Raw genomic sequence first — 72,089 nt, forward strand, 5'->3', positions numbered from 1 at the left:
CAAAACCATCTCTCATAAATTCACTAAAGATTGCCTAAATTAGTGTTTTTAAGACTCCAGTCTTCGATTCTTTTTTAAAACCCACTTTTACATCATTAGAGACAGCCTAAAACTTTTTGACTTTTAAATTTTTAAGAGTTTGCAGTGGAGAAATATCGAACCACTCCTAGCTTCAAAAATATTTTCAATTCAGTTTTTTGATATTTTATACTGTAACCAGTGAGTTACCCCCCCCCCCTAGATTGTCCAAGATATCAACGTTTTAAGACCAGTGGGTTAATCAGTATCGTGGGTTAATTTGCGCACAGATTACCCTCTTTGCAAGAGCAGCGTTTTTTCGCAAACTCGTGCGCTGCCGTTATTTTTCTCCTTTCCTTTCTCTCCCCCCCCCTCCCACACCCATATTTCCATTCTAGCGAGTGTTCGATTCAATGACATTGGAATTTAGTGATACCTCAAGTCTTTGTCAAAAATGCAGGAACGGTTTGTCTATCGGTGTTTCCAACCAGCTTGAAATCTCCCCCCCCCCCGATTATTTCCAATATTCCCATTTTCATTAAAATCTTCAAAATCCTTGATAGTTTCTGTTTTACCTGGTATGTGGACGCCCTTTGCTGAGGCGAAAATATTTCATCTTGTCAGCAATCACTCTCAAACGGTGATGCAGATTCAACTCTTAAGACATTTTAAGAGCGTACATAATTTTCATTTATGCGTGTAAAGTTTGGAAAAAAAAAAATACCACAAATGAAAAAAAACGAAAGGATGATCGAAAATAGCATGAGAAAAGGCTAAATTTTCAATTAGAGCCGATTGCTTCGAAAAATCAGGGAGAATAGCGAGCAACTCCTCGGCCTGCAATGCAGTGAGTTGGAAAAAACAAAGCTATACCTAAAAGAAGTCAAACGGCGCGAGCCGAAAAGCCACTCCTCCAAAAGCATGTTGCAAACATAACAAGCACATGGCGGAAAACCGAGAGAATGTCGATGTAAATTCGTGGTTATGGAACGGTCCAGTAATACTAAAGCATATTTTTCAAACACTCAATTTTTCTTTTTTCATTAAAAATTAAAAGAAAGTCATTGAATTTCTTTCCGTCCCGACCTCCGTCTCGGAAATTTTGTCAAGACGGAAATCCGTCCCGAGACGGAAAGTGTTGCACCCATGAAGTAGACGGGATTCTGTAAGTGACTGGCTGTCTTTTGAGAGTACGCGATATCTGGTAAACGGTTGGTCTTGGAGACAAAAATCATAAGGACTATTTTTATAGAGAATTTTGAGATCTACAGCTTTGATCTGAGATACCTTTCGATAAAAATCACCGTTTTCGAGAAAAATCCAAAAAAACCTAAAATTTGGACCTTTGACCCTGAATAACTTTAGTTCACATGGGGTCGATGGGGACTTTTGGCACTTCACTTGCAATGGTAAACCCCAGGCCTCTACAAAAATTTGGCTTTGTTGGAACTTTTGTTATTTGATCACTATTTTTATGTCCAAATTGACCGGACTAAAGAAATCCATACCTACACAATCAGCTTCTGACATTGAAATGACTTTTCTAGGTACACATTCACCTACTTTTTTCTATCAAAGAAGAATTTTTGGACGAATCACCATATTATGTACTCTTGAATTCAAAACCAGTGAAGTTAAGTATATGTATTCTTTCCCCATTGACTTACAACTCCAATATTTCTCAAGTAATTTTATTCAAATGTGATTTTTTTTTAAAAAAGTAATCACTTTTTTTTTACTTATCTTATGGAGAAGTAACTTTAAAATATTTATTGGGATACTTAAATTAATTTGAATCCTTTTCGAGTGGCATGTGCCCGTCCTCCAAAATCTGCTAATGTTGCAGCCATGCAATTAAATGTTCAAAAGAATTATTTCAATAAAATAGTAAATTTCTTTCAACCACAACAAAGTCCATTTTTCTACCCCTGTAATTTAGTTATGTATTACTCACATAACTAAAGAAATTTATTGTGGTATAAAAAATTTCTTCTTCATCGAGAGGTGGTTTGGAGGTTAAATACTTTTTCAGAACATTTGTTTTTAAGCTGTAGCGCCCATTGTATGGTGATATACATAGTAAACCTGAGTTTAATCACTGATCCAAGTTACCCCCACATGCAAAAATTCTGGTTGCACTAACAAAGTATTTCCTTTGATTGATCAGAAATCCTATTTCAGTTTTAACAATTTTTATTTCACAAAAGCATTCTGAATGGCTATAGCTTTGTAATATGCACAATAGATTTAATTCAAGTAGAAGGAGGGAAAAACAAAAAACAAGGATATAAAGTATAATTAATTTATTCAGGTGCACGTCTTACAATATTTGTTTAATTATTGCAATTTTAAAAATTCTGATTTGTTTCAAACAAAAAGTAACAAACATAAAAGGGCGAACAAATTGTGTCAAAATCTTAAACTATAATTAACAATACAAGTAACTGAAATCTTAAATATGAAACTAAGATATGTAAAACAAAAATAAATAAACCGGTATGATAATGGAATGACTATAGAATAAAATATAACTAAAAATGCCAACACAAAAAGTGAAATAAATACAATGAATATAATTATGGCAAGTTCCTGACAAGTGAGGATAAAAACATAACTTTGATACAAAATACACAATGAAGTGATGAAAATTTAATCTTTGGTACCAAAAAGTTATCTTTTTTATTGTGTGCTTAGTTCATATTAAAATTTACTGCATAAGCACTTTCAAGTGAGATGGTGACCAAGACATTTTATGAGAATCACATATTCATATTTTTATAAATTTTGTAGTTCCCTCTCGATATGTGCACTATTTTCTCCTTTTACAGTTAGTTCAACTTTTGATCATTAATTTAACCGATACAGTTGTTTGCGAAAATTCTTGTTAATAACGTCATGAAGCGCGGAAGAAAAACTGAGTTAACAGACAAAACATCATACTTTCTAGCTACCTACTTGGCGAACTAGAGGAGATCGCCAACTGTCTGTGAGCTGTTATGGGCTGGGGCATCCGATTCAAATGGATGTAATACTACGTTCTGCACCACTAGTAAAAAAGAAAATACCAAACATTTTACAGAAATGTTGAATGATGGAATGTGTTGAAGTTGAAGAAGAAATGTTGAAAACTAATCCGATTTCTAAAGCAAAGTGCTGAATTTCACCCACAATTTGGACAGCTTGCAGGAAACTACTTCCTTAGTTTGGTCTCAACTTCTTTCTCCAATGTCAAGAAAGGTTGCAGCCGAGTACAATGTTGGCTATTGTTACTGTTTTTGAACAGTCCGAAAACAAGATGTCTTGTTTTTTAAAATGCTTTAGTCACTGTTTAGTTCAAACTTCATAAATTTGTATCCCACTTAGAGATGTAAAATTTCCGGAAATTTTGAAGTGGTGGAAAAAATCCGGTTTTCTATTGTTTTTTTCTGGAAAAATTGATTTTTTATGAATAAAAATATGGTTTCTTAATAGTTTTGTTTTTCTTGGCACATATAAAGGGTTAAGCATTAAAAAATTTATGCAATCCACACATCTCCTTTTTCTGCTTGACAGAAATACACATAAAGATAAGTTTAATTAGAAAAAAATGGCCTTAGAACTTTCTTGATCAAACGCCAGAAATAAGTCAAGTCGTCGTTCAACTAATGATATTAGGAAAGACGTGTCTAATGATATCAATTACATTTCCTATTTTAGAGTGCTTTCTGATTTCTTACTGATTGAATTTGTTTATAGTATCGGGTGTAAATTATATTTTTTCATCTTGAATATATTATTTAAAATTAAATATTTAAACAAGCAGTTATAAGTAAAGCTTTTAAAACATTAAAAAAAAATTTGCTTACATCGTGATATAAGGTTGTCGATGCATCACAATGTAGTAATTTCTACATCGCCCAGCTCTAATAAATATACACTCTCACCTCTAACGGTTCCCCTAATTGATATTGAGATAATTTTGTGAAAAAAAAAAGTGCAAAAAAGTATTATATGTTTTTGATCTACATGCAAATTATATTATCATAAAACAACTTGCATTATTGAATTAGACAGTTTTTTAACATACAAGGAAAGGGTGGGGAAGAAGGAAATAGCATCATAATTTAAGTATGAGAAATTTTGAATTTTTTCACTTTTTGCTGAAAATTTCAATTAAAACTTCCTGAAAAGTTGAAAAAAAATCAATTTTTCCGGATCAGAGTGAAAATAAACCCCTTCGTAAAAAAACTTTTTTTTCGTTTTTTCCAAAATGTTATGGTTTTTTCCCCAACTGTTTTCATCTCCAATCCCACTACATTGCTCTTTATGAAATGAAAAACAAACCATTAATTGTTCATCATCATCTTTTCTCTTTAACAAGGTTTGGCAGACAAACAACAAATATACTTTTTTAAAGGCTTTCAATTCGTTTGAATCCAATTTAATCCTTACTCAAATAATGCTGTAGGGGCATGATTCCTACTGAAATTTATCATATTCATTTTTAAGAAAATAGTTGCCTGAAGAATATTAAAAAAACTTGTTTAAAAATAAAATGCTGCACACACACACATATTCTCTTCTTTCTCTCCCCCTCCCCATTCACAACTGCAAAACTTAAGCTTGATTTAAAATGAATATTGCCCATAGGTGTCTTTTTATGAAGCAGGAAATAATCTTCTTTTGAGGTGATGTGTCATAAATTAATGTGAAGAAATTTTGGAGAAAGAAAATGGAAGCACCCTCCTCTCCCCAAATTTCACCCCCTCTTCAAAATTTACTCACTATGGCTTTTATTGCTGCATTAATTTCCTTAATGATAAGCAATTTGTACATAATACAATCAGAACCAGATTGTGAAGATGTTCTAAATTTTGATATAACTTTTACAGCATTTGTATAAATTGGAGTGTGTTTAACATGAAAACTGACAAACAATCTATCTGTAACTTCCTTGCAAACTAATTTTTACTTTCTTCTATGTCTAATATAGAGAAGAAAGTATTGGATTCGTGCAAATTTTCGAATTTCGACGGATTCGAACGTTTTGAGGTGTGCCGAGTCCATTTCGACTATTTTTGGAAAATGTCTGTCTGTCTATGTGTGTGTCACGTCTGTGTGTGACCAGTTTTTTGTGGCCGCTCTACAGCAAAAACTACCGCATGAAATCGAATGAAATTTGGTACACATATGTGCCCCTATGTGAACTTGTGCCCATTGGTTTTCGGCGCGAATTCCTCCAAGGGGGGTGCAGCAATGGGACGCTTTTTTGAGTTATGCGTGCTTGCTATTCCTCAGGAAGTAACCGGCGGAATCAAACAAAATTTGGTCCATATGTTGCCATTAACAGGAACATGTGCTGATTCAATTTTGGTGTCAATAACTCAAACGGGGGTTGAGCTATAGAACGTTTTTTGTCGTCAATTGTGACTGCTGTATCTCAAGAAATAATGAACGGAATGAAAGAAAAATTTATCGGCAAGTAGTCCTTAGTGGGTATAAGAGCTGATTTTATTTTGGTGTCAACAGCTAAAAAGGGGGGTAGCGCAATCGCCCGTTCTTTTTTTCCATTGTGAGTGCCCTATCTCAAGAAGTAATGCTACGTTCTGGTTGAAATTTGGAATATATGTGAATCCATATGTAAACAGGCTTTGGTTCAATTTTGACGCCAATCGCTCCAAGAGGTGTTGATTTTTTTTTTGGAATAAAAATAGCTTTATTAATGCAACAATAAGAAAGATAAATCGTAATAGATTGTCGTCTGCGTATTTCTCGTGATTTTAATTAAGTGGAAATGATTGGAAATATTATCTCAATGATTTAAAATTTTTAATTGTTGCCATCTCATGTTTGTTAACAAATAAAATATTTGTAATTAATTCAAGCAAGGCTTTTAAAATAAGTTTCAATTTTCGCTCTTTGCTTTGCTTTTGCAATAATTCAGACATTGGGATGGTCGTCAAGTTTTTGCATGTGTAATTTTGTTTTTGTTGGGAATATTGCTTCCTCGTCAAGCATGGGGAGGGATCAGAAAAAAAAAGAAAAATATAGAAGAAAGTTTCGTGATGGCCACAACATACTAGTTAATTGCTGTAGCAAGAAGGTTGCATGAAAAATGACCAATAAGAAATAAATTTAGATGGGATTTGGGTGACTGTTAAGGTTATGGGAGCAAACAACATACATTGCTTCAAAAAAAAAAAAAAAAAAAAAAGCTGGTGACACTAGGAGAAACGATACATTATGGGTAGTTATTTCATATTCAGTTCATAAAAGAATTTAAAAACTATATTCAAGAATCAAGAAACTTTTTGTATATATATATATATAACTTAGATTAATATTTTCGCACTTCACTGTGACTTAAAAAAAATAAATGCATACATTAATAATATCTAGAATATTAATAATGGAACAACCCAGCACCGAAAAAGTTTAAAATAAGAAAGCTGTAACATACAACCACCGAAGGAAGTTCGAAAAAGGAAAAAAGTTAAATCTTAATTGACAGCATATTTACATAAAAGGCAGTTTCGTTTATTCAAACTGTATAGTGAATTTTGAAAACTAAAGAGTATAAAACATTTTCAAATGCTAAAATTTAAAAGGAAAGCCTGCCATCAATGCAAATAGCAGCTAACTTGAATTTCAAAGGAACAACAATTAAAGCAATTAAGAACTTACATGCTCACAATACTTAAGAAAAGCATTAAAAAAAAGATAAAATTTCTTCTTATACTTGAATGCGTGATATAAAAATAGTATAAATGTACACTACAAGGTTCAAATAATGTACACTATGAGGTCCAAAATATATTATAATATAATGTATGTACATATATAAAATGTGGAAATGTACATGGTTTACAAAAGTTGTTTTGTAATGAGCAAATATAATTTTTGCCCATTTTTTTTCTTAAATTTGTTGTACTTTACAATTTTTAGAACATCTTGAAGATAACAAAAAGAAGGAAAAATGAAAGACAATGCAAGAAATAGGAATAATACTGAATAGTAAGGAATTTCAAATTACATGCACAAAAACTAATACTGATTTGTATAAGTAGTACAATTGTTACAACTGAACATTTGCCATCAAATCTCTCTAAAAAAGGATCTATATTTTCCTGAAAACTTTAAGTGAAACTTCCGCCTAAAAGTATATAGAAACTTATTTAAAGATTTTGCTTTGGTCCCTTATATTTGCATTTTAACAAACTTTACAACATATAGGGTAACCACACCAGCAACACACAAGGGTCCAGTAACAGATAGTCATAAGTTTAGATTTAAATAATAAGAATTTTTGGTGGGTAAAACTGACATTGCTGTGGCCCATGAAAAGGGTGCAATAATCTAGTGTTATCAGAGTGAATTTTATGAGCCAGATGGTATTTACAAGGCAGTGGTGGAAGGTTATGAACAGCCACCACGAGGTCAGCTGGTGTTTCATGTTCATTTGAATTAAATAAGGCTTTAAAGGTATATAAAAATAAAGAAATTTTGCACATTTTGATAAGAAAAAGGGAATTTTGTCCATTACCCATCCTTTCCTCATCCTTTCTGTTGCAGGGTACCATCAGAACTTTTGGTGTCTGTTACTGGGGTTTGGACCTTTTTTCGAAACTGAGCAAATAAAATTAGAATTAAATAATTCAGAGGATCTAGAGGCAGCCAAACGTTAGATGAGAAGTAGTTGCACGAGAGAAAAATAGTTTTAAAAGTCTAAATACATTAAGAGGCTCAGAAAATTGAGTTAACCTGAGAGAGCGATGTCTTAAGCATGTCTGTTACTGGTGCCGCTACCCTTCTTAAGAAACAGACAATAATACATATTTTCATGACACTAAAATCAGCTTAGAATTAATAGAAATGACAGAAAGAAGGCACATAAACCCTGGCAACAAAAGTGCTATAAAAATTTACTTAAAAACTTTAAAAAAATAAATTTGCATACAAAAAACACATGTAATAATTCAATACAAAAGCTATACACAAGGTTTCACAAAATTTAATATTTTAGGAATGATTTTCTTCACTTCAAGGAAACAGTAAATAACTGCCTCAAGAAGTTGAACTGTTAATTTATACAATACAGGTGATACAGTGAGAACAATGTGGTCATCTGAAAGTGTTACGTAAAGTGTACTTTGGTACTTGGAATGCTGAAGGTTCCCCTAAACCATACAAAAGCATTATAAACTTTGCAATAAAAATAAAATTTACGAAGGAAAGCAATGGTTTATCTTCAAAATTAAACAGTTTAGATGATAAGGCATTGGTTTTCCTGTCAATTAGAGATTGAATGCATTTCTCTATGAAACATATCAAACAGACTCTTAACATTAGAAAACTTGAACATAAACTTTAATTTAATAACTTTTTTTCCCCACTGAAAATTCAGTATTTTTAATCATTGATAGTGCAAATAATATAGTAATATTGTAAGCGACCCTCTCTGCATTTAGAAAAATATGCATCTTTAATTTCTCAAATTTCATTACCATTCAAGAAATATGAATGGTTTCTAAATTTTAAGTCTTAAATTATTATGAGCTTTTTTTAATTACATTTGATTTTTATCATGTAAATTAATAACTTCTCATTAGCGTTACAAAATTTTATTTTGGTGGATAATACCATAATTATTATGTGATGATCACATTTTCTCAAATAGCAATCCAGATTTTTAATATTTATCTAGAAGGGAGAACAAATAATTTATTTATGATCCTAGAAAAAAGAAAAGAAATAGACAGCAGCAAAATACAAATTATTGTAGTAACATTATATAATACTGAAAAATATTTCCTGTATTTTAAGATCAAGACAGTAAAAGTTTTAAACTTCAACCATTGATTTCCCAGTATAAATAAATATGTTGATGATACTCTAGGAGCAAAGATTCTGCTGTAACTGTGGTATTTTCTGTGCACTTGTAAAGGAATGAAAAATGTTTAAAAAGCTAAACAATGCTTGGACTATATTTGAACGTGTTCTTTTTTCAAGTGGCACTTCAATTTTTTAGAGCACATTATCCTATTGTCTAATTATGATCTTCTAAAAACAGCAGTGTTGTTTCACTGTTTAAATCTCTCATTAAAAAACTATTTCTCTTCTAAGAATATTTTTATGGTTAAGAGTCCTGTAAGCAAACTATATTTCTCTAAGGACTTCATTAGTAAAAAGTAAAATATTTCTTACTTAAAATGTTGCACATTACACACAAAAAATGAAACAGGGATTTGCCTTTGTATAGGTTCTTTTCAAAAGTTCTATATAAAAATACTTTTCAATTTCAGAGAAAATGTATTTTCCCCCTAAAAATATTTTTTTTTTTTAATGTCGAACAATGCAAGATATGTTGCTGTTATAAACAGTTGAAGGCATATAAATTGGAAGCTCAGAAGCACTGTGGTTTTCAGAACGATTGAAAAATTAAATTTTCATTACATAATTCTGATTCTTGAAACAGACAAAGAATCTCACACTTAATGTATAAAATTTGAATACTGTAACAAAAACCTACATCTTTTAACAAAAGCAGATCATTCTTTTGGAGCAAATTAAGAATACTTCTTTTTAAACCAATCAAAACTTGTTACAAGTAATAATAATCATAACACACACACATATATTTAACACTCTTTTGATTCATTACAAGTTATAAAATTTACACATACTGAAGACATTTGAAATACAAGCTCTAGTTACCATTTGAAGTCTTAAGTTCCAAATGATTTTTAAAATTTGTTATTTCACACTAAAATTTACATTCTCTATGATACCATTTTTTATTCATATTTCTATCGTGGGAGAAGATGAATCGGTAGAAAGTCGATACGATCCTTGTTCACTTACTGTTCTTAAGAGAGGAAAAGGAGATTTCAACTGATACACCTCCTGACTAGAATCATCTTGGAAATCTCCAGACTGGGAGTTGAAATTAAGAATTGCATCAACAAGTTCCTGAGGCAGCTGGTTTGAAATGCCTAAATGAATAGACATTCCCTCTAACCAGCCTTTGATCGTGTTGAATAGAGGTCTGTGAAGAAGGAAAATTAAATCTAATAAACATTAAAACTAAGCAAATATTCCAAATTATCAAAAGGCAATACATAAAATACCAAAAACTTTGGCTGAAATGATCTTTTAGGTACATGTAGTCGTGCTAGTTTCTAGCGAAGTTGCATGTAGCAAATTAATGACTATAACTTAATAAATTATTTCCCCGCATGCCTTACTTTTCTCTGCATCAATCCACTACTTAGCATTACGCATTAGGTTGATTGCATGTTTTATTGTGCATTATTTAACTTTTTAACATGACGCTTAACACGATGCAAAAAAAGGTAATATGCTTATGAGTCTATGTATGTATGTTTGTTCCTTTGTGGCATTGAAGAGGCTAAACGCCTTGGCCAGTTTCGATAATTCTTATGTGAATCGATTTGTCTTAACCTTGGGAGTGTCACTAAACACATGACGGTAGTAAAAATTGACCATATCAAAATCTAGTTGCCATTTTGGGATCATGCTGCATGCTACCTGCGTGTGACACAACGTGCGGCAAATGCAGGTAGCATTTTCACTGCTTGAATTTTTTGTTTACTAAGTCTACAAATTTTCATCTCTAACATGTTGCATTTGTTTTTATCGTGATTCAGGGGACTGAGTTTCGCGATGTGTACTTTCTTGACAAGCTTTTTTAGTTTTGTGAGAAAGATTTGACTGTCGACGTTTTCGAACTCGCGTCATCATGAGTTACACAGGCTGTTTATGTAGCTGTGGTTGACTTAAGTTCGTGCATTTTTGCTAAAGGTCAAGCAGATGTAGCTTTAAGCCGAGTTAGGTCCCTAGAGGGACTAATAATTAGTAGTTTAGACCACAACAAGTTACTTAATAAACCTCACAATATAAACTCTCTCAAAGAAACAACAAGTTTGCGAAATTTACCGTCTTATAATAATAATAATAACTAAGTCAATGAAAATTAACTAAAGAGTAAAATAAATTATTAAATAAAAACAGAAAACACGATTGCATGAAAACTAAAAAAACTAAAAAGAAAAACATAAGCCCAGTAGTTTAGAATGTTATTAAGTATTACTGAGTAATTACACCAGTGAAATAGTTTTATCATCGATAAACATACAAGACAAATCATAAATTTAAAAGCAGAATAGAAGGATCAATAATCGGGGTCCACTTAAATTTTACGGGGTTCTTTGATTCAAAAAGGAATGGGTCCCAACAGTTGATCCTTCTATTCTGCCTTTGTATTTATGATTTGTCTTATGTGTGTATCGATTATAAAACTATTTCACTGGTGTAATTACTCAGTAATACTTAATAACATTCTAAACTACTGGGCTTACATGTTTTTCTTTTTAGTTTTTTTGGTTTTTATGCAGTCGGGTTTTTGTTTTTATTCAATAATTATTTTTTATTACAATGAAATAACGGCAATAGTGAAATTCTTATTTGGTCTCTCGGATTTTGTCGTAAACGAGTTCGGCTATATTATTAAAAATATTTTTTGCATAGTTTAAACTCTCGACAATTTAGTTTCCAGAAAAAGGTTATTAAAATGGAGAAGTAAAAAAGCTAATAAATTTAGTCAGATAGTCTCACCATTCAATTTATTCTTTTAACCAGTCAGCCATCCAAAATTGCAGTTATTAAATGCTTCAATCTAATTATTAAATCAAAAGTTGCTAAAAACATAAATTTTAAGCTTAGTTGTTGATCACTATATGAGTAAAAGGTTTCAGGAAATTTCTAAAACAGGGTTCCCACTCTTTCAGCAGATTGAAAAATAGGACCTTTTTTAACGGCACATTTTTTAATATAGGACCACTTCACCCCAGTGTCGCAACAAGAAACTTTTCAAGGTGGAAAGAGTTTAGATTATAAACATATACATAGAAACATAACAGGTATGCAGCAGGAGGGCAAATCGGCGCATGTAAAACTGTCTGAAAACTGAAATTTTGGGAACTATGAGAAAGCACAACCCCTGCCCCCTTTCCCTGGGTAAAAATTCTTCAAATTATCTTCAAAAATCAGGGAAAAAAAAAGAAAAATATTTAGTTTTAAAAGTTTCATTTTAAAATATTTTTTTATTTCCAGAATGTGTTGTCAGCCAAGATTTTTCAGAAACAGAAACCCAAAATTATCGACATTTTCGGATCACAAAAAACCCTGGTTTTCATTGGGACCTCGCTATAAGGTCACTCTTTGGGACATAGTGAAAGGGACCAGTTTCCTTATAAACAAATCATATGTTTTTTTAACAATGAGCATGTGTATAAATAGCAAAATTTTTTGTTAAATCTATTATGTTCTAAATTATTAGTTTATTAGGTTGTAGCTTTTTAGCAAATGTCTTTGCCCATTTATTAAAGGTCGAAAGGTTTGTCACATCCTAAACAATAGGGCCTTTGATCAACTTTTATGGCTTTTGACAACCAAATATGGCCTTTAGAATGGCCCCAACAAACAATACTTGAAAATAGGGCCTTTATGGGGCTTTTGAGGGCCCGTGGGAACCCTGTAAAATAACAAAATGAAGAAAGTATGGATACCATGAAAAAAACTTATAGAAACACTTTCCAAATAATTTACATTTTCAAACATCTCTAGAATTAAGGAAAATAAACAGGAAGATACCTTTTATCTGGAGAAATATCACAGCACTTAAATGCTATCTCAGCAAAAGGTTCAGGACAACCAAGGCAAAACTGTTCTTTGAAAGCAGCCACATTTAATCCAAAATCAGAACTTCTTGGTAAAAAATCAGGATCAGCTGGTACTCTTCCAATTATCTAAATATAAAAGATTTACTTTCAAAGAGGAGAAATTAAAAGGACAATAAAAAAGCCATTAATTTTTTGCACGCTTAAAAGTGTACGATATTAAGCATTTATCAATTCTGTACCTCAAAGCCAGAGTAACGTAAGTGACATAATCGCTACTTTACAGGAGAGACTGAAAACGCTTGTCTGACGCATGCAAAGGATGGGACACGCGCTCTTTTAATAACTGGTAAATAATAACACAGTGTTCTCTTTATCATGATTATGTTCACATAGCTCGATGTGAAATAGGATTCTATGTACAATGCACAAATAAAAGGAAAATTGCAATTTTTGGACTTACATCAGTCTGAGTTGTAGAATCGGGATGTAATATGTTGTAACCTCTTAACTTAAGCAGGCTATGTGTTCATTGATCAGTTGCTGTTACTGACCAACTTACATATGAAATTGCTCAATATTTCACAGCTTAAAAGATTTCTCTCTATCTTTCAATTTTAAAAGAAAGTTATGACTAGTAACCTTTAAAGTTTTCTTTCATTCAGTTTATTGTCGACTGCCTGTACAAAAATCTTTTAAAAAGAAAATTACTATGAATAATGAATGTTATTTCATTTAGTTCACAAAGAATATTTTCTAGCAACATTTCAGTAAAAGTATGTAGAGCATTAAACAAAATTTTCTTTTACAAAAACCCATTCAGGGGTGGCGACAGGAACTGTGAAAAAAAGTTCCCTGACTTTTCCCTGATTAAGTTCACCAAATTTCCCTGATTTACGTTACCAATGATAATGGTTTTCTTTCTTTGCTCTACTTGAAATCCATTGTATATCTGTATAAAATGCAGTATTTTTAACGTTTTAAGCTGTGTAAAGTTGTTGAACTAAAGATATATTTTCAAAAGATGTTACTTTTTTTTAATAAAATGGTTAAAAAAATATATCAAGTCAATCTTTTTTTTTTTTTTTTGGGGGGGGGGGGGGGGGAACCTACAAAACAGTACATTAAATTTTTCTACAATGGAAAGATTATAGAAAATTAAAAAAAAAAAAAAAAAAAAAAAAAAAACTTCACTTCCAGAAACCACTTAGCATGAGAATTTTAAGAAACTATTAAAATTGCTCTTAAAAACATATGTGTATTTAAGAACTAAAAAGTAATTAAAGTCATTTTGAACTAAGTTTTCAAACAGTATAATAATTGTTGCAAGAATAACAAGTAATAGTGAAAGAATAGAATATTTATGCAAAACAGATGAAACCATTTGACATCCATTCATAGGGAGCTTTTCTCTAATCAAGAACATAGGTTTTAATGAATGAATACAGCATTTTAACAATATAAAATTTTTTTCTTAAGTATACAAGTTAACTCTATTTAAAATCATTTCAGTATGTAATGAAAAAAAAAATCTTAGATTGCTTTTGTAACAAAAAACTTTGAAATGCAAGAAAAAAAAAGAAAAAAAAAGCAATTAGTTAATTTTAAAACATATAAAAGAATACAACTTGGTTATAAAATTAAAGAATCACTTAAGTCTGAAGAAAAGAAAACCTTTATATGTTGCCACCTTCTGCGGTGGCAACAAATAGTATAACGGCAAAAAAACAAAGTTTTTTTTATTGAAAGTTCAGTTTTAGCAATTAAATTGAAAATGCAAAGAAGTGATAACTTTTAAGCTTTTATGGTATTAATTCAAAAACCAAAGATTTCTTCTTGAGATCGTGATTACAGTACGCTAATCATTTCAAGACAACGGAATAAAGGCAAAGAAGCTAAGGCATTAATGAAGGCTTCCTCTTTGCCTGTATGGTTGTTTATTTTACGTAGCATTGAAAGCGTAAAAGGAAATTTCAAGCTAGGTAAAATAAACAACCTAACAGACACAGAAGCAATCTTAGGAAGTTCATCCTTTGGTTAATAAGTAAGATTCAATATTTTGACTTTGAGGAAAAAAGATGCACAAATATGCGGCAGTGTATAATCACACCTCATTAATTTTACTTTTTTTTTAAACAGATCATTGGCAGAAAATGCGTAGGAAATTAGAGTACTTAATTTTGTAAAGCAAAAAAAAAAAAAAAAATTTCTTCATAAAAATAAATTTTCCCTGATTTTTTGTTATTTTTTCAAAATTCCCTGATATTTCCCTGATTAATAAAGTTCCCTGACTTTTCCCTGATCTGTCGCCACCCTGCCATTTGAATTACTTGAATTTTTTGAGAACTGAAATTTTCGGAAACTGAGAAAACTTGACCCTTCCCCCCAACCCCTGTAAAAACTCTCCAAATATACATACAAAAAGCTTTTGTAGCATTGAAATCATTGGGGGGGGGGGGGGGGGGGAAGCAGGGAAAACATAAGAATTTTTTTTTTAAATAATTTTTCTGCCCAAAATCTTCAGAAATGGTAACCCAAAATTTTCGGATCACAAACACTCCTGGTACTACCATTATGTTTTTTTCTACCAACATTATGCTAAAAAAAAAAAAAAAAATCACTTGCTTTAAATGTTAAGAATTTTCCAGTTTTTCCCACAATAAATAATTACATTTAAATACAGAATTTCAGTTGTGCAAATATTTTTCGACATAGCATATACATACACAATACAAAATATTAACTAGAAAAGAAAAAAAAATTACCTCGCATAATATTATTCCAAAAGAAAATATATCCACACGTTCATCATACTTCTTATGTTTCATCATTTCGGGAGCCATCCAATAGGGATTTCCTACAACAGTATACCGTTTTTTTCTTTCAGGACGTCGTGTATTGGAGCCACCACTAAGCCTTTTATTCACTTGCTTTTCTAACATAACTCGAGCTAATCCAAAGTCAGCAACTACTACTGTTTTATCCTATGAAATCATAACATAAAAACAAACTTCAGCTTAAAATATACTGTCAAAAATTTAACAAATCTGAATAATTTGTTGAGTTTATTGGAGCCAACAGTACGCATGCCAACAGTATAAATGAAACCATTCTAAAGTCTTTCTTTTAATAACTTTAGTTGCTGATTACTTCAAATGAGTCTATATCAGTTTTTCTCTTTGCATAAAAGAGGACTAATGTATCTTTATCAGCTAATTGGCTACAGCAACAAGAAAATTTGAATTTTCTTTTTCAGATGTAAAAATAAATGAAGCATAAACTGTTCTGGCACTTAATAAAATATATGAGAAAAGTTAGTTTTAAATATTTTATTATTCATATTTGTCTCAGCTAGAAATTTAAAGGTTTGTAACACTAATATTTAAAGAATAATGTCAACATTTAAAACACATAAGGAAAACAGGTTAAGATTATATTAGAATTACTGATTTTATAACCTTCAGCCATAGCTTCTATAACAGTATTTAGTATGATACCTTAAACCTTGGGGAGGGGGGGGATAAGTTCAAATTCATTCTTCTGTAATTATTGTTATATATTCATCAAAAAATAATGAAATAAGAGACTATCCACTAAAAAAGCTTTTTAAATGAACAAAATTAAAAAAAAAATCCAGTTAATTACCTTTAGATCTAGAAATGCCATACGGCTGAAAGCAATTTATACAAATAAATCAGCAGGAAATAATTCAAACACCTAACTTTTGATGCTTTGAGAATAAAATTTTTGCAGAAAAAAATATTGATCGCATAATCATAACTCAAAATTTGAATGGTCTTTTGTATAGACATACTAAAAAAACTCATTTTTACATAAAAAATCTGCTACTTTAAGGTTTCAAACAAATAATTTATTAGAAATATTTTGAGTTAGCAAGTCAAAAGTTCAGCTTATAAACATAAAAATTTAATTTGTTATGACATATTTTTTATGAGTGATATCTCATAATGTGCCTTTTCCCAGTTGGGCTACTTACTTTTCGTACTAAGCAGTTATTAGAATTCAGATCTCTATGAATAATATTTTTGGAATGTAAGTATGCCTAAAAGAAAAAAGAAAGGTTATTGAAAGGCAAGTATAAACTTTTGTTTTTCAACAGCCCATTTTGATTGAATGGTTGAAGTTTAACAAAAATAATCCATGTAAAAAGTACAGGGCTAGGGAAGAAATTGGACAAAATAAAATTTTAACTGATTTTCCATGATTTTGATACATACAATTATTACGGTGATGAAAAAGAATTTTTATATAATTTGATTACATTTTTTAATTAATACAGAAATTCTTTTAAATTAATCATTTGGTGGAAATATGATTGAATTTTAATCATAATCTACAAAAAAAGTTTAGTAAACAATTTGTAGACAATTTTTCACCGTAAAAGTAATCAAATTCAACAAGTTAAAATAGTTTTTAAAAACACAATTTGCATTATTATATAACTGTTAATTTAAAAAAAAATAAATATTGTTACGAATTCTGTAAATAGTAATTATTGTAGTAACGTAACCTGTAAATAGTTTCTCGTAATGAATATACAGCCCCTTTACATTCGGCTGAAGTATACGGCCCCCGTTTCTTTTTTTCATTGATAAAATTTGATAACGGTCTACGCATTTCGAGAAACATTTCGAATGTTGTGGAATCTTTTCGATGTTTATAAAAGCGTCCAGCGTGATGAAAAGTTTAGTTTTGATTGAGAATTTGTGCTGAGAGTGTATTAGCTCTGTTTATTACGGGGCATTTCGCTGTGTTGTTTTTTGTATTTGGCAGTAAATACGTGTGTAACCGTTGAGTTTACGGTTTGTGTGATACTTGCTTAATTGCTGATGATTAATTTAGCAGTTGTTGACGATCTTTCCTGTACATAGTGTAAATAAATTTCCTGTATTCTTAATCAAGAACTGTGTCGTCCTTTCAAGAAAGTTAGAAGTCGCAGCGGGTCCGTTACAATATCATACAGCATTGTTCATACATGTAAAGCATAGTTTATACATCATTCAAGGGACTGGAGTGAAAATGACATATAAATTAAAATGACACATAATTGAAAAGTTACTTAAATTTTTACAAGTGTAACCCATCAATGCAATTTTATTAATATAATAGTTTTAACTGTCGAGGGAATGTTAAGGGCAGTATCTCTTGAAATTGAGATATTTGAAGAAAAGCATTTTGGATTTCCCACTAGCAATTTGAAAATGCTAGAATTTGACGTTTTTTCGTTCTTTATTTTCAGCAAACCAAATAAGCAAGCTTGCTTTTTGTACATAAAGCTTCTACACAGAGAGAGAGGAGAAAAAAATGCAGTTATTGCCCTTTTTTTTCCCCATGACTCAAGTAAAGTTTTATGAAGACTAATTTAATAAAACTATGAAGAAGCTCGACCTCTCACCCCACCCCGTAAAAACGCTTCAAATATGCATATAAAAATCATTGGAAAAAACATAGTTAAAAGTTTTTTTTATAAAAAAAGTTTTCAGTTTTAGCATGTGTTATCAGCCCAAAACTTTCGGAAACAGAAACTCATTTTTTTTTAATTTACGAAAATTTCAGATCATAAACACCCTACACTCTGAATCCCAAAGTTGCAATTCAGCCACAATTCTAAATCTCAGATTTAAGAGTCCAAAGTTTTTCCGGACAGCACTTTCTTGTAACCACTTTGTTTTTTTAATGAAGCAAATTGCAATCTAATACAAATTATTCCTACTTTTATTTATATTTAATGAACTGATTGATTTAAAAAATAATTTATAAAATTAAGACTTAAATCTTTTAAAAAATTTATAGATTTGAAAACATAACATAAGACCACAAGAAGTTTCAATTTAAGTCTAATTAATATTAAACTAGAAGTGGAAATATCAGGAACAAAAACTTGAACCAAAACATAAAAGTTCAGCTTTAAATTTACATTAATGTCATGACAAACTTGATTTTATTTTAATGCAATGTTTTCTACACTAACGCAAATTTCATATTTCATTATATGATACTTCACATTTGAGACACATACATCTTACAATGTTTTATGTTTCAAAACATTTATGTTAAGTATATTTTTTACGAATGCAACTAAATGTATTAAAGCTTAATGTTACTATTCATTTGATACATAAAAATAACAGGAGAAAAAAAAAAGCTTTTATACAAACTAATCAATGTTTTACAAATTATTGTGTATATACAACAATATGTGTGACAATATGGTATAAAAATGCTCCTTGAATGATGAGAATTTTTATTTATAATAATATATTCATTTGTTGCTGCCACGTTATTAATTTTTCATCTAGAATTTTTTGTTTTCGCAAAAAAGTGGACAAGTTGGACAAAATGATATTTTGTATCAGGAGGTTTTTTCCAGTGTTGTCTCCAGCCCTGAGGGTGGGGTGGGGGAATAGTGGAAAAACTTGGTGAAACAAATGAAAGATACATGGACACATGATGAAACTTTTAAGAATGGAATCTATCATTTTGTATTATTGTTTCTTCTTTAGCAAATACTAAAAAATCCCCATTTAAATCCCTTTGCTGTCACTGCTTCATTTGACAATATCCTATAGTAACCTGATACATTTTTTCAATATTCAAAACATAGCTTTAGATCTTAAAAATAATTAGAACAAAATTAAATTTAAAACAGCATTACTGTTTATTAAAGACTAACATGAGCTTCGATATATCTTTTTATCAGATGTTCTCTTTTCTTCACCATTTGTTTGTTTTCTTTCTTTTTTCTGAAGAAGCTGAGTATTTAGCAAAGTCAGAACATTTTAAACAACCTTTTCCTCTTTTTTTGAAACAGCAGAAAATAAAGACTGTTAGATTTGAATATATATATATATATATATATATATATATATATATAAACCCTATCCAGTTACTTGCATGCTGGATACAAAATCTTTTCTGGTATATTATTAACACATCAGTTTTACAACAAAAATACATACATTTGCTGAATGAATTACCAACATTTTAATGCACAAAAAGCGCAAATTACTGCAGGCAAGTGTTTTGGGGTTAAAAGGAACCCTTTTTTCAAAGCAAAGAAGTGTGAGCTTTTGGATGAAAAATTTATTTATCAGCTCAAATGTATTTTCATTGAAAAGGGGGTTTCTTGTCACCCCGAAACACGTGTATGCAGTATTTCCAATTTTTTGTGCATCAAAATGTTTGTAATTCATTCATTTAATTTTCAATCATAAAGATATTTACTCATTACATACATTTGCTTTCAAACTCATGTATAATACAAAAACAGCATGCTAATTTTTAAATACAAACAATATTTAACAAAATACTTACCATTCCAAAAGCAATATCTTTGGCAAAATTTATTCGTTGTAACCAAGCTATATCTATGGAATGGTTATGAATATAATCTTGTAAAGTTCCTCCTGATATGTATTCTGTGATTAAATGTAGCTTTTTGTCTTTATATACAACTCCAACAAAGCGCAACACATTTTTATGCTGAAGGGAACGCAAAACAGCTATTTCTTTGACAAAATTTCTCTGAGCCTCCTCATCCAAGCGATAAAGTTCTTTCATGACCATTTCTTGACCAGTGTGTTTATGAGTAACCTGAAATTGTTCGAGAATTTAGATGAAGAATAAAGTGTTTTCAACAACTAAACTATGTTTAATTTTAGTCGAACAATGGGGATGTACGAGATTAAAAGTGTTATCATTACGTCATAGCCATTTCCAATAAGGACCTTGCACTTGTTTTTGGCAGTAAAATATTTGAGTACATCTTTGTGTAATTAAGTCACCAGAAGGCAATACAAATTCCTCTATTTTTAGGTATCAGGTAAAAAGAGGTTTTGACAAGACATATAAGCTATCATATATATATACAGTTGGCTCTCTGTTTAACGACTTTCAAGGGACCACAAAACATCGCCCTTAAGTAGAAAGCGTCCTTAAATAGAATGCTTTTAACAATATAGTGGACCATTTGGGACCGTGAAAAGCCGCTTTAAATAGAGAAAGTCGTTAAATAGAGTGTAGTTAAACAGAGAGCCTAACGTATTTTAAAAATTAATCATTTCACATAGTTTTACACTGGCACAATTACTTACTTTTGTTATTTATCTAGTTTAAGATATTTTGCAAAATATAGTGCTTATAAATTGAGTAATGTTTTATACTATTTTTCAGCATCAAACAAACACTAAATAGTGGTGCATCTTTTAAATTTGAGTAGCAGCAAATAAACAACTTTGACAAAACTTTTCATACTGAAAATGGGGAAACTAAAATTTACTAATTAAAGAAATCTAATATAATTCATAAATAGTAAATGCCAAATGCACATTTACCAAAAATGCTTGGCCAAAAAACCCTCGACCAAGGAGTTTTCCCAAAACTAATTCAGATGGACGAAATATTTGTTGATTTCTTGGTTGCACCCTAAAAGAACGAGTGCGAGTAAGATCTTGTTGTTGACAATTAGTTGCTTGAAAATCCCTAAAAAAGAATAAGTAAAAATGTAACATCAAAATATTTCATGCATAGTTCATTAAGCATACAACATTTCTCACAAGCTCATTCAAAGACTTTAAAATACTTGAATCCCCTTACCAATGTAATACGATTCGAATTAAATTGCCTGAACTAAGTTCAAGTGACTCTGGCAAGGGGTTAAAGGAAACATTTCAAACTTGGAAGAGGTATAAAAAAGGTTCTTTTCATGCTAATTAAAAAAAAAGGCATTATAATGAACATTTTCCTGAACAAAGATCTCAGAATACAGAAGACAAATACAGTTAACGCTTTTTAGAACGACCTCCCTTTATTGTGACCCATTCTTTATAGCAACCGGTGCATGAAGTCTCGTTTGCTATTCCATTAATGCCATGTTATTTTAACGACTATCAGAATGTAAACTTTTATCGTTTATTCCAATATAACAACCAAAATTAAGTTACAGCTTAGTTGGAAACTATTTACTCGAAAACTAATATTTCCAATTTCATGTTTTCAAAGGTAGAATGTTTTCCATTAGAAAGACTTTTTTGATGACGAAAAAATCAAAGAATGTATAAGAAAGTGCATAAAAAATGCACAGAATTTTTCAGAAAAAGTTAAAAAAAAAAAAAGAAAAAAAAAGAGATAATAGAAATCAACAATATTTAAATCCTAATGGTAAAAAATAATATTTTTCAAACAAATCTGAAGTAAATAATTATTTTTAAATTAAAAAGATAACTGATTTCTGTCCGTTATTTTCAGCGTATTTTGTCGTTAATTGCATTGCTTTAAAGTTATGATAAGTTAATTTTAGTATTTTTTATTTTACAACCACAATTATTTCCAATTTTGTTAGTTTCTTCACATTCTTTTGAAATGAAGCATAAGTTGCTGAAGCGATTCTCATCTTTTTAAAATACATCTAAATATAAACTATCTTGTACATTTGCATTATAATGACCGATTTTGTCAGAACACAAGGGGTCGTTATAACGAATGTCGACTGTATATATATAAAAAACGATGTTAAGACTATATTGATCATAGAGAACAAGATTTAAAAATATTCTTGGAATTATGAGAGACATGATGACATACATCAGTTTTGTAATATAGAGAGACACTGTATAAAAGACCTTCTACAGTTTTGTAACATGGCATAATTGTTTTGTATGTGTTACATGGCATAATCAATTTTGTAACATAGAGAGACACTGCATAAAGGGCCTTCTACAGTTTTGTAACAATTTTCACAAGAGAAGTTTTTATATAACACATTTATGAGAAAAACTAGAACAGAAAAGTAAAGTTGGCGTACTGTATGAAAAGAAAAATCTTACTTTAAAACTGAGCGTGGAAGAGATGATGACCTACGGAGTTTTTGTTCAGTTGGTTTGTGAGATAAGGAACACATAGGGACACTCTTAGTTAGGAACTGTGAAGCCTCGGAAGAAAAATTCATAGAACGTGAGCGTATTAAAACTGCAGGCTCATGCTCAACTGTTAATTGAACTGGTTTATCACGGGTATGTATCAATTTTTTGATCTGAAATTAAAAATAAATAAGTAAATGGATTAATGAAATAAACATTTCAAGATTTTGTTTTATTATAAGAGTTAATGCTACTTTATAAAAGTATTAAAGTTACAGAACCAAACATTAGTGCTTAAAATACCTGTAAAGCTGTATATATGATCTTCTAGAATGAGTTTATTATAGGTTTGTGTACTAAAGAACATTTCACTTCACATTTTTTGCAGTCACACAAAACTTTCTCTTTTATCAGGTATGAGAAGTTGCACAAACACATCTCCAGCAGTTTTAGCCAAATTTACTAACAAAACAAGGTTTACAAAGAAATATGTTTTTGTTTAACGAAAATAAAATAAAAAGAGCAGCCAAACAAAAGAGCTAAGTGAAGTCGTCTGACACAGAAATTCTCTATGATTAACTAGCTATTCTCAAGGCACAAATTAAGTTAGCTAATTTAGAGTGAATTCTCAATAAAAGTTACAATAACAATTCATACAGATTAACTTTAGTATTTAGATGAGAAAATATATTTAGACACAACATAAAAATGGAGAAAAAAACATCAAAAAATAGAAAAAGAAAAGGTATTGAAAAACATGGTACAAGCTAGATATATTTCAAATCTTTTTACAAAGTTTCATCGCATCCCTTAGTAGTAATGCTTTTTGTTCCTATATTTTTTCTCTAACGCTACAATTCTATAATTATAGTGACTATCAAAGCTAGTTGTTACATTCAAATGCAAAATAAACCATGGCAGGAAAACTCTTTTCTAATGCTAGGTGACAGCTGCCATTCTTGTCAATAGGTAGCAGGTAGCAGAAATGGCATGTTTGAAAATTTTCATTTTGTTTTCATTAGAGATTTTTCTTATAAATTGTATTTTATTACATGTGCCTAAACCCCTAAAGAAATTGCAATACCTTTTGTAACACATAAAAGCTTAGACTTCAAGTAAGCAATTACACATTTAAAACTTTAAAAAACTTGATTATACCATTCACATGGAATCAGATGAATACATATGCCAAAAGCTCTTATCATTTTCATGGGGCAAGTTGTTATTGAAACAACTTACAATAAAATATAATTTAGATTAAAAATATGAGAGAAAACATATGCAGTATACAGCTTTGAACAAATAGCTTTCACTATACTGCTTAAATGACTGTTTATAAAAATAACAAAATGAAAACAAATCTTCATTATAAATGTAAAGCCTATCATTATTAGTTGAGATAGTTGATGTAACAATTTACCCTGGTTTGTGTTCCAACATGCCCTATTGTGGGACAAGTTGTTACAAACTACAGGAATGTAGACATCTTTTCCTAGATGGAATTATTGTGATGAAATCTTTTTCTAAAAAATACATTATGGATTTACAATAGTTAGAGTATATTTTATAGCGCATTTCATAAAAATACTCTTAGTTATTTCAAGAAAAATTATTAAACTTTTTTACGATAACTAACCTTGGTCTCCTCCACTACTGCCAAAGTTAATATAAAAATAAGTATAACTTTGAAACTACATTATGATACAAATTTTAGTCTTCAAAATACTGAATGAAACATAAGACCGTAAAAGAAGCGATCTGATGTGTGCATCACATGACTTCCTTTTACTCCAATTTAATGACATTTCCCATTATTGGCAATTTTAATGTGATTCAATAGTTTACTCTCTAAATATCACCAATAGTGGCCAAATTGAAATTAGATTAAAAAAAAAATCCACCAAATTTGTTGCCAAGTTGGCGACCAAAAGACCGCCAATATATCGCCAAGTATACGCCAAATTATAACACTACTTGAGCTTACATCAAAATTAATAATGATTTCCCCCCAAAAAGGGGCAAAAGACCCTTTTAGAAACACCTGAATGCAACCAAAAGGAGAGATGCACAACTAGATCCCACTAGGAGTCTACGTACCAAATTTCATCTTTCTAGGACATACCATTCTTGAGTTATGTGGCATACATACGTACATACAGACGTGACAAGAAAACTTGCAATTAACTTAGGAATCATCAAGATGGATATTTCGTGTGTCTATACATTCTTAGGCACTTATCCACGTGTGGTCGAGTCAAGAAAAAAAAAAAATCAACATTCATTCAAGGGTGAGCAAAATGGAAATTAAGGTTGATTTTTGAGCGAAAATTTTTTCGCGAGTACAATACTTCCTTTTTTGTAAAAGGAATTAAAAACAAACACTAAAATATTATTCTTTCATGAAGCAAGCTTGAATATATTTTGACACTACCCTTTACAAGGTGACGACAGGAACTGTAAAAAAAAGTTCCCCGACTTTTCCCTGATTAAGTTCACCAAATTTCCCTGATTTAGGTTACCAATGATAATGGTTTCCTTTCTTTGCCCTACTTGAAAATCATTGCATATTTAATAAAATGCAGTGTTTAAAACGTTTTAAGTTGTTAATTAAAAATATATTTTGGAAAGCTGTTCCTTTTTTTAGTAAAAATAGTACATTAAAATTATCCACAGGGAAATATTATAGGAATTCTAAAACAAATACTCTTTATTTAGAGTAACCAGTTAGCATAAGAATTCTAGTAAATTATTAAAATCACTCTTAAAGGCATATCTAATCATGATAAAACTATAAAGTTTATATGGAAATAATTTTTAAACTAAATTTTCAAGCAGTATAATTATTGCTGCAAGAATAACAAGTAATAGTGAAAGTATAGAAGTAATGTAGATTTACTTAAGTAAATAATAGACATACGTATGCAAAAAACAAATTGAAACCCTTTAACAACCAGTCATATTGAGCTATTCTCTAATCAAGAACTTTGGTTTTAATGAATGAATACAGTATTTTAACTATTTAAAAATAACAAAAATATTTACATATGTACACAAGGTAAATCAATTTCAAGTGATTTCATTATTTGTTGATAAAAAATCTTACATTACTTTTGTAACAAACATTGAAATACAAAAAACAATTAATTTCAAAGTATATATGGATATAACTTGCATTTAAAATAAATTTTTTTTTAAAGTCTGGAAAAAAAAAGTTTGTATAATCTCATGCGGAATCAGCTAATAATACAATGGCAAGAAACAAAGTTGATTTTGATTTTACATTCTGTTTTAGCAATTAAATTAAAAACGCGAAGAAGCAATAACTTTTAAGCTTTTATCAATATTAATTTAAAAAGCAAAGATTTCTTCTTGAAACTGCGAGTACAGTATGCTAATTACTTCAAGACAATGAGTAAAGGCAAGGGAGCTAAGGCATTAATGACGGTTTCCTCTTTGTCTGTAGGGTTGTTTATTTTACATAGCATTGAACACGTGAAAGAAAAATTTAAGCTACGAAAAATAAACAACTTTACAGACACAGAAGCAATTTTAGGAAGTTCATCCTGTTCTTAAAAAGTTAAAATTGAAGACTTTGACATTGAGAAAAAAAGATGTCAAAATGTGGCAGTGCATGATCACACTCATTAATTTTACTTTTTTTTAACAGATAATTGGTGGAAAATGCATAGGGAATTAGGGTATTGAATTTTGCAAAAAAATTTTTTTCCCTTCATTTAATCAATTTTCCCTGAATTTTTGTTATTTAAAAAAAATTCTCTGATATTTCCCTGATTCCCCTCTATAACTTCCCTGATTTTTCTTTCATCTCTCTGATCTGTCGCCATCCTGCTTTAACATGAAGTCATAGCATTACTATGTGCAGTAACATTGCATGGGCATAATGGCGAATATAAAGAGACCATGCACTTCATAAGGAAGGTCACTCTCAACCAAAAAGGGTAAAGTGTAACTTACTTCTTCCAAGGAATGATTTTGCAAAGGTGTTCCATTGACTTCCAAAATTCTATCTCCTATATGCAGTGACATCAAATCTTTATTAAGGACAACACTAAGGAAGATGTAGAAAGTATATACATTAAGATAAATTATAATATTTTGCAGTATCATATAAATTCAAAAATTGAAAACAAGCAGAAGATCAAACAATATTGTCATGTACATTGTACACATGGATGGATACAAAGAGAGGATTATGATCTTGTATAAACTGTTAATATTATACACTATTACATCACGTATGTGATCATAATTTGATAGTTGTATACAAGATGAATAGATGTCAAGTATCATGCAAATATATTATTACACATTGTGTCCAAAAACTTCATGAAAAAAATGTGACTGATTTCAGTTCTTTTTAATTTATTATTTATCTTTTCAGTAAATATTTGAAATAAATGTTCCTTTCATTAATTAGAAAATGGAAAACAAATTTCACGTATCTTATTCTTGTCAATTTGGGACTTTTTATTGACAAACAAAGATGTTTATCGTTCATCTCAAACAAAACACACCCAGACATCGCGTTTGCGGTGAACATTCTATCACAATTTCAAGAAAACCCCAGACTGAAACACTGGGAGGAAATGTTAAAATTATTAGGTTATTTACAGTGTACAAGATCGTACAAATTATGCTTGTCCAATATTAACAAATTAGAAATTAAGTGTTTTTCAGATGCTGACTTTGCAGTAAACAGAGACGATCGTGTGTCTATTGGAGGTCTGATCCTGTATCTGGATAATGTGCCGGTAATATGGAGGACTTGCAAGTAAAAATGCGTAAGCCTTTCTACAATGGAATCAGAGTTCGTCGCCCTGTGCGAAGCTGCCAAAGAAACGGTGTGGTTAAAGAACGTCTTAAGTGATGAAAATTTAGAATTCGATTTAAAAGGGTGCAATTTATTTTGCGACAACATGTCTGCTATAAATTTTTCAAGATCACCGATAGAGAATAACCACACAAAGCACACTGATATGAAGTATGATTTCGTGAGAAAATTAGTGGCAGATGAAATATTCGAGTTGAAGTTTGTTTCTAGTAAGGAAAACAAAGCTGATTTGTTCACTAAGTCAGTGTTAAAAGTTAGTTTAGAGAACTTTTGTTCAAGCATTTTTCGGAAGTAATTTTTTTTTTTTTTTTGTGTGTTGTGATTCAAATTGGAATTGAACCGTAAAGAAAAAAAAAAGGTTGACTTTGAACATTAAAGTCGAACTTGAAGTATTTTGTTGCGTTTTTCTTTCAGCTATTTTCAAGTGAGATGACTGTTTATTTTATGAACTTTAATCGCAGTATTTTGATGATTGAATATTGCTAATTAGTGAAAATTTAAATGTTTTTTTTTTTTGAAATTTTCTAGTTTAAGTGTGATAATTGTTCATTCAAGTTGAATTTATTGTATAAATTTAATGAATTGTTTTGACAAATGGTAATGAGTTATATTTTGTTAAAATGAAGTATTTTTTAATTTAGTAATAGAAAAATAGTATTTTTTCTGCATTTGTATGAGAAAAGGGGGTCGTTTGCTGAGATTTTAATTTGTTTCCGAAGTTTTCTCATGCAAATGCGGGAGACGAATCGGCAATGACGTTTTCTTGCCGATTCGTCTGTGTGACGCCACACACGTTTTGCTGCAGAGCTATCATTTTCTTTTCTTATAAAAGCTTGTGTCTTTAGTTATAATGGCGAGTTGACCATTTAAGTAACATGTTTGTGCATGAAGCTCATATTGAACATGATTTTAAAGTTCGAATTTACAAATAAAACTTAATGCTTTTAAATTTCTGCTCTGTTTCATTTTTCCACTGCGTAAATCTCACCACTTTTGAGTAGTTTGGTGCAGCTGGCACATTCCTGTTTGTAGTCAAAACTGTGATCTAGTAATCACATACATTTTCATCGATTTGTGTTTTTATTTCCTATGTTCGCATTTTTGGATTTTCTGTAATTTAATGGCGTCTTTTCAGAGTTTCTGGCGGCCATGTTTTGCCACCTTCTTCCCGCAACATATTGTTCTCCTGCCTTTTTCGCTCATTGGCTGTAGGCATGGTCACGATTTCGTGATGTCATTTTCCCGCGTTCCCTTTGGCTGCGCTAAGTGACGCCGTGTATGAATATCTGGCTTTCACGCGACCACGTGGGGTTTTCGCTGGGATGTTTCAAAAAAATTTCGTGAGTAGTCTGGTGCTAGCGGTGACATGTGAAACCGGTTTTTTCTTGAGGAGCTTGTACGCCAGACTTGAAAAGGGTCGTACGAAATGTGGAAGTGGATGATGAATCTCGATGCATCTGCTTGCTAAGTGCTGTGAATAAAAAAATAATCATACAGGAGCTATGTAGCCCTGTTTAATGTAAAAAATGACGAGTTCGTTAATACTTCAACCCATTACTTAGCCAAGATGTCAAAAAAAGAAAGATGGTCACGCCCACGTTGATGTAGCTTTGATCCTGCACTGAGGAAAATTAATCATGCTTTTTTACATTTTCAACCCTCGTTTACGATCAAAATGGACCGGAGAGGTATCTGTATCTGGTGAGGCCATGAAAATATAAGCAGTATGTGCGGGCGACATCGAATCTAGTTCTGACTCCCACTGCGCCATTTTCTTTGTGAGTAAAGGAAATTATCATGTTCATAGTCAAGGTATCGGCACCAGCTCCATGTTGGTACAACATCATCTTCCTCGCTAATGCCACAAGGATGAATTCTTTTAGCTGCAACAACAGGCCACGCCGTTTTTTTTGTTTCCCAATGTGTGATGCTCATTCCTCTGCTTTGACAACCTGAATCCCTTCAATAGACTGGACTTAGACCTTAACCTACCTTGTTTTTTTACACTTTTATGTCTTATTTAATCCACTCCATGTTCTGCAAAGTTTTGATTACTCCACGGGAGCTTCCTAGGATCTTAGTGTTCATTGTGTAAATGATGGTGGTCGGCAAATAAATCTTCATGTGTGTGACGTGAAAAAAATTGTGGTTGTTTATTTGATTACTACACTGGGGTAAGTCAAACTTTTTCTCTTTGAGTTCTACGTAGGCACCAAACATTGAGACCTTCTGGAGTTTTGCGGAAACACTTTAAATACGATCAGCCTAATTTTTTTGTTTAAGTTGGTGATTCCTTTTCCCACTATTATAAAAATAACCCTTTTCCACCACAAAAACTCTATATACTTTAGTATGTACCCCCTATAAAATGTTAGCCTCTATTTTCCCCTGCATGCACACACATCTTCAAAGAGTATTAGAAAAACCTGTTATCTATATGAACAACATGGAACATATTTTCAGAAATTTATTTCAGTATTTACCTTCTAAATCAAAATACTATGGATATTACTTCCGATCATAACCATTTATTGAATGACTAAATACGTTACTTCTACAATGTACCTAAATGAGAAATTTTTGGTGGCAATAAATAGTTGAGATATTTAATAGCATTCAAACACGGTAGTAGGACAGTTAAAATAGAACTTTAGAAGTTGCATATAACCTGTAATTAAATTAATGGATGGTCCAACTTCTCATTAATAAAGCTTCTATATTACAGTAGAGAACCAATTATCCGGGAAGTTCGGGACCATAGCTATCCCGGATATCTGAATTTCCCGGTTTTCTGGATTGCTAAAAAGAGCTTTTGGCCGATTGTTTATAAAACTTAAATTACTATAATAAATAGTAATACCTATCAAAATAAGAAGAAAACAGTTCAGAAATGCTTATCAATATCGAAACATTAAAAACTACTAGTGAGAGAATAATTTAAACACCAAAGTTTAATAAGACCTGAGACCCTCATACTCATTTTGAAAAGGAAAGAAAAACACCAATTTTCGATGTTTTAAAATGAAAGAGAATGAAGGGAAGGGCAAGAAACAAGTTTTTGAACTTAAATGTGCGATTCTTCTACGATAGTGTAAGAGAGAATTTTTGTTTTCATGAATACGTTTTTTTTTTCTTCACTTTATTGTAAAGGTTTGGCGTTAGCGATTATTGATAACTATTGCTTTTGCATTAAGTTAATACCAATTGAAATTTAATTTGTGAGTTCCTGCAGTCTTTTTACAGTCTTGCGTTTAACGATTTCTAGATTCCATCATCAACTATCCGGAAAATTCCAGAATCGCGGCGTTTCACGCGCTTTTGCGACGTCACTTCCGCTCTAAACGGTTTTAATTAAAGGCCATTCAATAAAATATTGCATTATAATGTGACAATATTCATTTCTTTAGTTTTCAGTTGGAATAAAACACAAAAATTTCAGACTTACGTGTGTACTTTTTAGTTCAAGAAAATATTCCGGAAATTTTCCCCTGCGTTAAAGACAACCCTTTGAAGTTCATTTTTGTAAACATTTTCCCGAGTTATAGATGTGTCATATGGTATTTATTAAAAAACTGCTCATTTTCTTTTAGATATTTCGAAAAAAACGCTTAGTTTTTCAAAAATTGCCGAAAATGCGTTTTTTTAAAAAATGGTGCGAAAATCGGCAAACGGTTGCCGGTTTTCTGGTTTCCCGGTTTTTTGGTTCCCGGATAAAAGGTTCTGTACTGTATTTCATAGGTGTTTGTATTTTTTTTTGTCATTCATCTGTACATACAAAACTGACAATAATAATCAAGTTTACAGTCATAAGAACATTTACAGTTTTGCTTGGACGTCTTTAACTTAAATATTTATTTCTGTTTTTATACATTAATTTTTAGATTAACATCCCATTTCTTAAACACTAAGGTTAGAAATAAAAGCTTTCATCAAATCATTTCATAAGTAGGATGTTAACAAGCATAGTAAAATATCACTTTAGGGTTTTTCCAAGTAGACTTTAAAACCATCTTTATTAATTAGTATTAGTTTTTATAAACATACTGACATTTCAAAACTGCACTTACTCTGAGATATGAAGTTCATGGAACCCACGTTCTATTTTTTGGTTCTGACAGCAACCAACTGAAATTTTCACTTTTTTATTTGAAGTTTCGGAATGGGCAGGAATTTCAACAAGTTTTATACTATGAGGTTCGTTTGTAAAAGGCAATCTTTGGGACAAAGGAGCCATTTGTTCTTTATAGCAAGCTGCACTGAAATAATTAGACAATATGTTTGTTAGCATACATTAAAAAAAAAAAAAACACAGGGTTCATACTCTATTTGGATGAAAAAATTCCATGACTTTTTCATGACTTCATAAAAACTTTCATCACCTTGTTACACAAAGAGAGTAATACTATTTAATGCCAAACTCTCCCATTTTCGGAAATAAGCATTTAGTCAAACTTTTAAGTGAATGCCACTACCTGATCAAAGCCCTTACTTGAGCTTGAAAAAATGTCAGTGCACACCATAGAAACTAATTATAAACTGTTCTTATTTGTCTTTAACATATAAATTTAAGTGAAGTAAAAATGTAGAAAATGCAATTTATTAATGCTTAAATGTCTAATAAATAAGGCAGAACAGTAATAAATAGATCAAAGTTTGCATGAGTCATTGAAGTTTTGAATAATAAATTTACTTTATAAAAATTTGGCCTTTAGGTGTCAGCAGTGCATCTAACTATCCATGTAACTTGACAGTATTTTTGTTCTCTAAAGTAAAGAACGTTTTTTAGTAAATTCATTTATCTAAACCAGATATTTCAGTTGGCCATATAAATCAGTTTTGGGAGCCATATGTTGGGCAACACTGTTTTAGAGTATTAGAATTCTCCTATTTTAATGTTCTATCCCCTGACTAAAGTATTGATTTTCTAAAGCTTTCAACAAATTAAGATAAGCTCTGATAAATTTTATACTGAGTTTTTTTTTTTACGAGTGGTTGAAATGAACTCAGATGCAATTGAATTACATTTTGAGTGGGTGAGGCGAAAAACATGTAATTCCACCACTACAGAATATAAAACATAAGCAGTGCTGAAAATAATGGTGAATTCAAAATTAGTGATGTCCTAACTAGTAAAATCATATTACAATAAAAAAGGCGGGTGGCTGTTACAGAAGTGGATGCAACAGGATTCCAAAACTCAGATGTATTTTTGGGATCATTCAATTTTATTTTCCAGTATCAATACCTTTTACAAGCAATACTTATAAATCATTCTAAGTTTTTAACTGTCTTTTAGCTACTGTTACTTCTTCCTGCTAACAAATTTTTCCATGACATTAAATAAATTTTCCTGACTTTTAATAAAAATATTAATTTTCCATGACTTTCCAGGATTTCCATGACCCGTACAAATCCTGAATACATTATTTGCAACATGTTGATTCAATCAGACCAATTGGTTCACTTCGGGTATCAACGAGTATGTGATTTAATGGACTCACACAGAAGTTTACAAGAGAAATAAAATGTTCATTCTCTTAATACTTCAGTAAAGCTATCTTTATTGTATCAAAAACTTTTATATCCATTACTGTGACACTATTGTAACCAGCCCAAGTTTTGTGATAAAAGCATCATTCATTTTACCATTACAATGCCGCAAAATTTCATGGTAATTAAAAACTTTAAAAAAACTTTTGACACTAGTCACATTTGATATCAGTACTGTTTTTTTTCACAAATAATTTAAATGCAAACATTATATTTATATATTTTATCATATTTTTTAAAATAAACTGTCAAATTAATTGTTGAAAATTTTTTTTAAAACTGTACCTTGTTTAATCATCATATTTAACTTATTTTTAACAAACGTGCATAAAATGGGTCAATCACAAACATATAAAGAGAAAATAACAACAATATAGAAGGAAAAAATAATCATAGAAAAATACATCAACCAGTGAGAAAAGTTTCCAGAGCCAACTTTTAAATCCATAGCAAATATAAGTGGACGCAGGTATCAGGGATATTTGGAAGAAAATTTCAGAAGTTTTCATCAAATGTTACAGAAGCAAATTCAGAGTTTTTCCACGATTAATTTTAGTTAAGTAAACAAAGTAAAAAATGCTATTTTCTTATTTTATTACTAAATTTGCTTCTTTCCTTTCTTTTTTTTTTAAAGATACTTTCCTGATTTCAGGGCTCCCAACACATTTTAGCTTCAGAAAAGGGTAAAAGAGGACCATTTTCAATCAAAAAGGGGACTAAAGAGGACCAGTTAGGATCAAAAAGAGGACCTTGGGAGGACCACTCATAGTTAAACCCATGAAGCACCAAAAGGCAAATTAGTTGCCAGCTGCTAAATTTGTGAAGATAATTCGTTAATTAACTATAATAACGAGAGATACAATTCTTTTATCACCAGTGAAACTGATTTTTTTTTATCCATTGATAAAAGTGCATAACATTGGGGAGGGGGGGGGGGGCACTTAGTTCAGCACTTAAGGCAGCCTCTTTAGAACTAAATAGGCATAATGATACATTTTGACGTCTCACTGAAGGATAGGTAAAGTTGCCCTTCATCTTTATTTCGTTTAAAATTATTTTTATGTTTTTCTGTCTTTTAATGCTTCTTAATATAGCGTTATCATACACCAAACAAAAAAAAAAAAAAACTTGATTCTCTTGTTGCTTTCCCCAGCCTCTAATTTTGTTCCCATCTTCATCAGTTTCATCTAACTATTTGCTGAGAAATTTGCACTTCCTCATGACTCACACTGAAACCTAAAAAATATTGTTTTGATTTTCAACAAAGCTACAACTGAGTTTATAATAAAATTATTTTATATTTGAATTTTAAATTTAATCTCTTTATCACACGGTTCATACCCTTTAGGGAGAAAAAAAAATTTTAAGCACTTTTCAAGTGTAAAAAAATGTTTTTCAAGGTACTACCCTAAATTCGCACTATAAATATTACATGCAGATTTCATTTAATGCTAACATATAAATAAAAGAAAGTAATATAAAAAGTATACGAAAACAAACTGCTTTTTCTACAAGAGACACTTTAATATAAGATTTACTGTGTTGAAAGTTTTCCTAAAAATGTCTGAAATGCTTAATCACAAGGCGAAGCAGATCAACTTATATTTAAAAAAAAAACTCCATGATTGCAAGACCATGAGTGCTTTGAACTTTTATGTGGGTGTGGGGGGGACTGATTCCCCTCTTTAGCAGGCATCATGACAATGAAAAAAATGTACAAAAATTCACCTTTTTAAAATTTTATATTTCAACTTTGTTTTAAATACAAAAACTAAGTTAAAATGTTATGCACTCAATTGTTTACATTTAATATCCCCCCCCCCACTATAAGAAACAGTAATAGCCGCAAATAAGCTAATAATAATTAAACTTAAGTTTGCAAGTTAAGGTTGCAAAAATAGAAATTTGAATTTAAAAAAAATATTAATATTTTAGTTATTTAAATAAAAATTAAAACGAGTTAATCTAATGCAGCATGTCAAAACAACTTCAAATTGCCAAAAATAGAAAAATATTAGATGCAAAACGATCGAAAGCTCAGATAAGCAAATTTTCACGAACCAAGTTCAATTTTGGCATACTTTCCATAAAATAAATTTATTTATTTTCTACTAAATTAAAAACAAAACATGCTAATCTTAGGTAGCATTTGGGAAAATAACATTCGATTGGGCAAAATATTTTAATATTTTCATGATGCAAAAAGATTGAAATTTCAAACACTAAAACCCATTTTTCGCGAAGTCCAAGTAAGTTCAATGTTTCCATGATTTCCAAAATAATTACTTCGTTAATTATTGAAATTAAGTGAAAAATAAGTTAATCTAAAGTAGTATATGTCAAAATAACTTCCTATTGTCATAAACATCAAAACATTTACAAGATGCAAAAGGATTAAAATTTCAAACGCGAGAATAAGTTTTCCGCGAAATGCGAGTAAGTTAAATGTTGTGATGGTTTCAAAACTAATTCCTTCGTTAATTATCAAAATTAAACGAAAAATAAGCTAATCTAAAGTAGTATATGTCAAAATAACTTCCCATTGTCATAAACATCAAAATATTTACAAGATGCAAAAGGATTGAAATTTCAAACGCGAGAAGCAGTTTTCCGCAAAGTTTGAGTAAGTTCAATGTTGTCATGGTTTCCAAACTAATTCCTTCGTTAATTATTGAAATTAAACGAAAAATAAGCTAATCTAAGGTAGTACATGTCAAAATAACTTCAGATTGTAAAAAACATCAAAATATTTACAAGATGCAAAAGGATTGAAACCTCAAACACGAAAGCAATTTTTCGCGATACTGCATATCGAACCTATGTTCAGAAAATTGCACTGATGAAATATTTTTAAAAGAATTACAAGCAATCTAAAGTATGCTTTAGATTGCTTGTAAGGATTTTTGAAAGAATCAAGCAATAAAGAAACTTTTCATACTTTTTCAAGGCTTTCAAGCACTTGGAATAAAAACTTTATATTTTTCAGGAACTTTTCAAGGTTTTTCAAGGGCGTAAAATTTACGAACATATGCGCCTGTAAAAAAAAATGGCGCAAGCGCCACGAGATTACTTCCGAATTTATTTGCAAAAGAGGTGGTTCATAGCAGCGTTACTATTACAGTCAACGCACAACACAACAGTTTCAAGAGCTTGGAATCCAATGAAAACTTTAAGATGAATATTCGAGTTATCGAGATCCGAGATCGGAAAGTTCATTCGTTATTGCAAATGTGAGGCTGCAATTCCGAGAAATATCGGTAGCACCCTGCTCCGCGATTCGACGTCATAACTCTTCCCCCAAACCTCTTTTTTATGGATTTCCATGCTGCAGCGGTTGAAGGAGTAATGACGTCAATCTGAAGCGAAATAATACGGGGAAAGTCAGGTTAAGGCGCCGTGGCCCGCGTGTTTGGGTGTACACATTGGGGGTATCTTTGAACACAATGGAAACTTTTAAAATCTGATTTTTAAGTAAAAACAATATAAAAGCGGACTAATCGGACCAAAATGTTAAAAAGCGGTCTAAAGCGGACTTAACCTTAAAAAACGGACTTTGGCGGGAAAAGCGGACCATTTGGGAGCCCTGTGATTTTATTTATGCTAAAACATTTTCAACAATTTAAATAAAGTCTAAAAGCATAACTAGCATAAACAATGATTTCTGGCAAAATCCACAAAATTTCTATAGAAATGTTCTAAAGTAAATGTAAAGTACTCTGTAGTAAATCACATTGCCTATTCATGCTTGCTAAACATTTCAGCAAATTGGGAGTAAATATTTGAAAATGAAAATTTGCATGATCCAGAAGGATTTTACTTTTAACTCTATAAGTCAGGATTGTTGAAGGAGATAGTAAGTACTAAGTTTGAAGGGTTTATAATACCTCTTTCTTCCTAAAAAAACTAATTCAGGAATGTAACAAAGTTCATATGCAGGAGCCTATTAACTTTGTAACAACCATTATTTAGCTTTATGAGAACATGGTAAGTCAACGTTAATGTTAAACTATGCTGTACAAGAAAGACTACTAATATCTTTCGAAGAACACCCAAACCTGTTTTTGTGCAGTCTGTTTTTGAGCGATATTTTTTGTGTGCGGTATAAGAAAATTTCAGTCAGACTGGGACTCAATTGATGAAAGTATTTATAAAATGAGTGGCTAGGTAGTATCTTTAAGTGCCCGACTTTGCGGCAAAATTATCATTACTTTCGACTTCCTTTAAAGAAGAAATTCCTAGTTATTTGGTAAGTTGTTGTCTATGTGAGAATTTTTTTTATGCAGTCCCTATTCACCGCATAAAAAAATATTTTAAAACTGTAACAAAAACTGGTTTTATAGCTACTCATTAGGTGGGCCGAAAAAAGGAATTTTTTGGTAAGCAATTTCTAATAGCAAAAAAAAAAAGTTGTGTATTGCCATCCTAAACGTGGGAAAAATAATTAAAAACTAATATTTATGTCTTCAGATCGCACATTGGCAGCAAAGTTTGAAAAAAAGGTAAAAAATGTTCAATTTTCAAATATTTTTATAAAAATCCAAATGTTAAAATTTTTTGTTCTAATCCCATTCAAATGCTTCCTTTTAATAGTCTTTTAATATATCTCTGAAATATTTACATTCCTTTACAGTTTTAAGTTCGCGCATAAGCCGCAAAGTTATGTGAAATCAACCAAAAATCAATGTTTTTAGCTTATTTTGTATATAGCAGTATTTCTTTTATTAAATGCCAGTTGTATATATTTTTAACTGCAAATGTGCACTATACAGCTCTTTGCTAGAATGGCAATTAAAATATGTTGCATTAACAACCCAGAACCAACCCCAATTCGGTGGTTGCACTTGGTGTTCCACCTTCAGTTCCGAAGAAGAATGGTTATTGACAGGACTCATACATTTGTAAAGTAACTTACAATAATCATAACAATTTCGTTTTAAACAAGTTTCTAAGTTTCGATCAAGGTTTGAAGTTGGACTTGTGATTTAATTTTTGCACTGAGGATCGCGAGCATAAAGATTTTTACATTAATCCATACCTTGTCTCATCCCAAAAAACACCCTACCTACTGACTCACTAATCAGTTTAATAACCCATTCCACAGCCGGAGTGTAAAAGAGGAACATTTATTGATTTATGGGTAAAGTATCAACTGTTTTTGTAAAATTAAATATTATTAACTTTGAAAAAACTCGGTCGGAAGAAATCAAATTTTTGGAAACTGACTTAAAAAACAAGGAAAAGTATTTGATGGATATTGCTATTGCAATACAGGTAGGAAAATGTGACTTTGATCTCGCTCCTACAAAAACGAAGACGTTGTAGTCATTAGTTTTCGTTAACGTGTGCTAACGGAGTGCTGGGGCTGTATAATATTTAAACTAAACTACTAGTGGAATGAAGGCACTCGTAACTAATATCTTTGAAAATTATGTTTCTATGGTTTGATATAATTAAAATTTTAAAGAAAAGAACAAACTTTCATGAAACATGGACTTGTACACTTATTTAAAGTTACAGAAGCCACAAATCAGGTGTGTAATAATCTTCCAAGCATCGTGGATCCAGTAATTAAATGAAACGCTTACTTTGTTATTTTTGAGAAATTGTTATTGGGCATGGCAATGTACTAAATGTGAAATATAAAGGAGTTGGATTACAGTACGGTATCATATAATGCAAAAAACTACCAATCAAGAAACACTTCAAAAGCTAAAAGAGAATTTCTTCCATCAATATTAAGATTTGAAGATTCGAACTACAGCAGTTGACAGGTCAATGTGTTTACATCCTCCGCTTAGTGATGATGAGAAAAACTAGGATATTTTATTATTTCTAGAAACTATACATGTATTCTTAAGTATGCATTCTCAAAATTCCCATATCACGCACGGGCAGTGGGATGGATTGTAGAACTGTTCAGTGAATCTGCAGAAATTCATTTGAGGTATTAGATAAAAGAGATGGATTTATGAAAACCTTTATATTTTACAAACATCAGTACCAAAGTGAGTCGCAAGTCCAACTTCACACCTTGATCGAAACATAGAAACTTGTTTAAAATCATATAGTTATTAAGAAAGTTACTTTACAAATGTATACAATTCTTGTCAACAAGTCCACTCTTCTTGTCGGATTGCAGGGTGTAACACAAGGTGCAACCACCAAATTGGAGTGGGTTCTGGGTTGTTAATGCAACACAATTTAATTGCAGTTCTAGCAAAGAACTGTATAGTGCACATTTACTGTAAAAAAATACATAACTAGGATCTAAAAGAAAAAATACTGCAATATACAAAATAAGCAAAAAACTTCGATTTTTGGTTGATTTCAGGTACTTTTGCGGCTTTTGCGCAAACTAAAAACTGTAAAGGAATGTAAATATTTTCAAAGATATATATATATATCTTTGAAGACTATATATGTCCTTTTATAGACTATTAAAAGGAAGCATTTAAATGGGATTAGAGCAAAAATTTTAGACATTTGGATTTTCATAAAAGTATTTGAAAATTGACCATTTTTTATCTTTTTTTCAAACTTTGCTGCTAATGCGCGACCTGAAAGACATAAATATTAATTTTTTAAATTATTTTTCCCATGTTTGGGATGGCAATACACAACTTTTTTTTGCTATTAGATGTTGCTTCTCGAAAATATCCTTCTTTTTGGGTCACCCTACTACTCATGAAGTTTCAAAAAAAAAAAAAAAAAATTTTAATGCAATTTTTTTAATGTGGTTCCTATACACTGCACAAAAACAGGTTTGAGTGTATTGTCGGTAGAACTTTTTATGGAGGAAAGTGACTAAAGTGGTAAATTATGCCAAGAGACCATGAGTTGTTTTCACATGATCCTAATAGCATATAATTCTTTACTAAGAGGTAAAGTGAACAACTATTTGATATACAGTCAGTAACTAGTGGAAAAGTTGAATACATCAGACTGGAACTGACCCTAAGCTACTAATTGCTTTTCTTCCAGTTTTTTAAGACATAATCACATACTGTTAACTCCTTGCCAGTGAAGTTTGAGTTTAGAACAACAGGAATGTGTCAATTTTGATATGCCAGACCCGAGTTTGGGCAAGAAAGAAATCTGTGCTTCAATTCTGTCAAGCCCAAACTCTTGTCCTGTGCATAACATGTAATTCACCATTTTTCTAATAGAAAATGATACTTGTTTTTATGTTTTCAACGAAGAGTTCCACAATTTCACGGAATTTTTGTTATTTTGCAACTTTTCTCCAATTTCAGTCAATATACATCATGGTCCCAATATCGGAATCAGACAATAATGAAAAATGCTTTTCCTCTTTTATGCTCCAATATCAGTAATCCAACAGAAGAGTATGGCTATCCCAAAAGTGAGAACGGAAGCGAAAATGTTTCATACCGAATTTGGATGCCACTTTGCTTGAATAAAATCCTCAGCCTCACCAAGATTCCCGTTCCAACAATCACAAGTGGGTGCAGCAATTGATATTTCTACTTTTTACTCAAGAAAAACAATATTTTGAACTATCTTTCGATAAAATTTGATTCACACCAAGAGAGACTGCACAATGCATTGAAAGGGAACATTTGACAACAATGAAAAAGGAGGGCGCCAACAAATATTTCTGCTATGAACAAGCTTAAAGAGAGAGAGAGAGAGAGAGAGAGAGAGAGAGAGAAAGTAAAAGATTGAAATGGCATTTTTTAAAAATATATTCTACAAGGAAGGGATTAAAATGAATCAGTTAATGTAAAATAAATTTAGAAGTAAAGCACAAAAGTACAGTAAGAAGCAAATGTTTAAGACTGCTGATGGTTTTTTAGATAAAAAATAAATATACCAATAAAGCCTTGATCTTTCCACCAATGCAAATGATTCTCCATCACCAATATAGTTATTGCAATTATCACATTTAAAGCATTCAGGATGAAATTTGTGATCCCCAGCGACCTGAAAAGAAAAAATATATAAGGAATGAATTTTAAAGTAAAAAGTACAATGACTTTAAAAACTTTTTAGGAGCAAAATGGAAAAGGTTGGTCCTTTGAACTTGAAAAGGATCCTAACAATTATAGAAAAGATTTTTTTTTTTGAACTACTTCCTTTAAACTTACTTTAAAAAAAGATGCTACAGAAAAAAAGGATGGCATTATTATTTTTTTCAATTTATAAACAGTAGATTAGCACATTAATTAAAAATATACCATCAATATCTATTAGACTCAGAATTTGCGACTCAATTCACATATAAAATTTAATACCTTTCTGACTGTATACCTTTGTCAAAGGCAGATAAAAAACAAATGCACAATTGGTTCTGCGAAAGTAAACTGCTGCAAAAGCACTCTACTAAAAATCAGCGCACTTTTATGTTTGATTTAAAGCACACTTGTAAACTGATATTTGAACTCGATAAAAAATTAGCTTTTTAACATTTTCTACCTCTTCTCAATTTAGATTTATTACAAGCTAACGGTAAGTAACCCAAGTGTGATGGCCATGACTAACTGTTGCAAAACCTGATTAAAATTGGAAAGTTAATATCAGGATCATATCATTTTTGAGATCATGTCTGTATCAGGGGTGTTCCCATAGGGTATTATACTCCATGTATGCCGTACACTGTCAAACATGTTTTAGACGTATAGCGTACTCACTCAAGCTTCAAAAATATTCATTTATAGTTCAGGTTCTATCACCACATTTTAAAATTTTCCAAAAGCAAAAATAACATATTTATGGGTACAGATGTGATATACCCCCCTCCCCCATTTGGCGACATCCGATTTTTTGCACAAAATTGAAATATTTTTCTCGCCAATGAGGCGATAAATTTTTAGGCATGGCATCCCTGGTGAAACTAACCTGTGGTTGGCAACGCGAAGGCAAACTTGTTTGAACTTGTTTACTTGGGTTCTTTACTTGGTTTTACGCAGGAGAGATACGTGTTGTTTCGTGCAATATACCTTACAGGAATGCTTATTTTGTGTTAGTTTAGATTCAGTAGTTGTGTTTTGAAGTAAAAACATTAGAAAATGCCAGTTTCTTCAAACTTGAAGGTTAATTAAAAGTTAACTCCAACGTTGTGTGTATCTGTAACGCGCCATTGTCAGATGATGTTTTGTTTTGGACTGAGTGTGAGGAATTATACCATAAAAAGGTAAGTTCTTTATTTTAGAATTCACATAAAAATTCTCACTTCGGAAATTCTTTGTTTTTTACAAATCCTTGAGGGGTTCTTGTAGCTTTTAACTTTATTTTTACTGTATGTTAATTAATTTTACAAAAATAGTTCGGTTATTTTGTTCTAAAAGTTAATTCTTATCGATGCCACGAATTATTTAGACATTAACGTGCCTCCTTTAGGTACTGAATTTTATGTTAACAATTGAAAGTTCTTTCGGTTGTACTCTTAAAAATGCTGAATTTTATTAATAAATCTGCACAATAATGGTGCATATTTCACACTTAAAACTGTGTCATTATTGTACACTGAACGGAAGGAGCCACCCTTGGGTGTACATACACATGAATATGCATAATATACATAAATATACATAATTGTGACCATACTTCGACTGTAATGTATATTAACAGTCGGAGGGATAACGGACCGAGCGGAGCGAGATCCTGGCGAGCCCGAGGTCTCATAGTACTTTCGTAATGAGACCGAGGCAGGGCCGGCGAGCCGAGGTCTCATTACGAAAGTACTATGAGACCGAGGGCTCGTATCCCGGAGAAATAATGAAAAAACAATTAATGAATTAATTTCGACTTGTAATTAATACAATAATTTATTTCATTGTATTTTAATATGTTTACAAAAAACTCCGGCCCTGTACATTTTTGAAGCATATATTCGTGATGTTTTTTGTTGTGTTTTTATATATATTGTGTTCTGAAGTGCTTTGATCATGTTTTTTTATCTGATTTTTTCCTGTTGGCGCTAAAAAAGCATCGCTAAGAACGATGTATGACATATGTCGTCATACATCGTTTTCTTGGCGACGCTTTCTTGCCGCCAACAGGAAAAAGTCGCCAAGGGTGGGGTATATCACATCAGTTCCTATTTATGTTATCAACATTTTTCCCACAAGTAACCTTATTTCTTTTTCGGGGCACATATGATCGCATACATGTAGTGTGCATGATGGATTAATGGGAGAAATTGATGAGAGCATCACTGGTCTGTATATGTAGCTTGTACGTCTCACAGGATGTGTTGACTTGTTTTTGCTTCCTACTTTCCTTACTTTCCAGTTTTAGGCCATTTCATAGCTGACACATATAAATGCAAATTTTGCCTGCATTTGTTGGTTGGAACCAAAGTTCATCTCATGAAATAATTTAAAGCAGAGTTACACAGTTATAGAAATGAGCACATGAGAAAAAGTTTTGAAGAAATACTCTTTTTATTCAGTCCCAAAAACATGTGTAAGCTTTTAAATTTAACGCAATAGCATTAAATCTAGTTCAACAGGAAATAAAAAAATCATTGGTCTAGTAAGCCACAAAGAATTTTTATTGTAATTTCGAAAAGAATTTAAACGTAAGACATTCTACAAGTGCTTCAAAACTATACACTTAACGAGAATGATATGAACTGGTCACATTACATAAGACAAACAAGAAGGAGAGAATCAAGAAGAACAATCTCATAAATGCAAGGAATTCTTCCCACATGCAGAATAAAAAATCTTATTTATTCAAACAGGGTTCATACTCTATTTGAATGGAAAAATTCCATGACTTTTCCAAGACTTTTTCATGACTCCATAAAATTTTTCATGGCCTTGTTACACGACCAGAATAGTACTATTTAATATCAAACTTGCCAATATTTGGAAACTAGTATTAGTAAAACTTTTAGGTGAATGCCACTACCTCATTGAAGCACTTGTGCTTGAAAAAATATCAGTGTGCACCTAAAAAACTAAACTATTCTTATTTGTTTTCATCCTGTAAATTTAAGTAAAGCAAAAATATAGTGAATACAAAATAATAATGCTTAAATGTCTAATTTTTTTTTTTTTTAATAAACAGGCAGAATGATAATGAATGAGATAAAGGTTGAATGAGTCATTACTAAGTTTCAATAAATTTGCTTTAAAAGTTGCCTCTTAGTGTCCCCAATAGTGCATTTAATCATCCACATAACATGACAGTATTTTGGTTCGTTAAATTAAAGCCACATTCTTTATTAAATTCATAATTCTGAACCATCTATTTTATTTTCTTTTAAAAATTCAATAGTGAATAAATCTTCAGATTCAAATGTATTTGTTTACTTATTTGCACATTTTTAAATGCATATAAATTAATAGGTTCAGAAATTTTAGAACACAGTGTTTGATTCCTGACGTTGAACGTAGCAGTGGATTGCATGAATTAGTTTTGCAAGCTATGTTTTAGAATATTAGAGTTTCCCTGTTTCTGTATTTTATCGCCTGATTAAAGATCTTTACCTTCTAAAACCTTCAACAAATTGAGATACTCACTGATAAATTTAATAATTAAGTTTTTACCAGCAATAGAAAAGAACACGGATGCAATTACATTGCGTTTTTTGAGTGAGCGTGGCAAAATCAGGAACGTGCAAGTTCGCTACAACAAAAAATAAAATATAAAAAGTGCTGAAAATAATGGCAAATTCAAAAGAAGTGATGTCCAAGCAGTAAAATCACATTGCAAAAAAAGACGAGATGCTGCTACAGAGGTGGATGAAATGAGATTTTAAAAATTCAGATTTGTTTTTGGGATCACTCAATTTTTCAGTTTAATAGCTTTTACTGTCAAATCACTCAATATTTCTAATGTTCTTTAAGCTTCTGTTACTTTCTCTTTGCCCAGGACATTTTTTCATGATTTTAAATAAATTTCCATGACTTTGAATGAAAATTTCGATTTTCCATGACTTTTCCAGGTCTGAAATTTGATAATTTTTTTCCCATGACTTTCCAGGATTTCCATGACCCGTACGAACCCTGTTCAAAACAACAGCAGCAGTTGCCAAACACTAACACCCTTTGGACTCAAGTAAAATATTCTGAAGATTATCTGAAAGTGTAAAACTATCTGAAAGTATGAAAAAGCTCGACCCCCTCCCCCCACCCATAACAACTCTTCAAATATGCACACAAAAAACATTAAAATCATTGATAACAAACATTTTAAAAGTTACTTTTAAAAATAACTTTTTATTTTTAAAATGTGTTGTCAGCTCAAAATTTACTGAAAAGGCAACCCAAAATTTTTGGATCACAAACACTCTAGGCTTGTTTACATTTGATCTCATTTCAATCTGCATGCAGCAAGAATGGATTTTAGTATAATACAAATAACAATAAATTATTATTTCTATTTTTTTGAAAATATATTTTGGAATTTGTTAATTTTTTTAAATACTAAAACGTTTGCATTATTATATGTGGATTACTGCCCCACAAGATGTGTTAACTTGATTTTTTGCCTTCTAATTTTCAATTTTAAGGTATTTTATAGTGGATGGTCATTGGGTCGAAGCTCAGTGGTAATTCCATGCCACAGATCTGGCTCTGTTTCCTGGTCGACTCAGTGGGTCAGTAAAATAAGTACCAAGAGTGCTTGGAAGCTAAACACTGGGGGTTGTCTATTCAGCTGACCACCTGAACGGAACATTTGCCTTTGCAATCAAGAGCCCTCGATTACGAAAACTGAGCAGGCATAGTAGACCTTGGGTCTTTATGGGCTCTTATGCCACAGTTTAGTTATACTGTGTGCAGATCAGTATATCTTTATGCTTACTCATCCACAGGACCAGTCGCTTTTTTTAAAAGGATTTCTTATTCTGGTTAATCATTAAAAATGTCTTCTGATATACAAAATACAAAGCAACAATTTGGATACAAGTAATCTCGAGGATAGTCCACAAATAGTTTTCATTAAAAGCTTAAAAAGATTTGGTGAAAATATGAAAGTTTTTAGAAATGTGTTGAAGATAAAAATTAATATTACCATTACAGGACCAGACATAATGTGTTGGCAACTGTGGCATTGTTCTCCAAATTCATTCCAATAATCTTTTTCACAAAATACAAGACCATCTTTTTCAAAAAATGTTCCATTGACTTGCTGATGACATATCGAACATCTAGAGGAAGAAAAGAAACTGTCAAATATGGTTATTCCACTGTTGCAACTTTAATCGCCATGTGGCGAGAGCTAATTTTCATTTATAAAGGACGGCATAGTTGAAATTACGAGCTTAAAAAAGGAACCAGTTGATTGCTGAAAGCAGCTAGCAAGTAAGCATTAATAAAAAGAAAGCAGAATTAAAGAGATGATTAGTAAAATAACTTAACACTTTAAAAGCAAAGTCAGTGCAACCTGTACTACTTGGGAAATTACAAAATTATAAGTTTTGTTTACAAATGTCTCTTTAATTATCATGGTATTGATTTTAATACCCAAAATGGTATTTTAAAACACATAATTTTAATATTTTCCTAAAATAAGATGAATTGACATAATTTTTCGAGCTTTGTCTGCAAATCAATACTACTTGAAATAATTTATACAATATATTTTGAAAACTGCTTTTCTATTTTTGGTAATACACATTGATGAACTGTTGCCTTTTTCATGTATTTTTAACACAATGTACTGAAAAACAAAACATTTTGTTCATGACTCTTAAAAAAAATTATTATTTTTAATAAAAGATATGAGCTCTCACGCGAAGAACATGGTTTCGCTTTTTTGCAAAATAGCTCAACATGTTTTTACTTTATTTTCCTACCTCAACATCTTTTTAGGGTCAACTCCACTTCTTCATTTCATTTCCAAGTGGCATAATCGGCTACAATTTTAAGAGTTCAATGGCAAAATGGTTAGATGGAAGAAGATATTTTGAGGTTTAAACATAACTTAGCAAGGAAGATTCAAATCAATTTTTTTCAGTGTATTTTTTTTTTTTTTGGTAGGGAATACAAATTGTTTATTTTTTGTCAATAAAGGTGAAAAAAAAAAAAACCTTCAAAATGATCCCTTATGAAGTATGATAAAGTATTATGGAAGAAAAAAAACACCTTCAAGAAATAACATATACAGAAGCATCCTTCTGAAGTGACTGTACGAAAAAAACCCTTATAAATGATGAAAATGTATGAAGAGAAGAGAAAGGTCAAAACAGTGCTTCACTGTATATGACTCATTTAGCTAAATTTAAATTTATGAATCAACTAAAAAAAATTAAACATTACAAGTTTTCAAAACTTGAGAACAAAATGGTAACTTACTTAAAGCAAGAACTATGCCAGTCTTTATCACAAGCTTGGACACATTCTTCCTCTTCTATGTTTTTATGACATCCTGAACAGATCGGGACATCCATGCCTATGAAACAAATTCAAACAGTTAAATTAATCAAGCTATGAAATGTCTCATTAACATTTCCCATTTAATTTATAAATTATTTCTAAAAATCAAGCCACTTGGCATCTCATGTGTGGTCAGGGGTCTGCCCAGGATTTTTCACAGGGTCCTATTTTTGTGAATTAAAAAAAAATAAAATCTTTTTGTAAAATTTCAAAATGTATACCAAAAGCCCAGTAGCCGAAACTTTCTAGTCAGTCCGTGACACTAAATTGGACATTTGAAAATAATCTGCAGCAGTATTCTTTATTTCAAGTTTTCATAAAATACACTTGTCCCTTGTAAAGGTTAGGACTCAGAAGTTTTCCAACTGGCCAGTGGCCACTAGACCCGAAAAACTTAGTGGCCACCACTGTCGCCAAGTTTTAAAGTATAAAAAGGGTGTGTGTGTGGGGCAGTGTTGCCAGATTGGGGGAAATTTCCCCATTTTGGGGAAATCTGGTGTTCTCTGGGGAAATTTTGGGGAAATGGGTTTTGAGGGAATTCTTTGGGGAAAATTTTTTTTTCTTGGGGAAAACCTGGGGGAAAAAAAAAATTCATATTTAAATTTGCGTCTTGACATGTGGTAGTTACATTGTTTGTATCAAACTGTGTTGGTTTAGCTTTGCTCAACTTTATGGAATTCGCATTAATAGTTCTGTGTGAGTAACTAGTAGATACGTGAACATGAAACAGGCAAAAATAAGTGTGATGAAGGATGTTCTTGGATAAATATATACAAAAATCATAGTTTAAATGTACATACAGAAGCAGAGTAGTAAATGCGAGTAGAAAAAAAATGGTTATTTCTTATCTCTTGGTCAGACGCTTGTATTTATGACTAGTGGCACACGAACGGCTTTGCCCGTAGTAGAAAATTAAAAGGTATTTTGGTTCCCCTGTATATTTACAAATAATGCACGATGAATTTCTCGCCAATTCGATTGCCCACGTTACGGTTTCACATTTTGATAAATTGGTAATTTAGTCGTCCATCTTATGAAAATTTTGCTGGGGAAAATGTTCTTAAAATTGGAATAGAAAAAGAACAAAATCAAATTTTTGAAAAATTCGGACAGAGAGACTTTCAGCTTTATTATTAGTAAAGAAAGATAAAAAAAGATAAAGTCGAAAAAAAAAGTGAAAATGGGAAGAAAAAAAAAATTGGGGAATTTTATAAGAAAATTTGGCTATTTTGAGAAAAAAAAGTTTTTCAAGAGACAAAATAATCAGAGAAAGTCGATTCATTTCATGAAAATATTAGTGGAAAAATAATTTTTGAATTTGAAGAAATTTGATAGAACAATTTTGGGGAAAAGTTGGAAGGGAATTGGGGAAATCTGGATTTGACCATCTGACATTATGGTGTGTGTGTGTGTGGGGGGGGGGGGGGGGGTCACTACTTGCATAAAAATAAATACAACTCTGCACACTATGAAAAACAGTTATTCAAATTATATTTATTTAAATGTGGCTAATTTAAGTTAATAGGTTTTGAATTTTTTTTTCATAAAAGAATTTAAAAAATTAGTGAATGAGAAGTTTGCAGGAAACTGCATTTTAAATGAATGTTTTAATTTATAGCAGAGCTTCCAAAGTAATGAGGATCAAATACAAATGTGCAGTTAATAATTCATTTTTCATGAAAATAATTATAAAAAAAAAAAGATTTATTTGTACATTTTATGTTACCTTCAATAGTTTGTATTGAGGTAAACTGATCGAAACTTGATCTAATCCTGTTTTTGGAAACTTAGGCAAGTAATAGTCTTGTCTATTTCCATCTTGCGAATGACCAAACATGGCGTCTAAGCGAAAAATTAATGATTATAAATAGATTTTTTAATTTGTCAAGTAGTAATAGATTCAAAATCCTTGAAATAGTCAGTTTTTAGCACCTTAGCCTCTAAAACATTGAATATAAGATTATATTATATATGAGGTTAAAGATTTAACACTTTTATTTTATTCAGTAACTTACCGCCCATTAGCCACGGCTAAAGCAGAAATACGTGAAATACACCGCCAGCTCAGTCATTTCCAGCCGAGGACTGCAGTTTCGTGCTTATTAGCACTCATCAGCCCGGCATAGGAAAGTGACTGAGCTGGAGATGGAAAACCCTCTGAAGGAAGCCAAGAGTGCGAAACAAACTGGTAGCCAATATAGAATTAGCAGCCCAGACGAGTGACCGAAGCAATGGTTCGGTTCAACTCGAAGATTGAACGCAAGGCAAGGTATTTTCCATCTCCAGCTCAGTCACTTTCCTATGCCGGGCTGATGAGTGCTAATAAGCACGAAACTGCAGTCCTCGGCTGGAAATGACTGAGCTGGCGATGTATTTCAATTTTATTTTACTTTACGCGGATGAGTTTTGGTTTTACGCGGATGCAGCAAAGCAAAAGGATACAATTTTCCCCTCTTTCAAAATCCCAAAGATTGTAGATTACACGTAATAAACTGCATTTTGGCATGCTAATAATTGAGCTTGGGCCGCTGGAAACATTTTATACGATTGGTCCCAGAGCACTTTCCAGAAGTAAAGTTATTGAACTCACACAGTTCAGAACTCACTGGAAAAAGAGTTTTTAGGTGTGACAAAGGAAGCCAAAATCAACAAAGATACCGACATCAGTGACACAACCAAAACCGTTCATTGAAAATTTTGAGCCATTTCTAGACTGATCTGTCTGATTTATTAGTGAAGGAAGATTCTATCAAGGAAATGATGCAAGTGATCATGGTTGCGTTAATGCTCTCAAAGAACTACAGAGAAAAATTTTTAGTGACTGCCAAAAGACCATCATAGCCAGCAGCTCCTCTTTATAAACAGAACACGAAATTATTTTGTGTTTTCTTTATATATATTGTGCATAGAAATCAATATAAGTACACATTAAACATTATTATACAATTAGTCATCACTAGAATGAAGTATTTTTTTTATCCACGGAACCTAACCCCTATTTTAACACAACTATTAGGTCTCAATTTACATGGCATTTCCGTGGAACGTAACCCCTGCGTAAATCGAGGGTCTACTGTATTCAGATTTTGAACATTGGTTTATATTTTGTTAATTTTCAGTGATAAGTTTAACCCTCGAATGAAAAGCAATAAAATTATTTCAATTGTGAACTCCAATTGTATAATTATTTAATTTAAGGCGCTTTGGCTATTAATTGTTCCCCACAAATCCGTATACCCCCTATTCAGTTCTTCTTTCTGTGACTAAAAAATTGTAACAGTAAAAAACTCGACAACTTTTAAGCAAGTTTCTACCGCATTGGAAAATTATTGCTCAATAAATGTTAGAGTTTGAAAAACATTGCTGTTTTCGGGAAGATTTCGATAATTGGGAATCTGGCGCTCATTCTTCATTGGCTCCAGCACCTGCACGAGAGGTATTTTTCATTGCAAATCTAAAAAAAGAAAAAGGAAACATCTATTCACATAGAGTTAGTATAAATCAGCAGGGTTACCAAAATAAAATTATTTATGCCAAAAATAAGACGAAAGCGCCAGGTTCCCAGTTATTGAAATATCTCCCCTGTTTTTCAGGGAACTATTTTAAATTGCATTATTTTTTAGCAGTCTAGTCGTTATGTTTTTTTTTTTTGAGATGAAAATATGATGCAAAAAGTTCCGTATGCTTCCATAAATAGAAGAAATTACAATTGCATCTTATAAATAAATGATAGATAACATTATAGGAAACTTAAAACTATCGATAATCATCAGTCATCAATTGTCGACGACATCATATTAGAAGAGTTGAAACACAAAAAGTTTCGGATTTGTCATTAAGAGTTGATTAAAAAAAAAGAGTCACATTACTTTGCTAAAGTGTCAAATTATTAAATACCATGAATAAAATATGTCAAGTTTTAATTAATCAAATTTTGTAAAATAAAAAAAAAAGAAAAAAAAAGGACATTCTTAGAAAGTTACCTAATTTATTACTAGAGCATTTTGCACCGGCTATCACCACTAAATTGTACATGCGCTAAAATCCCTGAAATGTGACAATTAAAGTACAAATGCAATTTTTTAAGGGTCGTTAACTCTCCGCTTAAAAATGTCGCCATTATAACAACAAGAAATAATTGTTGCCAACTTTTAAGTACTTATTTGTGTTAAGCAGAATCGTAGCCTACGAGGATAGGCTACGGCAAAACCGCTTCGCAAAACTGGGACTCTACGCAAAACGAAGAGCTGCAAGTAGTTTCTCGGTAGCATGTTGTACAGAGTCCCTAGAAGTTTTCATACGGGGATGGGATGTGGCGATAATTATTTATCACAGGTAAAGTAAAAATGTAAAATTTTCAATTTCACAGGGAATTCTTTTACGTGCCAGCAGTGATGCAAGGTTTATTCAAATTACGTGATCCGTAGCCGCTCTTCAAAAACTCCGCACTCACAAAAAACCAGGGCGGACTTGGTCTTCCGAGGAGGCGTCAATCTTGTCTCCCAAAGGGCGGTGCAAAAAAAAAGACCTGTGACCCCCCCCTCCACTTCCTCCAATCAACTTTAATTTGAATTCTGAAACTTCTAATTCAAATTATGTTTTTGCAATCACGAGTTGCGACAAGAACCTACCCATTGGAGAAATTGTTTCTAGAATCGGCTCCCTCCCTTCCCAAGCTTATCCCTCCTCCTGGTTGGTTAAGTGTGTATGTATGTGTGTGTACGTGCATGTATGTTTGCGTGTAAGTGTAGGATATTGGCGCAACCAGGAGACGGTTTTCGCTATAGGAGCAGCATCGTGAGGAGCCGGTCGACGGTGATGCTGCAGAGGGTGCTGGCGGGAAAATAAAATGATAGCACATCAAAACAGTCAAGTGTGAACAATAAGCAATCGTGATTGCACAAAAAAAAAAGAAAAAATAATAATAATTTGAATTTTGGCATCTTGAATTCAAATTATGTTTTTCGTAATCACGAGTGTGTGTATATAGGCGTGTGTGTTTGTGTGTGGGGGGTATGTGTGTTTGTGTGTAGGGGAGTATGTGTATGTGTGTGTAGGCATGTGTGTTTATATCTATGTGCTGGAATAAGTGAGTGGGTAGTTATGTGTATGAATGTGTCTGTGGAGGGGGGTTGTGTATGTGTGTGTAGGCATATGTGTTTGTGTCTATGTGCAGGCATAAATGTGTGGGTAGTTGTGTGTATGTGTGTGTATGTATGGGTGTCTGTATGTGTATGTTTGTGTAGGTGTGTAGTTGTGTATGTATGCGCGTGTGTGTAGGACATGAATGCAACCTGGAGACGGCTTTCGCTATAGGAGCAGCATCGTGAGGAGTCGGTCGACGGTGATGTTGCGGAGGGTGGCGGTGGGAAAATAAAATGATAGCACGCCAAAAACAGTCAAATGAAAGCAATAAGCAATCGTGATTGCTCAAAAGAAAAAAAAAATTGAATTTTGTCATCTTGAATTTAAATTATGTTTTTCGCAATCACGAGTATGTGTGTGTTTATCTAGGCGTATGTGTTTGTGTGTAGGGGGTATGTGTATGTGTGTGTAGGCATGTGTGTTTGTGTCTGTGTGCAGGCATGTGTGTTGGTAGTTGTGTGTATGAGTGTTTGTGTGCGTGGGGGCGGGGTATATGTATGTGTGTGCAGGCATATGTGTTTGTGTCTGTGTGCAGGTATGAATGTGAGGGTAGTTGTGTGTATGTGTTTCTGTGTGTGTGTGTATGTGTGTGTGTAGTTGTGTATGTATGCGTACGTGTATGTGTAGCTATGTATGTATGCGTATGTGTGTGTGTAAATGTGTATGTATGCGCGTGTGTGTAGCATATGGATGCAACCTGGAGACGGTTTTCACTATAGGAGCAGCATCGTGAGGAGCCGGTCGACGGTGATGCTGCAGAGGGTGCTGGCGGGAAAATAAAATCATAGGACATCAAAACAGTCAAATGAAAGCAATAAGCAATCGTGATTGCACAAAAAAAAAAAAAAAAAAAAAAAAAAACCCCGAAGGCGCACACGTTTAAACGAGCGCAAATAAAATAAAATAAAGTAAAACGAGCTGATGTGTGCCTCACATGACTTCCTTTTACTCCATTTTAATGTCATTTTCCCATTATTGGCAATTTTAATGTGATTCAATAGTTTAATCTCTAAATATTAAAAACGATGGCCAAATTAAAACCAGATAAAAAAAAATCGCCAAATTTTCCGCCAAGTTGGCGACAAAACTTGGCGACCAAAAGACTGGCGATATATCGCCAAGTGTGCGCCAAATTGTAACACCACTTAAGTTTGCATTGATATTAACAATGATTTCCCCCCAAAAAGGTGCAAAAGACCCCCTTAGGAACATCCGAAAGCAACCAAAAGGGGAGGTGCACAACTAGACCCCACTACGAGTCTATGTACCAAATTTCAACTTTCTAGGACATACCATTTTTGAGTTATGCGAGATACATATGCACATACGCACATACGCACATACACACATACGCACATACATACAGACGTCACGAGAAAAGTCGTTGTAATTACCTCGGTGATGGTCAAAATGGATATTTCGCGTGTCTATACATTCTTAGGCACTTTTCCGCATGTGGTCGAATCGAAAAAAAAACTCAACATTCATTTGGGGGTGAGCAAAATGGAAATTAAGGGCGATTTTTGAGTGAAAATTTTTTCGCGAATACAATACTTCCTTTTTTGTAAAAGGAAGTAATAAAAACAAACGAAAACACATGGGCTCGAGAGAGCAAAAGAAAAACCGAAGGAGCTCAGGTTAAAGCAGAGATTCGAGGGCGCGAAAAGAAAAAAAAAAAAAGCCTCCCAGAGATGTATTGGTTTGAGGGCACAACCTTCCCTTCCCCGAAGGTTCATAGGTTTGATGGCACAATCAAACAAAGGCACACAGGTCGCGGGCGGGAAAAAAAACTAAAGTGCGCACACTTTTGAAGGCGCAAATAAAATTAAATGAAAAAAAAATCGAGAAGGGAGGGGGGAAAAAAAAAAAAGCAAAGGTAATAAAAATAAAATAAAGGAAGAAGCACAGGTTCAAGGACGATGAAAAACCCTGAAAGCGCACAGATTTGGGGGGGGGGGGGGATTGAATTTTGACATCTGGAGTTCAAATTATGTTTTTCGCAATCACGTGTGTGTGTGTCTGTGTGCAGGCATAATTGTGTGAGTATGTGTGTGTGTAACTGTGTGTATGTGTTTGCAATGGTGGTGTGTGTAGGTGTGTGTATGTGTTTGTGTATGTGTTGGTGTGTATGCATGTGTTTGCGTATGTGTTGGTGTGTATGCATGTGTTTGTGTGTATGTGTGTAGGTGTGTATATATGCGTGTGTGTGCAGAATATAGACGCAACCTGGAGACGGTTTTCGCTAGAGGAGCAGCATCGTGAGATCGGTCGACGGTGGTGCTGCAGAGGGAGGCGGGGGGAAACTAAAATCATACGAATTCAAAACAGTCAAATGAGAACAATAAGCAATGTAATTGCTCAAAAAAAAAAAAAAAAAAAAAAAAAAAAATTGAATTTTGACCTCTTGAATTTAAATTATGTTTTTCGCAGTCATGAGTGTGTGTGTGTGTGTGTGTGTGTGTGTAGGCATGTGTGCTTATGTGTGTGTGGGGGGTATGTGTGTTTGTGTGTGGGGGTATGTGTGTTTGTGTGTAGGGGTATGTGTGTTTATGTGTGTGTGGGGGGTATGTGTGTTTGTCTGTAGGGGGTATCTGTATGTGTGTGTAGGCATGTATGTTTGTGTCTGTGTGCAGGTATAAGTGTGTGGGTAGTTGTGTGTATAGGCATGAGTGTGTGGGTAGTTGTGTGTAAGTGTGTGTGCATGTGTAGGTCTCTGTATGTATGCGTGTGTATGTATGTGTTTGAGTGTGTGTATGTGTTTGTGTGAGTGTATGTGTTTGTGTATGTAGGTGTATGTATTTGTGTGTGCGCGTGTATGTGTAGTTGTGTGTGTACGTGCGTGTAAGTGTAGGATATTGGCGCAACCTGGAGACGGTTTTTGCTATAGGAGCAACATTGTGAGGAGCCGGTCGACGGTGATGCTGCAAAGGGTGCTGGCGGGAAAATAAAATGATAGCACATCAAAACAGTCAAGTGAGAACAATAAGCAATCGTAATTGCTCAAAAAAAAAAAAAAAAATTTGAATTTTTACATCTGGAATTCAAATTATGTTTTTCGCAATCACGAGAATGTGTGTGGATGTAGGCCTGTGTGTTTGTGTCTGTGTGCAGGCACGAGTGTGTGGGTATATGTGTGTAGGTGTGTGTGCATGTGTGTGTAGGTGTGTGTGTATGTGTATGTATGCGCGTGTGTGTAGGACATGGACGCAACCTGGAGACGGTTTTCGCAAGAAAGCAGCATCGTGAGGCCGGTCAACGGTGGTGCTGCAGAGGGAGGCGGGGGAAAAATAAAATCATAGGAACATCAAAACCGCCAAGTGAGAACAATAAGCAATGTGATTGCTCAAAAGAAAAAATTGAATTCTGAAATTTTGAATTCAAATTATGTTTTTCGCAATCACGAGCAGCGACAGGACCCTACTCATTAGAGTTATTGTTTCTAGAAACGGCTCATGTCCCTCTAAGTTTGCCCCTCCTCCTGGGCGGTTACGCCCAGACAACAGTGCGTCACAAACAGTGTGTGTGTATGTGTGTGTAGGCGCGCATCCGTGACATGCTTGTATGTGTGCGTAGAGATGTGTGTTTGTATGGTGGTGTGTGTGTAAAGGTGCGCGTGTGTAGGACATGGACGCCTTCGACCAGGAGAAGTGGATTACGGGAAGCCGTGCTTGCAGAGGACGGTGGGCGGTGGTGTTTACAGAGGCCCCCTAGACCAACTGAAAAAAGCACGGACATCAAAGACGGTCAAGTGAGAACAATAAGCAATAGTGATTGCTCAAAAATAAATAAATAAATAAATAATTTGAATTTGACAGCTTGAATTCAAATTATGTTTTTTTGCAATCACGTGTGCGTGTGTATGTAGGCGAGTGTCTGTGTACAGGCATGAGTGTGTGTGTGTAAGTGTGTGTGTATGTATGTGTGTTTGTGTAGGATATGTACGCAACCGGATTCCAGGGGACAGTGGTCAGAACCAGAGGAGGCGCGCCTGCAAGGGCCGATGGGCGGTGGTGCTGCAGAGGCCCCTGGTCCAAGCTGAAAAGGAGCCACAACATGAAGGACCGTCAAGTGAAAACAATTAGCAATCGTGATTGCTCAAAAAAAAAAAAAAAAAAAAAAAAAAAAAAAAAAAATTGAATTTTTGGCATCTTGAATTCAAATTATGTTTTTCGCAATCACGAGCGTGTGTATGCGTCTGTGTTTACGGGCGCATTTGTACACTCCTGTTTGAGAAAATTGCAACACCATGAAGGAAGCATCATAGTTGAATGAAATTTAATACACAGTTGAGTGGTAATGGTACAAATAAACGATTACATTTTCAAACCAAACAAACAACAAAAAGAGATATAAATTAGTATTTTGTGTGGCCACCACGCGCCGCAATAAGAGCTGCTACACGACTCGGCATAGAGTGAAACAAAATTTGAATATCTGCCTGCGGAAGAGTATTCCATATTGTTTGTATACGCAACCAAAGTTAATCTGCCGAAGCAACAGGACTAGGATCGCGAGCGAGACGCCGCCCAACGAAATCCCACACATGTTCAATCGGTGACATATCAGGGGAATATGCAGGCCAAGGAAGAAGCTGTATCTGCTGTGAATCAAGGTAGGATTTGACAGTCCTGGCAACACGTGGACGGGCATTATCCTGCTGGAATACAGCCCTGGCAATCCTTGCAGGAAAGGAAAAGCTTGGGGCTGTACAACTTCGTTTATGTATCGGATACTGTTCAAACTGTCCACAATTCGTAGCAATTGTGATCGTCCATGATATTTTATGGCACCCCAGACCATAACTCCGGGTGTTCGTCCACTGTGGCGTTCGATAATATACTCCGGAATGTGCCGTTCACCGGCATAGCGCCTGACGCGAATTCTGCCATCATGGTGCCACAAATTGAAGCGGGATTCTTCAGAAAAGACGACCTGCTGCCAATCAGCAAGCCAGCTTCTATGCACATTGGCCCATTGTAGCCACAGACGGCGATGGTTTTCCGTGAGAGGAATCCTGTATAAAGGAATCCTTGCGCGCAGCCCACGCTGCAGAGACGTCTCCGAATTGATGAAGCACACAATGAAGCACCTGTAGCTGTTGACCACTGTGCTGCCAATTGTCTAGAAGAATCTGTGCGGTCCATCAACACCATATGCACCAGGCACCAGGTGTCTGTCATCGCGAACTGACGTCACATTTCGGGGTTCACTCTCGGATTTCCGAGCTGTCCGACCCTCGTTCGCGCACTGCTTCCAAAAACGCATGATTGTTCTGCTGTTGCGCTCTACGCTGCACACGAGCGGCTACTGCACGATAAGACGATCCAGCTTCACGAAGGCCGACGATTCTGCCCCGTTCAAACTCCGAAATTTGCTCAAATTTCGCTTTCTTTTGTCGAAGAGGCATAGTAAACATTCAGTTAACGTTTGCTCTAGCATATAACCACCGACAATCATACACGCCTCGCTACAGCCGTCCATTTATATTCGGTTCGATCCGCCGTTCAGAGGGCACTGCTCAGCATACGCATGCGTTACCGGTCTGCAATTCTAATCATTTGCATTTCATGCCCCACTTTACATTTCCTGCAATTTTCAGCTCGCTCGCGTAAGTCCTTCGTGGTGTTGCAATTTTCAAACAGGAGTGTATGTACGTACGTGCGCATGTGTGCGTGTATGCCCGTATGTGTGTGTATAAGCGTTCGTGTGTCTTTTGGCGTTCGTGTGTGTGTGCGTGTATGTACGCGCATATGTGTCAGCGTTCATGCATGTAGACGGGCGTGTGTGTGTACGTAGGCGTGTGTGTGTGTATGTACGCGTGTGTAGGATATGGACGCAACCTGGAGACGGTTTCCGCTAGAGGAGCAGCATCGGGAGGCGCCGGTCGTCGGTGGTGCTGCAGAGGAACGCGGGGGAAAAATCAAAAGACATCATTCAACAGTCAAATGAAAACAATAAGCAATTCGTGATTACTCAAAAAATAATAATAGTTAAATTTCGGCATTAAAATATAAATCAATCCACCAACAAAAAGCAAGTCATTACTGTAACTACCGTAAAAAGTTCTTATAAAATAAGAAGCTAAAGTTTGAGGAGCAAAAACGGCAACAGTTTTTTCAGCAATGAGAAATTTTTTCGCCAATTTGGCATATCCCACGTTATGATAAGCTCAAGAGACGCGTAATTTCTACAAAGTTGAGGAACGCCGAAGTAATGAAGGTTGTGCTAATATTGCTAAATTCCAGAAACAACATTTCAGTATAGCTACCTTGAGTTTCGGTTACATCAGTATGACAACTGCGATACTTTGTTCAACGTTTGGTGAGCACCAAGTACTTACTTTTTTCGTCTATACACATTTGTGCACCGTGTGTTTTGCTTCAGATGATACCTTGTTTTATTCTTTGGGTTTACTGGGAACATTACTTTACTTTTAAATGATGCGATAGGATCAGCCTCCCTTTAGGGGCGTTGACTTACGGGGGCAATGGTTGGATTATATGAAAAAGTGGTTGCTTAGTGAGATTGGCAATAGTCAACGTAGATTTCATGTTTTAGATTTTTTAACTTCGTAAATGAAATAGTAACTGTATTTAATGACCTGCTTTCTTGGCAGTTTATTTATATTTTTGATGAAACTTACAGATAAATTCTCACAACGTGGAATATGCCAAATTATTGGTCAGGGAATAAAGCAATTGATGCTCAAAATTTGCGTCTTTTTCCAATGCGCAAGAACAAGTTTTTCTTAGCTCTGAAAAGTGGCATATAATTTTCAGTGGCTACTTTTTGCACGGGCATTTTTCAAATATTTTTTAAGCACTATGCAAAATGTTGGGAGTGTTTCGGTTGTAAAGATTTTTTGACGACATTTTGAATCTTGTTAAAGTTTTTGGCAATGAATGGGGTCGTTTCCGAAATTTTGAAAGTACTTTTTTCTGAAAGAACATGCTTAAAAATGTAGGATATGACAATTTTTTAAAATAATTTGACTAAGTTGAATATTTTTGAAAAATTACTTTAATCGGTGCGCTTTTATTGTTTACGCTTCTGCCGATGACATCACAAATGATGAAATGCCACTCACTGTTGCCATTCACAGAGCATAATATTGAATTCGCATCTTTACTAACGTGTACTGGCAACGATATACAGTCCCTGGCCAAATTATTAGACGCACCGTTGTCTTTTTTTTACTAATAATAAAGCTGAAAGTCTCTCTGTCCATCACCGCAATAGAGTACGGTGAGACTCTAGTACGGTGATGCTCTGTCTGGATGTCTGGATCTCTGTGACGAGCATAACGCCTATACCGTTCGGCCGATTTTCATGACATTTGGCACAAAGTTAGTTTGTAGCATGGGGGTGTGCACCTCGAAGCGATTTTTCGAAAATTCGATTTTGTTCTTTTTCTATTCCAATTTTTAGAACATTTTCCTGAGCAAAATTATCATAAAATGGACGAATAAATTACCAAATTATCTCAACGTGGAACCGTAACATGGGCAAACCAATTGGCGAGAAATTCACCATACATTAATTGTAAATACAGGCGAACCAAAAGACCTTTTAATTTTTTACTACCAGCAAAGCCGTGCGGTTACCGCTAGTTACTAATAATAAAGCTCAAAGTCTCTCTGTCAGGATGTTTCGATGTATAGATCTCTGTGACGCGCATATTGCCTAGACCGTTCGGCCGATTTTCATGACATTTGGCACAAAGTTAGTTTGTAGCATGGAGGTGTGCACCTTGAAGCGATTTTTTGAAAATTCGATTTTGTTCTTTTTCTATTCCAATTTTAAGAACATTTTCCGGAGCAAGATTATCATAAGATGGACGAGTAAATTATCAAGTTATCATGACGTAGAAACGTAACATGGGCAAGCCAAATGGCGAAAAATGCACCATACATCATATGTAAATATACAGGCAAAACAAAAGACTTTTTAAGTTTCTCTTACGGGCAAAGCCATGCAGGTACCACTAGTTTTTAAATAAAAACAATGTTTTGGACGAGTTTATATGCGGTTTTGTTATATTTAAAATATGTTGGATTGGCCGCATTTACAAAAGCTCCAATATGATCTCACTTGAAATCGTGTGGGAGCTGATGAAAAGAGAAGTGGCTAAAGATGTGATTACAAACAAAACCGAACTTTTAGAAAAGATCATTCATGTGTAGAATCATCATCCTCAAATGCATGAGACAGTACAGTCTTGCATTGATAGCATACCGCGCAGAATTATAGCTCTCATAGCGGCTAAAGGTGGCTCAACAAAATATTAACCGTTCATTACATTTTTGTCCAAACTTTAATAAATGCATATATTTCCTATAATTACGATTTTTCACTCGTGTTACCGATAGATACTTACGTGGTGAATAATATGAAAATACATTGTATATTGTAAAAACCATAAAGCTGTACAATATCACCTGATAATTAACGTTTTCCATAAAATCTTATGGTGCGTCTAATAATTTGGCCAGGGACTGTAGTTGATAGCAAGCGTAGAGCGCAAAATTTAATTCGCTTCTTGATTATCATAACGTGGAAACGCGGTAGACAGATGCACCAAAGAACATCATTTGTGACGTCATAAAGACCACGCCTTGTCTGAAAAAAAGGACATTTAAAAAAATTAATTAAAAAATAAGTGTTGGGAAAATGAAAGTATTTTCCGGGTCCATGTTATTTTTTTTGCTTATTCTATCAATTTCAGTGACTAAAAGTAGTACTTTTAGTGACTAAAAGTAGTACTTTTAGTCACTGACCAAGAACTAATGTACTTTGGCCTTGCTGATAAATGGGAAAAACAGACGATTACTGCCTAAAATTGGCGATCGCACCAAGTCCCCAGCTATCGAAATATTTTCAAAACTTCTAATAAAGAGAAACCGCAAACCAGTGAACCGTAAAAGCAGGGGAAAAAAAGGAAATCATATAGTTCTATACGCTTTTGCATTTATAATCGTCTGAATTAGAACATAACCTTTGATTTAGCTTTTCAAAAAGTAATGATATCCCAACAAAACATAAATGTGAAAAAGAAGCCAAGTTCGGTCGAAATGAGGTTCAAGGTAGACGGTGTCCCCGACAAAAAATAGTTCAGATCTAAACTGTTACCAAGTTCCATAGCAGTTCCACATAGATGTTGAATTTTCCCATGTTCTTCAATTCATTTAGAAAACAATTTTTCACTTTCTTTGATAATGGATTTAAAACTTGGCAAGTTTGAAAAAAAAAAAAATAGCGATGACTAGAATTTGCCGCAAGTTAAAAATCCATTATCGAAGAAAGTGAAAAATTGTTTTCTAAATGAATTGAAGAACATGGGAAAATCCAACATCTATGTGGAACTGCTATGGAACTTGGTAACAGTTTAGATCTGAACTATTTTTTGTCGGGGACACCGTCTACCTCGAACCTCATTTCGACCGAACTTGGCTTCTTTTTCACATTTATGTTTTGTTGGGATTGCCTTTTTCAGGATTCTTCTAAAGAGAGTTCAGCAGCAAAATGCCACGTAAGTTGATTTTAATTTTTAAAGTTATTTAATTTTTTTCTCTAAACTTATTGAAAAACTTATTCTCTAAACTTATTAAAAAAACGGAGAAAAATCTGCTTTTTCGAATGATATATAATATTAATATGTGGTAGTAATTTTTCACCCCCTCATTCGAGAATTTATGTAAAAATTGTGTCCTAAATTGTATTTAAAAAAAAAAAAAACTTATTTATCGAACTATTATCGAACTGGTCTGTAAAACTTTCCGATGCTAAAAGAAACAATTTGAAATTTTCAGTGAATTTGACAGAGGAGTTCTCGAGTTTTAATCGGTGCTCAGATTCAATTTTATTTTTTCCTCCACTGCGCATGACATCAAAAGTGATGAAATGCCATTCACTGATGCCATTAGCGCAGAGTGCAATATTTAATTTGTTTCTTTACTCATATGTAATGGCAACGATATGGTTGACAGCAAGCATAGAGCGCAATATTTAATTCGCTTCTGAATTATCATAATCTGGAAATGCGGTAGACAGCAAGCGTAAACATTCAGCGCGTCAGTGGAATACGCGCCAAAGTACATCACTTGTGACGTCATAAAGATTTAAAAAATCGGAAATTAAAAAAAATAATTTAAAATTAAATGTTGGGAGAATGAAAGTATTTTCTTAATCTATGTTATTTTTTTGCTCATTCTATCAACTTCAGTGACTAAAAGTAGTACTTTTGACTGAAGGAATCAACCTAATTGTATTTTCAGTTTACGAAGATTTGGCCAACAGATCAAGGAAAATCTTCATGATCACAACTTTTTCATGCTTTTTTGTCGTCAGTGTACAAAGGATCAATGTACGTATCGTAATTGTGAGTATGGCCAACTGGACGGCTATTAACGGATCCAAGGAAGATTCCTGCTACGAAGACAACAATTTGAGTGCCGAAGTGAGGAAGGATTTTTTTTTAATACCAGGGGGCTATGCCTTCTGCTCGTTACCGCTCACCATCCCCCGAAGATTGCTTTGCAATCTTATTTGATTCATAAAGATTTAAATCGACAATTAAAAAGAAACAGATTAAAAACTCATTATGAGCTCCCTTTGGAGCAAAAGCACTCCTTCCCCGGGTTTCAAAATAACTTGTACCAACCTGCAGAGCCGCAAGGGCTAAGGAGCTAGCTCTTGAGCATGGCAAAACTGCAGTTTTGTACGTTTGAAAAGTAGCTTTCATATTTGTGATCTCTAGTAATATATTTTTCTCTTTAGCTCGGGGCTTGAGTTGAGTTGAGCCTAAGATTTTCCGCTAAATTGGAAACCCTTAAAGTTTGTGAATCAGCAACTCCAGCGCTCGAATACGCTACCTTGCGGTGATTTACAAATCTGCCGAAAAAACTAAAACAGTCCCACATTGCGTTCCACGTGTGTCTGTTGACGTAAACACTGGCAGTTTGTTCTGAGTATTTATTAACGCAATCGATGTGTCTTAGATTGCTTTCAACTACAGAAATTGTTTCGTCCCTTAGTAATATTCTCGAGCTTCCCAAAATAATGTTAGTTTTCTTATTTCCTTCTAAAAAGTAAGTTGATTGAGAAATGGTGAAAGCGTTTACACAAAAAACTCTGGATTAACAAACTTGGATAACGTTATACGAGGTAAAATTTTTCATTGTTTTGTGTGAATTTGTAAGAATATGTTTTTTTTTTTAAATCTTAAATTAATTTAACTAACCATATTTTACAGCAGCATTTAGTTGGAATGGACAGTATGCAAAATATTTTCTTGAATATGTTATCGTGGAACAAAATGTAAAATGTTTAAGCGAGAAAGAATTTACTTTCTTGCTTTTATTCTCAGCTGAAAGGTTTCGCCAAATTTGTTTAGGGTTATACCCTTGTTACCCTTGGCGAGATTCCGCATGTTAGTTAAACCATTTTTAATTTTTATCATGAGTGGAATAAAATGGTAGAAAGATTACAGAATTCGATAAGTAAAAAGAAGTAATGGTAGATCAACTGAAAAGAAAACTACCACCATATATCCGTGAGAATTTTGTTGATGATTTGCATAGCATGACATAATTAAATCATAACTCAGAAATTAGAAACATTCGAAACAGAAAAATTTTTAATTAACCGATTCGGGAATTTGAGAAAAATAACTCAGCTACAAATGCAAAACAATAAGCGCTAGCCAAGCAAGGCAAAGAAGTATTATCTTCTTTTGATAATAATTCATCATGTCATATAATTAAATTAGCTAGCATTAATTGGTATTCTTGTCAGGCCACAATTATTATTTAGTTTTATCAAGCATTGATAAATATCGAATTCAACATCGTGGGGTTAGGGTTAAACCACCAAATTTAACTTAAACTACCAAAATATCATCGAATAGGCAATCGCTGTGTTCAAATATACATAGAAGCAAATTTTCACCCGTCATACCATGACGGGCGACTTTCTAGTTTAATAAATATTTGTGTTAGAGATCCTGTGTACTTTAAATACTTGGTTATACTTGTTTCTAAACTTATATCTCAACGTGTAAGTTTAACTGCATTTTCAGTAACTTGGTCCACGTTCTGGAAAGCAGACAACATGATGGGGATGCTTTGATCATCGTCTATACATATTTTGAGATTTTTAAAAGAAAATGTTATTATTTTATTTACAGTAAATTAAAAAGCTGTTCTTATTCTTACTTAGAAAGAACGTCATTGGTTTTGCTGTTAGTTTATTGCAAATTTTGGTTTAATTCATGTATGAAGCAGCAGTTATTCACCTGTTGTTCACCAGCCGATACTTTATCGAACGCTTTCGGTTGATCAACCGCTTATTTGCGCAGACGAATAACGCGCAGGTGAAAAATACCTATTATTGGTCAAAAATGTCACGTGGTTGGATCAACCAATCAACTAGCTTAAATTGCAATCGACCTGTGGATCTATCGGTAAAGCTTTTTGAACGACTTCGGAATGACTGGTTATCGGTTAGTCATCGGTCGAACATGCGAACGTAACCTAGTACTGGTACTATCTCATGCCACAAAACAGAGGGAAGGTTCCCCTATTCGCAACTCCAATAAACTATAGGATGCGCTGCAACCAGTCTAATGGCGGATGAAAAAGGTAAAACAAGCAAATGCCGTAACTTATAACTTGCTTTGACGCTTAGTGAATGACAGTAATTTTTCATTGTGTTTGTGGGGAGCTTTCTTTTCTATTCTTCTGAAATTATATTACACCAAAAACTGTCTGAAACCTGTAATTTACCCCAAAGAGAACAAACACGTGGAATGAAATGTTTTACCTTTTTCGGTATTATTGCTAATCACCGCCAGGAAGCGTATTCGAGTTCTGGAGTTGCGAATTATTTGTACAGGATGGCTCTAAAATTTAAATTTTGGCACTTATACAAATCCCTTTACTTCTCACTTCCTCATATGTGTTCATTTTAAGGTTCATTGCTGTTGTATTTAATTGCTTGAAGAAGTTCAGTTCACGTTTCTTAGATTCGAATATAAACTATACAAATTTTTATGCCTTTTTAAAACAGGATGGAAGCTTTATTTGGAACATTCAGGAGCAAACACAAATTCTGTCTTCATATTTCCTGGGTTTATCGCTATCAATATTTCCAGCGGAGATTTTTGCTGAAAAAATTAATCCAGTATGGATCGCCTTTTCAGGAGTATTAGCTGCATCCATTTGTAATTTAGCAACACCAGTTTCTGTTGGCTGGAGTATCTACGCTATGATGATGCTTCAAGGGCTTATAGGGGTCGCTCACGTGAGTTTTATCTCTTTCTATTTTAATTCCTTAGAGGATAGGGTAGACCGACCAGTGAATGAACAGTTAAGCACAATTTTATTTTTTAAAAATCCTAGTAATTTTAAATTCTATACTATACAGATCGTGATAGCTAAAACATTTTAATTGATCTATGTAAATATCTCTGAAAAAGCATGGGAACTTAAATAGTACCGCTTCCGATTTTTTTAGGTGTTTTAAGAAAAAATGGCACAAAGACCCAGTGAATGAACACCTCGAACCAGTAAATGAACACAAATTGGTCCAGTGAATGAACATGATAAATTTTGATTCAAAAAGAAACTAAGTTTCTTGGAGATCTATCTATGTAACTATCTATATCTATTTATCTATCAATCTATTCAGATAACTATCTATATCTATCTATCTATCTATATCTATCTTTTTATATCTCTATCCATCTATAAATATACCTTTCAATCTATTTTTCTATCTACACATCTATCGGTCTATCTCTATGTCTATTTACCTATTTATCAATGTACCTATCTATTTTTCTATCTATCTATCTACTTATCTGTATCTAGCTATCTATATATTTATCAATCTATCCATCTATCTATCTATATGCTTATCTATCGATCTATCTATCTACTTATCTATCGATCTATCTATCTACTTATCTATCTATCTATACACTTATTTAACTAATTATCTACTTATTTATCTACTTACCTACTTATCTATCTATGTATCTACTTATCTATCTATCTATCTACTTATATATCTATCTATCTACTTATCTATCCATCTATCAACTGATCTATCTATTTATCTACTTATCTATCTGTCTATCTACTTATCTGTCTATCTATGTATGTATCTATATATCTATCTATCTACTCATCTATCTTTAAATCTACCTACCTATCTATCTATCTACTTATCTATTTATCTATCTATCTACTTATCCATCTATATATCTGTCTATCTACCTAACTATCTACCTATCTATCTATCTATCTACCTATCTATCTATCTATCTACCTCTCTATATATCTACCTACTACCTATCTCTATATCAGTCTCTCTACCTAGCTATCTATCTCTATATTGGTCTATCTACCTATCTATCTATTAACCACTACCTATCTATCGACTTATCAATTTATCTATCTATATATCTACTTATCTATCTATCTGTCTATCTACCTCCTTTTTTACCTGTCTATCTATCTACCTATCTATCTACCTACCTGTCTATATATCTACCTACTATCTATCTCTATATCAGTCTCTCTATCTATGTATCTATCTCTATATTAGTCTCTCTATCTACCTATCTATTAACCACTACATATCTATTTATCTATCAATAAATCTTTCGATCTATCTACCTACTTATTCTATCTCTATATTTATCTACCTATATATCTATTTACCTCTTATTTTTATATATCTATCTCTATATCTTCCTCTATCTATTTATTTATATACAAACATACATACATACATAGTTTATCCATACATACATAGGTACATACATAGTTATCTACTTATCTACTCTCTCCTTGTATATATATTTCTATTTCTCTATTTCTCTATCTACCTGTCTATCTATCAAGAGAGATATAGAAAGATAGATGTAGGTAGATAGGTTAATATACAGATAGCGATATAGATAGATAAAAGATAAAACTCAGAAAAAAGTGCATTGTTTACAAAGACAAAAAAAAAAAAAAAGAAATTATAAAATATATAATGAAATACATAAATAAAAAAGCATATAAAACTATCTGCATTACAAAAAAGTACGAAAATGAAAATATCTCAAAGAAACTTCAAATTTCTTTTTAAATCAAAAGAAATTTTGCCATTGTTCATTCACTGGGTTTTCGCAATTTTTCGTACCCAGTGACTGAACACTCCTCTTCCTGAAAATCTACGCATTCTGCATTGACTGAAACAATTTAAATCCATAGCCTAAATATGTACACTTAATTTTTATTTCGTAGAGTTAAAAAATAAAACTTATCGATAAAAATAATATGTATCAAAATAATTGCTAGCACGAAACCAGATTTATTATTTTGAAAGAGAGATAGAACGATTCACGGCAGTAAAAATTTCAAATTTTTTCCAGGAAAAAAATACGTATCCAAAGTAACCAATCAGGTGTCAGATAGCTTAGAATATCAATAAAGTAGTTTTTTTCTGAATTTATTCAGAAAAAAAATTTTGGAAGCTTATTTTTTTTTTTTTTTTAATGACGCGCTGTTTATTCACTGGGTGGTGTTCACTCACTGGTCGGTCTATCCTAATGATGGGAGAATTTTCGGCAATCGAGATTTTTGGCTCAATTTCAAAATTTCGATATTGGCCAATGATAGTATTGATGCAAAAATTTTATGTAGACTTTATGGAATCGTTCAGAAATATACACTTATGAATTCATCATTCTTATCCTGGAATGCAAACTATGACCACGCAGTTCATGCTCATGAGCCAATTGAGGAATCAACTTCTTGACGGGCAAACTTAGGGTACGGTTAACTGGATAAAAGTCATCTCTTTCATTTACAGTAAACTCCCGATTATCCGTGAGCGGATTATCCGCGGTGCGGATTATCTGCGAGTCAATGGACAATCAAACATGTATTTTCGTAGCAAAACGCGAATACCAATGGTTTTTTTGGTCGAAAAATGGTAAATTTAAATTCAGTTGCTTTTATTTTATTTATTTCTTTGTTTAGCGCTTTTTTTTTTTTTAAATCGTACAAGCACTTGCTCTTTATGGATTCTAAGTTCTATAGGGCAAAAATACAAAGCATTTTTACTGTATTGTATACATTTTCACTGTTTGTAGAAAGTATGATGTTGCAAAGTATTTGAAAAAAAAAAGATCAATTTTTAATTTATTAGTTTCTCACTTTAGCCTTTTTGCGGTTAATCCACGATTCTTATTATTCACGGCACCTATGCCATTCAATTCCGCGGATGTTTACTGTATTTATAACTATGAATGGGTCTATTCTTTGTCGGCAGTGAAATCAGGTGGAGTAATCCTGCAAGTCCAACCTTCAAGATAAAATATCCTACCATAAAGATCAAAGATGCCTCTTTTCTATTGCGAAAATGACTGACTTCTGCATGTTTTCCCAATTCCGACGAAGTATTTCGCTTAGTTTTCGAATTACCCGGCAAATTGCACCGTTGTACTGGCTTTATTGCTAGGCCAGGCACCGTACCAGTCTTTATTTCTAGAATTAGAATGTCCAAACATTCCAATTCTAGAACTAAATTTTTACATAATCTAATAGAGTGTGTCTCATGCAACGTGAGCAATTTACGCCTTCTAATGGGAGGCATAAAGAAAAGTAGAGTAAAACAGTGTAAGTAGTATTGACATTTTTTTTTACTCTACTAAAAAAAGAAATTTTTTTTTCCATCAGGGTGTCATCACTCCATCTTTCAGCGTTATGATGGGCAGGTGGGTGATTGTGAATCGCCTGGTTTCTTTCATGGCTTATACTACTTGTGCTTTTCCTTTTGGGGCATTTCTGGCAACCATCCTTTCCGGTGTGATATGTGATTACAATCCAGGCTTCGGTTGGATAATCGTCTTTTATATTTCAGGTAAGTAACTCACCTGAAAATTGAATAAATACAGGGTGTCCCTGATTGTCCTGTGAAAAGCTTGAGGGGGAGGTACAGGACACGGCAACAAGCAATAATCACCTAAGGTTGTTGCACAAATCTAAGAATTTTTAATATTGAGGAAAATTTTCCAACTTATTCGTTTGAAGGTATTGTTAAGGATTTTAATAATTAATTTCCGAGTATTTCTGCACGCAACAAGACACAAAACTTTCGATAAATATCTCGTTTTTGGGACACTGGATAAGTTGGAGATCGGCGAAGTTTTCAGCTATTTCTACTGGACCAGCACAAAATAGACAAGATGAAAAGATTGAATTCAAAGGGTCTCAGAAAACTTTCATCGCAGATGGGTAATGATGGATCTTCTCACAGGACTCAGAAGAGAAATTAGAGTTTCACGTTTAACGTGATGATATTATTCAAGAATTGAAAGCTCCTGATCAAAATAAACGGGCTATTGTCAACTTAAAAAAAAAAAAAAAAGAAAAAAAAAAAAACTGAAAGTGTCAGTGGGCATAGAAAATGAAAATAAAAATAACGCGTCATTTCGAAAAGTATAGCATTGTCAGCACGCTAAATAAGTTTTATGTACAATGAATAGTACTATATTAAAAATAAAATATCTTATTAGGGTTGGTTTGGGGAAATGGGACCCCTTTTGAGAGCAGTTCGTTTTTGCAACCTTAGACAAAAGTTTTGAAACAAAAAAATTTCAACTTATTGTCATATTTTATCTTGTACATTATTAATGAACTAAAGTTATCATTATTTTCTAAAATAATGACTTAAATATTCATAACGATTATATTTCAAAAAGAATCAGATGAGCATCTTACTTGCCCCATAATAAGGGATAAGTGGGTCACCCCCTTATATTTAACTTTAAATCAAGCATATCTAAAAAAGGAGTACAAAGGTTTTACTCGATAAAGTATGCACATTTTTAGTATAAATTATTTTTTTTTGTAAACCCATCTATTTACGAGATATTTACTGTCTTTTAAATCTGTATGTCCGAAATTTAAAAAAAAAAAAAAAAAAAAAAAACAATAACATCTGTGAAATTTATTATTGAAAGCCTATAGGTACATATTTTACTTTTAACATATAAAGGTGTGTTGAACACAGTTGATTAAGGTCAATTTCGGTAAATTAGTCAAAACTATAAGCTGAAAAAGAAATTGGAAACACTAAATGGCTGCGTCTGTTTCAAGTGTGCTAAGGAAGAACTATCATCATACTGGACTTCATCCTCAATAAATAATTCCAACATCCTCTGCAAAAGGCTAATAAAAATTCGCAATTTCTATTCGTTCTTGCAACAGTATTTTTTTAAATTTGTATTATGAACTTCCTACTTTAGACCTACATAATACTTCATGGTTTACTTTGATGTAAGTTTCACAAATAAATAATCACCAACTTTAGCAGTTTTAATAGTTGCGCTATCAATTCCTACTAGGTCATCATAGTTGTCTTGTATTTCACTAACACAAATATGTAATCAGAGTTGCTTTTGATTCTCAAATCACGGTTATTGTAGGGGACTCACTTACCCTTATATCAAAAAGTTACGGGATTAGTGGGACCCCCTCCTCTTAAACACTTATTAATAATATTTTATACAAAAAATCTTGTTGCAGTATAAACTTTAAGTTAAATTATATATGGAAAATTAATCATCATAAAAAATAATAAAAACTGACCTGGAAACACTTTTTTGAAAAATATTGCTTGAACTCGCAACAAAATATTTTCCGGAATTAGTTTTTGACTAAGTGCTATGACCTAGAAAAAAATTCCACTAATCCCAGATATATGCAACACCAATCAATGTGATGACATATGACATGATCAGGGTAAAAAAAGTTTGAAAACTTTATCCATATTTCAATTTTAGGGGGCGACCCACTTACCCTAACCTACCCTACACGTTCTGTGACTTTTGATCCCCTTGTATTCGCAAAGAAGGCAATGAATACCTACCCTACACATTCCGTGACTTTTGATCACCTTATATTCGTAAAGAAGGCAGTGAATACCTACCCTACATATTCCGTGACTTTTGATCACCATGTATTCGCAAAGACGGCAGTGAATACCTACCCTACACATTCCGTGACTTTTGATCACCTTGTATTAGCAAAGAAGGCAGTGAATACCACATTTTAATCTAAAATACTGAAAATTTTCCGTGCATCCAAAAGAGATGTATTGAGTTCGAAGCTTAAATAGAGACGTGGGAAGAGTTTAGTTTGGTCTTTAGTTGCAGATATGAAACACTTTTTTTTAAATAAATGTTTTCCAAAAATGTACTAGCAAACTCCAAATATAACTCTAAAATTGCAATAGCTATTTGTAATTCAATTGAAATCTGTTTTATCTTTTAATGAAGATACAGAATTTTGTTTGAAATATTTAAATATTGGTGATTTTATTTTAGGTGGAATTGGCATTTTTTGGTGCATAGCTTGGCTTTATTTAAAGAAAGATTTTGGCTTTACTCTATTTTTGACGTACTACAGCCACTGCAGAGGGGTCATGAGAATTGAGGTGCGAAATTTGCATTATTCCAATAGTTGAAATATGTTTAACAAAACAATGTAAAACATTGTTGCTTAACTTTAAAACACAGTTACTATTTATTTGTTAGTGTATTTCGAGGTAATCTAACTAC

General features: G+C 32.8%; 1 protein-coding gene across 1 annotated transcript; it reads right to left on the reverse strand.

Annotated features, from left to right (window-relative positions):
• Positions 1-6,874: 6,874 nt before the first annotated feature.
• On the reverse strand, positions 6,875-51,443 carry LOC129233658 (LIM domain kinase 1-like). Its single transcript, XM_054867634.1, has 13 exons — positions 51,310-51,443; positions 47,246-47,342; positions 45,963-46,098; positions 40,810-40,919; positions 31,493-31,681; positions 26,549-26,642; positions 22,541-22,746; positions 21,050-21,197; positions 20,031-20,309; positions 16,693-16,758; positions 15,461-15,679; positions 12,670-12,824; positions 6,875-10,042 (listed from the first exon to the last, which is right to left on the reverse strand). The coding sequence occupies exons 1-13, from the start codon at positions 51,359-51,361 to the stop codon at positions 9,796-9,798; spliced, it is 1,998 nt and encodes a 665-aa protein (XP_054723609.1). The 5' UTR covers positions 51,362-51,443; the 3' UTR covers positions 6,875-9,795.
• Between the last annotated feature and the right edge of the window lie 20,646 nt (positions 51,444-72,089).

Source organism: Uloborus diversus, unplaced genomic scaffold (assembly GCF_026930045.1).
Source record: "Uloborus diversus isolate 005 unplaced genomic scaffold, Udiv.v.3.1 scaffold_590, whole genome shotgun sequence".
NCBI lineage: Eukaryota > Metazoa > Arthropoda > Arachnida > Araneae > Uloboridae > Uloborus > Uloborus diversus.

Bases quoted from the DNA above. Each gene is read 5' to 3' on its own strand.
- LOC129233658 (XM_054867634.1), bottom strand. From the start codon at position 51,361: ATGTACAATTTAGTGGTGATAGCCGGTGCAAAATGCTCTAGTAATAAA. The intron at 26,643-31,492 runs GTAAGTGCAGTT...CATCTTCCTTAG, and splicing joins CATGAACTTCATATCTCAGA to TGTTGTCCTTAATAAAGATT. The intron at 20,310-21,049 runs GTAAATGTGCAT...GAACAATTTCAG, and splicing joins TTTTTGGCCAAGCATTTTTG to GTTACTCATAAACACACTGG.